The sequence below is a fragment of the Silene latifolia genome, chromosome 11 (assembly GCF_048544455.1).
Source record: "Silene latifolia isolate original U9 population chromosome 11, ASM4854445v1, whole genome shotgun sequence".
NCBI classification, from domain to species: domain Eukaryota; kingdom Viridiplantae; phylum Streptophyta; class Magnoliopsida; order Caryophyllales; family Caryophyllaceae; genus Silene; species Silene latifolia.
In genome coordinates, this window is record NC_133536.1 from 201,156,346 (window position 1) to 201,228,434 (window position 72,089).

At 36.7% G+C, this 72,089-nt stretch overlaps 5 protein-coding genes across 10 annotated transcripts; 3 read left to right on the forward strand and 2 right to left on the reverse strand.

The window, feature by feature from the left end:
• The first annotated feature begins 11,136 nt into the window (after positions 1 to 11,136).
• LOC141612323 (uncharacterized) lies at positions 11,137 to 13,263 on the forward strand. Its single transcript, XM_074431067.1, has 2 exons — positions 11,137 to 11,352; positions 11,929 to 13,263. Exons 1-2 carry the CDS (start codon positions 11,330 to 11,332, stop codon positions 13,040 to 13,042), a joined length of 1,137 nt encoding a protein of 378 aa, XP_074287168.1. The 5' UTR covers positions 11,137 to 11,329; the 3' UTR covers positions 13,043 to 13,263.
• Positions 13,264 to 14,806: 1,543 nt separating this feature from the next.
• Positions 14,807 to 17,537, reverse strand: LOC141615316 (uncharacterized). The gene is made up of 5 exons (XM_074433722.1): positions 17,206 to 17,537; positions 16,891 to 16,978; positions 16,634 to 16,704; positions 16,488 to 16,544; positions 14,807 to 15,411 (listed from the first exon to the last, which is right to left on the reverse strand). Exons 1-5 carry the CDS (start codon positions 17,323 to 17,325, stop codon positions 15,214 to 15,216), a joined length of 534 nt encoding a protein of 177 aa, XP_074289823.1. The 5' UTR covers positions 17,326 to 17,537; the 3' UTR covers positions 14,807 to 15,213.
• A 1,147-nt stretch (positions 17,538 to 18,684) lies between these two features.
• LOC141612322 (GPCR-type G protein 1-like) lies at positions 18,685 to 28,773 on the reverse strand. Of its 4 annotated transcripts, none has more exons than XR_012529072.1 (13): positions 28,548 to 28,772; positions 28,028 to 28,283; positions 27,733 to 27,941; positions 27,528 to 27,648; positions 27,295 to 27,424; positions 26,938 to 27,016; positions 25,815 to 25,903; positions 25,027 to 25,119; positions 24,390 to 24,416; positions 24,171 to 24,257; positions 21,839 to 21,910; positions 20,551 to 21,572; positions 18,685 to 19,861 (listed from the first exon to the last, which is right to left on the reverse strand). XR_012529072.1 is itself a non-coding variant. In XM_074431065.1 (13 exons), exons 2-13 carry the CDS (start codon positions 28,240 to 28,242, stop codon positions 18,930 to 18,932), a joined length of 1,407 nt encoding a protein of 468 aa, XP_074287166.1. In that variant the 5' UTR covers positions 28,243 to 28,336; positions 28,548 to 28,773; the 3' UTR covers positions 18,685 to 18,929. The 4 variants fall into 4 exon arrangements, 3 of the variants coding, with proteins under 3 accessions (XP_074287166.1, XP_074287165.1, XP_074287167.1); XM_074431065.1 differs by having other exon boundaries at positions 18,685 to 19,083; positions 21,442 to 21,572; positions 28,028 to 28,336; positions 28,548 to 28,773; XM_074431064.1 differs by having other exon boundaries at positions 18,685 to 19,083; positions 21,442 to 21,572.
• A 2,105-nt stretch (positions 28,774 to 30,878) lies between these two features.
• Positions 30,879 to 46,439, forward strand: LOC141612324 (2-methoxy-6-polyprenyl-1,4-benzoquinol methylase, mitochondrial-like). Of its 3 annotated transcripts, none has more exons than XM_074431070.1 (9): positions 30,879 to 31,185; positions 31,741 to 31,867; positions 32,015 to 32,076; positions 32,903 to 33,061; positions 33,717 to 33,861; positions 37,474 to 37,545; positions 38,536 to 38,644; positions 45,819 to 45,920; positions 46,167 to 46,439. In XM_074431070.1, exons 1-8 carry the CDS (start codon positions 31,092 to 31,094, stop codon positions 45,918 to 45,920), a joined length of 870 nt encoding a protein of 289 aa, XP_074287171.1. In that variant the 5' UTR covers positions 30,879 to 31,091; the 3' UTR covers positions 46,167 to 46,439. The 3 variants fall into 3 exon arrangements, with proteins under 3 accessions (XP_074287171.1, XP_074287169.1, XP_074287170.1); XM_074431068.1 differs by having other exon boundaries at positions 30,880 to 31,185; positions 46,113 to 46,439; XM_074431069.1 differs by having other exon boundaries at positions 30,880 to 31,185; positions 46,164 to 46,439.
• A 13,039-nt stretch (positions 46,440 to 59,478) lies between these two features.
• On the forward strand, positions 59,479 to 61,511 carry LOC141615317 (uncharacterized). The gene is made up of 2 exons (XM_074433723.1): positions 59,479 to 60,984; positions 61,317 to 61,511. Exons 1-2 carry the CDS (start codon positions 60,216 to 60,218, stop codon positions 61,328 to 61,330), a joined length of 783 nt encoding a protein of 260 aa, XP_074289824.1. The 5' UTR covers positions 59,479 to 60,215; the 3' UTR covers positions 61,331 to 61,511.
• The last annotated feature ends 10,578 nt before the right edge of the window (positions 61,512 to 72,089 follow it).

The window sequence follows — 72,089 nt, forward strand, 5'->3', positions numbered from 1 at the left end:
TGGAACAAATACCATAACACTCATAATGTTCAAAACTTAGGTTAAAAATTTCGAAAATTTATCGAGAAAAACTATGTTGCGGTTTATCGGTTTTAACAATTATGACCATAAAAAAAATGAGAAAAATTATTTTTTCAACTTTTCACTTTTAGATCTTAAATATATGATAAAATTCAATATGTGACGTTTTTCCTTTAGTCATGAAGTATGTTTTAGCATTATTACTAATTATAGTCACTATTTATGTGATTTTTCATCAAAAATTCATAAATCATGCATAAAGACTTCATTATAGCCAAATATTTTACACACATCTTGTAAAATTGTATGTGACAATATAATAAATTTCCATGAACAGATTCGAAATATAACTCATATTAACCTATTTACCCATTTAAATATGATTTTAACTTGAAAAATCCATATTTCGAGCAAAACAACTCATTTTATTATGAAAATTTACAACCCATCAGTAGATAATATATGTGAAAATATATCCAAAAACCACCTAAAAATTCAAAGTTTAGCTATTTTTCGTCCAAAAATGACATTTTTATCATAAAAATCACATTTTAATGCCAATAATATATAAAATGAACAATAAAAATCCATAAATAAACCAAAATGTCCTAAAAATCAATTAGGGCCAGAAACTTTTAACATGCAAAATTATTTCATGATTTATCTTCATAAATGCTAAATAACAAGTTTTATATGTTAATTAAATTAACTCGGAAAAACTAACCCGATCTTGCATGCAACAACCATAAAGCTCTGATACCACTTGTTGGAAATCATATTTTAAATATCACATATTTTAGTTTAAAGTTTTAGTCATAAAAACTTAAGGATCTTATGCATGCAAATCAAATACAAGAGTGAAGAAAAATCGGTTCCTTACAATTGTATTTTCGGCTATATGGGCACAAGTAAGGTCTCCTACCTTCACTTGTTCTTGAGCTATCCATATTTTAGGATGATCCTCCAAAGACTTCAAGTATAGAAGTCACTCCTCTTGATTGCACCCAAGATTATCCCTTATCCCCACTAAATAATATTTGCTGGATATTTGTCTAATAGTTTACCTTAAAATTGATTACTAACACTCATATATTACACTAATAATATTATTAATCTTTTATGAACAATTTGGATCATCATTTATCAAGTTTTAGAGAAAGATGAACAATAATGTGAGAGAGAGGAAAGTTATGCATGTGTATGAATGAACATGCATGAGTTGAATAGGTAGAGAACAAAATCTCTAGTGTATTGAAGGGGGTCACGGTTTTGGAGGTTGAGAGACCAATATATGGTCCTTCCCTTTTTCCTTTTGTTCTTATCAAAACCTTAGGCATGTAAGGCTAGGTAAGTAGTGTCATGATGATGTTATTTTAGCTTATTAAAATAAATCACCACCATCCACTAAACCCTCTACATTTCGGTCCACTTATAAAATGGACTACCATTTTATTTTGTCAATTTGTCAATTGTCACACAATATGTCACTTTGTCAATTGTCACACAATATGTCACATGTAGTATGTTACATGTTATTAATTAATTTAATGCATATTTATCTCATAAATATCATTTTATAAATTAAGTAAATTACATACAACAAATTGACTAGTGATACTTGATCACATAAATAAAATGAGTCATAATTATAATTCACAACATCTTGTAATTATAATTAACCATTCATTCTCATCTCTGTTGTTTCACAAACAATAAACTATTTTAGTAATAAAGTATTTTAATTACTAAATAAATCTTATTACAATAAGATATCAATATACTCTCTCACAAATTGAATTGTTCAATTTTAAGGAATTGATTAACTTGTATCGTCATACAATTAATCAACTTAACAGATTAGGGCATCATCCTTTAGGTGTGACATTAAGGGATCAACTGACCACCACCGTCCCACGACAGTAACGTCAAACTCTAGCAAGCCAATCGTTACCGATTAATGTTGATCATTTGATTATAAAATGAATCATCCCTTGCGTATTCTTAAAAATGAGATTTAAACATGTGATCATCATGATCAACAATTGTGATCGCATTATTGTCGGGGACACTCCAACAGGAAAAATACTAGTTAAGTTGTTTTTTGGAACAATTTTTAATTTTTCAAAGATTCAATTTCCGAGACTGATTGGCGCAGTCTACGGAATTGATTGTTGTGGTCATCCAAACTGATTGCCCGGTTTACCATGCTTTCTTATTTTCCAAAATCTGATTTTGTTAACTCTTAAGTCTTTTTAGCCTATATATTTAAGCCTTCTCCTTCATTTTGAGAAAAAAAAAAAACAAAAATCATTCTTCTCTCATACATTCTTAAGAAATATTCTTTGAGGTTTCAACGATCTTGGCTGTTCTCATCTGCGTCTTTACCTACACCGAAGTCGTAGCGGTTGTGTTAATCCTGGGGGTCGAATGCCATTGAGGTCGTGTGTAGCAGATGGGGCATATTTGACTTTACGACAGTGACCTCAAGTCACGTCACAACCTCCTCGTTATTCAGATAAGCTCTCTCCATTTACTATTTCATAACTATTTATCATAATTACAATTATATTATTTACTTTATAATACATAAGCTAATTTGTCCGAGACATGTTATGTTTTTCGCTACTAGTCATACTCTATGTATAACATATATTGAATTGTATATTTCAGAAATATAATTTGTTAACCTTACAATGATCAGGGTTGTTGGTATTTATAACAACCTCAAGTCAATCCTAACTAATTTTATACTATAGTTAGGTGATGGAACCATAATTAGTTTATAACTAACTTCCTATTTATCCAATATACCCCTTAAGCTGGACTACTTGGAAATAATAGACCAAGCTTAGAGGAGAGAAAAGTATGTTGAGTTGTTCCTAATGCCTTCGTCATAATGTCAGCTAACTTCTGATATGCTTGGTAGTCAGAAAGCCCTGTTGCTGTTTGTCCCTGACAAAATGACAATCAATACTCAAGTGCTTGGTCCATTTATGGAACACCGGGTTTTCAGAGATATGCAAAGCAGCTCTATTGTCACAATATAAACTCACATTCTTTACTTAGAAAGTTAGAAGTTTGATTTTAGAAAAAATATTATTTTTCTATATTATCTAAACTCATTACTAAAAGTCACATAACAATCCAAATCTTTTACAAAAATAAAGTACATTTTGAAAAAGAATAACTCTAATGTAGAATTAGGTCGATTTTTAAGATCTAATTCGTGGAAAAAACATGTTGCTAGCTCGGCCTAGGGAGTCGTGTCTGTCATTCAGTTCCCGCATCAAACTCAGGCTCTAGTCTTTTCGGCTGAAACGAGGTGAACTGAATTGAATAGAGTTGAGCTTATGTAACACCCCCGATTTTCGGCTAAATTAAAAATTATATTTACATTAAAAATTCACCAAAATACGGGGATATTATAGTCAATATACAATCTCCTTACAAAATGCTTTTATACAAAATGCTACAAAATGAAATAAAATTTAACAGTCTTTAATCAAAAGCTCGACTTGAAAATCTTTCCACTTATTACAAATCCTTTTTAAAACAAAATGATACAAATAAAATTAAACTCCTACGAAGTGTTCAAATAAAATCTTGACTTGAAACCTTTTAAATCGCAGCGGAAGTCACCTGAAAATAAACCGTCACCATGAGAGGTAGCCCAAATTGGACAAACACGAGCTGAATAACAAACACTACAAAATGGACAATACCTTATGGCAATTTAAATATTAGAACTAAAGGAAACGAAAATGAGAATTCTATAGTTTAGTATTTCCAATGATAAAACAAATAAGCTAACTTTGTTTCTACAAAATGATTGGTCAGAAGAAATTCAAGTACTAGCACATAAGAGCCGTTACTTCCTCAAGACTAAGAGGATTTTTCTGTATGCCCGGCTCGCCACTTCGGGTTATGAGCCAAACTATAATCCTCGGCATTTTAATATGCCCGGCTCGCCACTGCGGGTTATGAGCCAAACTATAATCCTCGGCAATTTTTATATGCCCTCGGCAATTTTTATATGCCCGGCACGCCACTGCGGGTTATGAGCCAAACTATAATCCTCGACAATTTTTATATGCCCGGCTCGCCACTGCGGCTTATGAGCCAAACTATAACCCTCGCAGTTTTGAAATTTTGATATACAAGTAGATAACCTCTATATGAACAACTTCCTTTAGGAGAAATTATTCATTTGAAGCCTTTGGACTCGAATTTTTCTTAGATTAACTATACCAACTTCATGTGAAAGTGAAATTCTGACCCATATCCCTTCTTACAATAATATCTCTTGAACCACAAATCCCTTATAAAAATTCCTTACCAATCTGGAAACTAGACTCGATTTGGAACAAATAAGTCCGAATGAAAAATCCCCGAAAATGACTTCTTACCAAACATTTACATTCAAACAAACTCTGTTTCTGTTGTGCATTCCAGACCAAGTTTACCAAATAAATCATAACTCCTATTCTATAAATCGTATGAATATGATCTTTACATATTTGGAAAGCTAAGATCAAGATTTAAAACTCTTATTCACAAAGTTTTCCCAAACTAATTCGTTTTCAATAGTTTATTGTATGATATTTACAACCCTTTCAGTTTTACAATTCTGCAAAAAACAGTTTTGAGTCATCTGAGCAAAACAATCATAACACTTAAACTACTTGGAGTTGGATTCTCTAATTGGTCTTTCTGGAAAGCTAAGACAAAGATCTAAATACTTGTCCGTGAGCAACTTTTCCCAATTCTCAGTGTTTCAGGCCGAAAAACTGGGTTTAATACAGATAAAGTTTCTGGGCAAATCAGTAAGCTCAGTTTTGATAAATTCATAGTCCAAACTTGTTTAAAACATGATTATCATCCTAAATCTTTACCTTAATTCACTTGAATATGTTAATTAAGTCCTTAAATATACAAAATCAGAAACTCATCATACCCAAACAACTTTCATCTACTCAAACACTGTGATGCTCGGACTCGGATACCATGATCCGACACGGATCCAAGGGTCCGATCCTTGAAATCTCAAAAACAAGGACTCGGATACGAGGATCATAATTTGAATTTGGACTCGGCTAATGTTTTATTTTTTTGAAAATAAATTGATTATTAGTTAAAAAAGTCAAAGAAAAGAAAGGAAAAGTAGTTTTTTCATGTTTAACATGAATGAAGACTTTTTACAAAGATTAAAATTCATGTCAAGATCACTCTTGATATAGGGCTGCTGTACAAAACAGAGGTTAAAAACAACACTCTCACACCGATTTCTCATAGAAGGATCCGTCAAGGATCCATGTCCGGATCCGTGTCCGGATCCTGTCCACCGGATCCTCAAGGTCAGGTGAAGTGTCCGAGCATCACAGCTCAAACATAAACAAAATTAACCCTTGATTGAATTTGAAATTACTTTGTTAAGACCGTCTTACACCTTTGACTAATCCTTCCTTCTTAGGTCAAATCCACCTTCTTTTAACATAATAAGCTATAATTACTAAGGACTAATCTAAATTAATAAGACTAGATTGAAAGTTTGATGGTCTACTTACCAAACATTAGAGAACAAGTTAATTAATTAGGGTGATTAGCTTGTTGTTGCTCTTCTGGTTCTTCCTTTCTTCACCTCTTCACCTCTCGGTACTCTTGCCTTCTACACTCTTTTTGCCCCCTTTTTTTTTATTCTCTTTTTTTTTTCCTTATCACTTCCGTATCTAGAATATAGTAGAATGGCTGACCAGCTAAGGTTATATATTAAGTTGGTTTTAATTGTATTTAGTCAATTTTCGTTACGATACGATACTTATTAACTTGCCAACATTCTGTTATGTAACTTACTCTCGAGTACTTCACTTTAAAGTAACGTTTTATTATGGATAAATTACAAATAACCACCATATATTTGTGTATTTTTACAAATAACCACCATGTATTTTTGTTTTTACAAATAACCCCCAAACTTTAATGTATACTCCCGATCACCACCGTATATTTGAATCGATACTCGTTTTCATATTTTCCGACTCGTTAATGAAAAATTTACGCGAAATACCCATATTACTCCCCCACTTACTTACATTCACTTCACTAACTTTTTAACATGCCCCATATTTAATCACATTTCCCCCCAATTCCCCCAAATCAGTTTATACTTTAAAACCCTAAATCTCAAAATCCCCAAATTAATTGATCCAATTCATTAGAAGATAAAAAAAAGGAACCAAGATAAAAGAAAAGCAAGTTCATAGACATGCCTCCTCTTCAAGAAGTCGCACATCTCCGAACCCAGTGACGGGAAATTATCTAGGATAAATGTCGGAAATTGCAAATGTCGGTATTTCCCTGTAAAACATATGTGACTTGTTCTACTCTAGGAGAATCATGATCCTGAACAATCAATTCATATCTGACAACCTCCTTGCCTTCGATCCCTTGTAAATTGATTTGGGGAAAATGTGATTGAATATTGGGTATGTTAAAAGTTAGTGAAGTGAATATAAGTGGGGTAATATGAGTATTTTACGTAAATTTTTCATTAATGAGTCGGAAAATACGAAAAACGAGTATCGGTTCAAATATACGGGGTGATTGAGGAGTATACGTTAAAGTCTGGGGGTTATTTGTAAAAATAGAAATACATGGTGGTTATTTGTAAAAATACGTAAATACATGGTGGTTGTAATTTATTTTTTTATTAGACATGTTAGTATGCGTTCTTAAGTATAGTTATCACTAGTCTTTTCTTTTCGTTCCCTTTCCGATTTAAGTTATTACTAGTTGCAATGCCCGTGCTTTGCACGAGGCAGTTTGTAATTTTTTTAAATTTCTCATCTATAATTATTGTATCTTCCATAAAACATGTAATGTAATTTCAAAATAGGTATGCAGGTTTTTAACTCTTAATTATCAAATGGTTACATATTATCTTCCAGTGTTGTGTTTTGATTTTGTATAATGCATCGGCTTTTACTTGTGTAAAGAAACCATCTTTACCAAAAGGTGAAGCTGATGATTTGAATTCCAAGATTGGCTATATACTCCAATACCTCCTCACACGAATGTGTTTTGAGTTTGAAATGTAAATGCAACTACAAACCTCCTCATACCTGGGATTTAAACTTGGGACCTTTTTGGTCTTACTGGATACCAATTTACGAAACCATCTCAACCAAAAACTTAAATTAATAGCACATCCCTACTTTCCCCTCGTGTCAGGCTAGTGCTCAAATTTCTTTAGCATGGTCCGATAGTGATCAAATTTCTTTATCCCGGTTCGATTCAATCACTAAGAAAAGCCCAGACGTACACACCTTAGCCTGCTACTCAGTGGGCTGGGCTCGGAGTGGAAGAAGTTGCTCGGATTATTGTCACAATAGTACTTTCAAAATATTTTTATTATAATAAAACTGGGTATTAATATTATTGGGAACGACTACTAACTCGTGTTTTATTCACTATATATCTGCAGTTTATCTTTCATGTGAAAAATGTAAGAATGACAATTTAAGTAACCTAACTTCCACATTAAGGGAGACACTTTTGGAAAAGTTTAATTTTAATATCTCGCAATATTATGTGTAATATTTGACCCGTAATAAGGTTAAAACGGGTATATCCATCTTAAATGAGAATCTGTCATACCTAAAAGCATAGCCCTCCCTCTTTTATGTGAGGATTTTGTTTTTCAATAATCAAGTTTAACTTTTTTTATCTAAACGTAGACTTTACATTAATCATTTAATCATGTTTTGAAGGTGTACTATCTTTAATATCTACAAAAATTACAATCATTAATGGAGCAGTTTTGTTTTGCATTAAGAATTCTTTTGTGTCTTTAAATAAATCGTATACACATCATTAGTACAATATTGTTAAAATACTACGGCTGGTAATATATCAAATAGCATTTAGGATTAAAGGCGTGATTAATCTTTGTCTTGCTTTAGGATTTATCCCCATACCATAACAATTTTTTTAAGAGTTTGATACATTTATTGAGTGATTTATATTCGTAATTTTCAATATTAGTGAAAAGAATTTAGTTTGTTCTGGTTTTAGCCATTGAGGAAGATTCATGTGTTATTTTTCGGGGATGGCCTCCGAATGCATGCGTACTGTTCGACGAAGTGTCAAACTCAATTGTTATAACTAATTTTACGTTATCTTATTGCTAATAAACAAATCCTAAATCTTATCTAAAGTCTCAAGTTATGTTTACGTATATAATTAACAACTATTTTTTTATAAGTAGTTTTTAAGAGTCGGAGTCTTTGATATCGCTTGAATCTCAACTTTTAATGTGAGAGCTCGAAAAGTTCCTGTTTTAATTATAAATAATGATATTATTGGTTTTCTATTCGATTTCCAAATCGATGTACGATTTTCTTTACTATTCAAATTTGAATTTTGCATTACAAATATTCTTTTTCTTTTTTTTTTTCTAAAATCTTATTTTAGCGAAAATATTTTCCACGTATTTCTTAGCTGAGTCAAATTTTCGGGGTGTTACAGCTTAACTGAATGGAACTGAATTGAACCGAATGCAGCTGAAATAAGAGTCAATTTTTTGATGAGATGAGCTAAACAAATTGACTGAAACTGAAAAAAAATTAAACTGAATAAAATTAAGTAGAATTAAAATAAGCTTAAATTAAGCCAAAAAGAACAGAACGTTACTCTCAAAAGTCTTTGATATTAAGAAATCACAAGAAAAAAATCCTATTATTTTAAAATTGAATTTGACATTATTTAGGCCCTGTTTGGTAAACAGCGGATTAATTTTAGTATAAGTAGATTGTAAAAGCAGATTGTAAAAGCAGATTATAAATAGCAGATTTTATCAGAACGCTTGACTAGCTTAGTATAATACAATTAGCATAATTAATTTGAGTGTTTGGTAATTGGTAGATTAGGATTAATAGATTGTTAGTTTTCTTTGTAAAATGGAGTAAGGTTTCCTATTTTACAATATGCTAACAAATATGCTGGGGTAAACAGCATATTGTAAAACAGCATATTGACCCCAAATATGTTATTTCAATATACTATTTGTCAAACACTAAAATTAGCATATTAACTGGTCAAACATGCTAAAACCCTTAAATATGCTAAAAATCGGTCAATATAACGTTTACTAAACACCCTTAGCCTTAACATAATTCGAGAGATATCTAGTACCTAGACCTGTCAAACCGGTCAAACGGGCGGGTTACGGGTTCGGTCATTTCGGGTTCGGGTAAAATACGGGTCAAATCTATTTCGGGTTTGAAAAATACGGGTTTATACGGGTTTCAGGTCGAGCTTAGGTTAGAGCGGGTCAGATTAACGCCTTTTTAAAAAAATTCAGTTTCTTTAATTCTACTTATAAACGAATAATTATTCTTAATTTTTTTATTATTATCTAGTTTAATATATGATATTAGTAAGATTAAACATTTTTTACTTAATATTTTCAATATCACACCGTTAGATGAACGGTTCGATATGGGTTTCAGGTAAAAAAAACGGGTTGATCAACATCTTTTTCTGTCATTTTTTTAAAATTTTTTTTTATATCATAATTCCTACCATTTATATGTTTGTTCTCATCTTGCTCGTCTTAGTCAACTTAATTGTCACCATTCTCGTCATCACCACCTCGTTATCATCATCATTACCCTCACTAATAGGGATGGCAATGAGTCGGGGACCCGACCCAGACCCTGAGGGTCGGACCCTAACGGGTCGGGTATGGGTCTCATTTTTTCAGACCCAATGGGTATGGGTCGGGTATGGGTCTTCAAAAAATATTTGGTCCGGTCCTAAGGTCTAAGTTATGAGACCCATACCCGACCCTTAGACCCTTTATTAAAGAAAAAAAAATCAAAATTACAACTTTTCTGAATTCATACTGACTGACTGTAGAAACTCAACTAAAGTCTCTTTCTCTTCCCTCATCCCATAAAGTGATAAAACTCAACCAAACTCTTCTGACAATACCACCACTCCACCACTGACACAAGAAAACCACCACCACAGCACTGATACGCGACCGACAACCACCTCTCTAATAGCCGGCGACCGACAACCACCATTAACGGCAGATTAATAAACTCATAGTGTTAAAGTAGTATGAATTTTTTCTTTTTTAATATTATAGACCCATTGCTGTTAATCTTGTTACTAAAGTGGCTGAAACTCGGACCCATGGGTAGACCCAGACTCTACCCTTACCCATAGGGTCCGGGTATGGGTCCTCAAATTTTAGACCCTTGCGGGTCTGGGTCGGGTACGGGTCCAAAGGAAAAATCTCGGGTCGGGTCCGGGTCTAGGCGGACCCTACCCAGACCCTACCCATTGCCATCCCTACTCACTAACTTGCTAAGTACGACAATGAGACTCAAATAAGATGACAATGATGACGTGGCATGTGATCAGAGGTGATGAGGTGGCAGTGCCGACGTGGAATGCGGTTCTACGTAATAAGATGAAAGTGACGTTGTGGCACACACTTCGAAGTGATGAGGTGGCAGTGCCGACATGGAATGCGGTCCAATGTAACACGGTGAAAGTAATGGCATGACACACACTTCAAGGTGATGACGTGGCATATCGCCTGAAATGATGACATGACAGTGCTGACGTAGAATACGGATCGACATAATATGGTGAAAGTGACGGTGTGGCACACACTTTGAGATGACATGACATATGGTTTAAGGTGATGGCGTGGCATTCCGTATATATACATATCTTTCCTTAAAATTTTATAAGTCAATACCTATTTGACATTATCAATTTTAAGGAAGATATATTGCCTTAACCCAACGGTCAACCCGTTACGGATCGGGTTTTGGCCCGTTATTTACGGGTCAAAACGGGTTCGGGTATTTTTCGGGTTCGGGTTGAAAACACCGGATTATATACGGGTCGGGTTACGGTCGGTTTTCGGATTGGGTTAGATTTTGACAGGTCTGCTAGTACCCATAGGCCATATCCCCACGTCATCTTAACCAATAAAAATATCAAAAAACGGAGCTGAAATAATCCAACATACAACGCTATATATACCCTTCACACTTTGTTGCCGCATTTTTTTTTCTGTTACTCTGCTCTTATTTTTACTACTGCTCTCTCTACTCTTCCCGCCAAAATTTCCTTGTTCCTCACGTTCTCTTCTCAAAACAAATTAACCCAAAAAAAAGAAAAAATTAAAATTCACAAAAATAGATATACACATATTACACACTATACCACTCCATTAATTAATCACTAAGTTGAAAATATTGTTTCAATTGGAAGTTTCGGAGTTTCGCGTATGTCGAATTTGATTTTCGAAAGGTTTGTTCACTTTCCCGTTATTTTTTCCAGTTCATTAGTTTATTATAGTGTTTTATTTTGTGGGTTCAGTTAATTTGTAATTTGTAATTCGTAATTTAGGGTTTTGAAATTTGGGGGTTTGGATAACTTGAATTAATTGTAGGGTTAGGGTTTGAGATTTTAATTAGTTGTATATTGGGGTAGTTTTGGTTTAATCAATCACTATTAGGGTTTTGAGATTTGGGATTTCAATTAATTGTAGATTGGGGTAAAATTGCTTGATCCAATTAATATTAGGGTTTGAGATTTGGGGGTTTGTATTAATTGACGAATTTGCGTAACGTTGTTTGAATCTTGATTATAATTTTGTGTTTCTAATTTAGGGTTTCTTATATCTGATAGTAATTGGATGTAATTGATTGAAAATTTGGGGGAAATTTGGATGAATATGAAATTAAAGTAATCTGGGTACATGATGGTTATGGGAATTATTTCTTAAAATTGGGGGAATTTGATTAGCTGTACAATAGTTAATTTGGGAGGAGAATTAGGATTTTTGCATCTGTTATTCACTCTCTTAATTTCTGTGTTATACAGGATGACGAGCAATCTCGATTTCGAGAACGGAATGAGTAACCCGGTTTCTACATCATCTTCTCTACAATTCGATTGCACCAGGAAGACAAAAGCTCGAAGAAGGCGTGATGGGTCCTACACTGCGGCTGCCTCCATTGCTAAATGGAAAGAAAACAATGCTATACTCGGCGGTGTTAATGTGGATGACAAGCCTATTCGAAAGGCGCCAGCTAAGGGATCGAAGAAAGGGTGTGTGAAGGGGAAAGGTGGGCCTGATAATTCTAGGTGTCACTACCGGGGTGTTAGGCAGAGGACTTGGGGTAAATGGGTGGCGGAGATTCGAGCGCCTAAAAGAGGGAGTCGGTTGTGGCTAGGTACTTTCCCAACTGCTCTTGATGCTGCAATGGCTTATGATGAGGCTGCTCGCGCTATGTATGGTTCATCTGCACGTTTGAACTTGCCCTACTACGTACGCCACACTTTTCTTTTGAAAGCGGATTCTAAGGATTCTGGTGATGAGCATTCTGAGGTTTGTGATGGAGAATCTATGGTGGTTACTGATTCTGAGAAGAATTCAAAGGTTGAGGTCCCTGAAATCGGAAGTGGTGAAATTGACATAAATGACTACTTGCAGAATTATACCGAGTCTGAGAAAAAGTCACAGGCTGAGGCCCGTCAAATCGAAAGTGGTGATATTGACATTAATGACTACTTGCAGAATTATACTCCTGATGAAATGTTCGATGTGAATGAGTTACTTGGTGCAATTGATGCTGGACCTGTGATTGATACTGATTATAGAGGCCAATTCGGTTGTGATGTTTCCGGGTCACAAGACGCAGGAAACCTGGATTATGCTGGATTCATATCCAAAGTTGAAAACGACCACATACAGCTAGAAACTCCCGAGAACTTAAACCCAAGTCCTGAGCTACAGTTGTCGAGCTCAAACAAGTTACCGTATCAAGAGAATAACCAGGATGTGAAGATGTTCAATTGTTTGGATTTGTTAGCTGATTTTCAGTATGGGACTGATTATGATCTGGACTCATTCAATCCTGGTAGACCAGAAGATTGGAAAGCTCTCGCTGTTGATGAACACGCTTTTCTGGATTTAGCAGATTTAGGATTGTAGGAAGTCGAACTGTTTCTGAGTGTCTTCTGATTCAAAAATGTCTGGTTTCTACGGATGTTAACTGATGACGGTGTCTTCTGGCTATTTTTTTTGTTCTTGGAAGACATGCTATGAGTGCAAAAACTTGAGGATAGATTGTAGTTAGAACTATAGTAGAGTTCTGTATTCTTTTATCAGTGAAAATTATTATTTTCTGTGTATATTTAAATATCGGGTTCTGAAGAAATGGAAAAAGTAAACATTTTGCATACTTCAAAAGGATTCTTCTGCTTCCGCTCTTTAATGGGACTATTGTTTATGTACGTTGCATTTCACCCCTGTGCACTGAACATATTTGATCAATCTATTTATTGATTTCACATGTTCGATAAACGCAACATATTTCGATAGCATATTAGTTTGAATCTATTAGTATGTTGATATATTGTAATAGCACATATCCAATTATACGTAGTACATGAATACGATATACAGTGGCGGAGCCAGGATTTGAACTTGGGGGGCGAACGACTAATTTCATAAGGCACCCCCGAAATAATTCCTATAACCCGTTGATTTACCAAAGAAGACCTAACAAATAACCTTATTTAATTATAATGAGAAATTTTTAGGGACGATGCTTTTAACGAATCCATTTTTGAAATAATGGTCAAAAATTAAATATTTGTCGTTTTGGGTCGGTTTTGAAAATATTTGTCAAAATGGTGTCCACGTAGGCTCGGGATTTCTGGACCTAAAACACGCCACTACCAATGGCGTGTTTATAATGAGTAGGGAAAGAAACTTCCTTAAAAAATGGACTAAAACAAACACGCCATTGGGAATGGCGAGTTTCGGAGGGGAAACACGCCATCCCCTATGGCGTGTCTTATGTAATTTTTTTTTTTTTTTTTTTTTTTTTTTTTTTTTAGTCAGTTGAGGAAAAAAATTGTTGTAAAGACACGCCATTACTAGTGGCGTGTTTCCTTCACAAAACACGCCATTAGCAGTGGCGTGTTTCAGGTCTAGAAATCCCGAGCCTACGTGGACACCATTTTGACAAATATTTTCAAAACCGACCCAAAACGACAAATATTTTATTTTTGACCATTATTTCAAAAATGGACTCGCTTTTAACACATCTTACTAAATACAGTAAAATACTCTCTTTATTCCACTTTATTGTCCTATTTTACGTTTTCGGAAGATAAATTACTACTCTACTTCTTTTATCAAGAAGAATAGAGATAATGTCATTTTGATAAAGTAAGTGGTAGTTAAGAGCAGGGGGAATAGTGATAGTTCACCAATTTTAGGAATATCAAATTTAGAAGGAACAATTAATTTAAAATAAATTTTGGAGAAAAAAGAAGAATAAAAGTGAAATAAAAGGACTAACTATTTTAAGGCATCGTTCGATTGCCCATTGAAATACAATTTCACCGGATTATCAAATTTATGGGATTTTAACTAATCCGTTTGGTTGCCTATATAGGAATTCAACTCCATCGTAGTTTCTAATTACCTAGGGAGACCTAGGTGATCCAACTCCTCCATGTAGAGGAGTTGGAAACTCCTTGAAATATTGAATTCTTATACTTTGCCAAAAAAAATGGACAACCAAACAAGTCTCTTTGTTTTGTAATTCATTGGATTTTCCAATTCCCGTGATTTACAAGGGCAACCGAACGAGCCCTACTTCGTAAAAACGGCCTTTTAAACTCAAAACAGTTGATATTGAGACAATCAAACCTCATCCCCATAACTTATTCATACATAAACATGTTGGAATAACTTGCCTAAAATGGCCTACATTTCTCAATCTCAGTCATGTCGGAGTACCATGGACATGTATATACACACCATGATCCTTATCAAAATTACACCAAAGATGAGAACCCTCAGCAGGCCTTCTATTAGATGCACATCATCACAAAATAAAGCCTATTTACATACAAGTATACAACTACAAAAAATACACAATATTTAACGCAATGACGACCTTTATTTGATTAAGAACTCTCCTGCACTGCTGCACATTTCAGATTCCGTCTACATTCATTTCCTGGATGCACAGGAGCTTCCGCTCTCATCAGTGCCCGACGTTTGAGGTCGGTAATAAACATGATATGTAGTGTCAATCGAATTGAAGCCTAGTTGATGGATGCTTCACTAGCTTCCGCATAAACATTTTATCTACAGCAAAACACCCCAAAGGATGAGCCATGTCTATCCGCGGCTTTTTCATGTGTCCCAGGTCCTTGCTGCAAATTTGCAGAACAACCCCAATTGGTATTTAAAGACGGGGCAGGAGACCATTGGGGAGCATCAAATCCTTGAACCAACTCGGCCAACATACCTTGAAGATCCTCCATGCTGCAAGCAACCTCCTATAGGAGCCACAGATCATACAAAATTAGCATAACAGGAATTATAGTTACTGACCTAGAAGACACACTAAACATGTTATAAAAAATTCCAAGTGTAACATTTGCAATAAGAGATGGTGGATGGGATGAATTAATAGGTGCATCATGTCTAGAGCTGGTAAGTCTGACCCGACCCGAGCAAACCCGATCCGATCCGAGCCCGAAAATATTGTGACCCGAAACCGACTTGACACGACCCGAGACATGACCCGATTATCAGTGATCCGAACCCAACCCAGACTCGACCCGATATTGACCTGACACGATTAAATTGATGACCGATAATTAATAAGCTTAATTTTGATCAAAATATAAGTGATTTTGTGTTTAAATTGATATGTTTGACTTAGTAATGAATTAATTAAATCAAATAATAGGTTAAAACATAAATTTAATGGTAAAAAATTATAGTAATGCGATTAAGTTACCGGACACGATACATCATTCGACCCGATAACGACCCGACCCCTCGGGTATGCTGATCCGATATGACCCGAACCCGATATAACCCGACCTGACGTGACCCGATCCAAACCCGACATGATTGACCCGATTGCCATCTCTAATCATGTCACAAATCATTCTCGTAACCTAGTACGACACGCTATGAATTCATACATCTTTTAAGATTTGACTCCCTTGTTTTACTACATGTTTTACTCAAAATATACTACGTATAACATATATACACTCACAGCATACTCCGACAATTGACAATTTGATTAAATAAGATCTCTCAAGTGATTGAAATTTAAACTTTCTCTTGCTTGCCCACAGTTCTACAATCTAGTCTTAACCACAAAGATCTTCCATAGGTTTTCGCCGACTTCCTCCAACATGACAACATAACTCGTCACAGAAACTACAATCGACAACTCTACAGAATTGACCAACATAATTGGCAATTTGCATCATAAACTGTATGAGAGGGGGTTAATTAGCAAAACTTCAGCACTGCAGAAACGGATTGCCAAGTAATTCCCCAACTAAAACCACACGAATAACTCTACACAAGGCAGAATTGAAGAAATACAAACCTCTTGTTTAACTTGTGACATGAGCGACCACATTTCTTGCATGAAATCGCACAAACCCTGCATCCATCAACAATAGTCTTCTCTCAGTATTACTTACTTTTCAATCTGTTACAAACATAATAATAAATAAAAGATTTGAAACAAACCTCGTCATGTTCCTCAGTGGGATCGTACATTCCTGCATCATACAACATCTTCTTCCTTGGATCCGACAACACTGTTATTATGTCAAAAACAAACATTCAGATCAGTAAGTACCTTTTTTTAGCTTTTGATATTATCCTTTCCGTCTCACTCATTTGTTTACCTTCGGATATTTTAATTAAGGGCAAACACATGATTGGAACAGAACAAGTATACAGTGTAATTAATAATCTCATATCAAGCAAACATTGGTAATTACCAGAATATGCCTCCTGAATCTTCTGGAACTTTCGCTTCGCCTCCCCAAGAAAAGCTGGACTATTTGCCCATTTATCCGGATGCCATTGCTGCACCAAAATACACAAACTTTGAGAGTTAAAACAGAACCACTCCAACAATTCTATCTATCTTTTTAATTAATAAAATTGACTTCTCTATTTGGTGTTTTGGATTTTTTTCAAAATTAATTTAATTAAATTACTGCTTTACTAGTACGTCTAATTTTTCTCCTCTTTTATCAACGAGAGACAACCCTTACATGTGTAACTTTGGATTTCTTCACCGTAAAACATACCATAGCGAGCTTGCGAAAAGCGCGACGAATATCGTTTTGGGAAGAATGAGGCATTACATTAAGCACACGATAGTATGATTCAGAAGATGCGAGCTTATTAACTTCCATTGATTCAAGCATGCAATAATAATAATAATAATAATAATAATAATGTGATAAAACACGGGTTGTAAAATTGAAGGCAGAGTTATAATAATAGTGTTGGATTAATGAAACAGGGGAAAATGGGAAGGTTGAGTGAGGTTTATAAAGAAAGACGCGGAAAAATCTAGAGATAACAAGAATGGCGGTGGCGTATGTATGTATTTGGAGGGAATTGGGATGCTTTATCAAAATATCTTCCCAAGATTATCTCTTGGGAAGCTTCCGGAAGTATACCATATTTAGTAGGTCTTTATACACATGGCTATTTACTTGTGGTTTTCGATTTTCTTAATCAAGATATTTTCTGCTACTTTACATTTTTACATCAGTGCCATCTCACGGTAAGATATTTCCATAAATCAAATAAGTATTATATTAATATTTAATTAAGATTTTTTTGTCAAACATAATCTTTAAAAGACTTTTTTTTTCAAACACTACCTTTAAAAAAAAGTTTGTGAAACACAACCTTTAATAAAAAAAAAATTTGTTAAACACGACATTTTAGCTAGAGTTTGGAACACTTGCAATGGGTGACTTTCAGTCGATGTTTGAGATAGCAAACGAAGTCGGTTTGAGGTGTTCTTAGACTCTTTGGAAAGGTGGGAGTACAAGCTTTCCGGGATTATTAATACGGTGGTGATAGGTGGCCTTATGTGGGGTAAATTAGTGTGTAAAGTAAGGCTGGTCAAGGAGTAAATTGGAGGTAAAAACAAATCAGAAAAACATCAATCACTCCTTGACCAAATTATCCTTATACCAATTTGATATTTATACAAAATGTCATTACATACTCCACCTACAAACTCGCAATTAAATCCACAATTACATATTCCACATATTTTTTCCCTCTTTACCCCTTATTTTACCCTCTTTTCTTAAAAATCCCATTTTTTACCATATTACCATTGGTATGGTATGGAGGGAGTATAATATAATTATAATATTTTAAATTATCCCTGTTTTATTATTTATTTTGGTATTTAAAATTACATTATAACTATGATATTCTAATATTTTCAAATTACATTTGTTTTTCTAAAGAATATTAGTTTTAGGCATTTTAAAAGCGAGTTAATGAAAAGAACCTAAGGGCAAACCGAGCTCAAGCTTTTTGCGAGCTTTAATTTTTTGAGCACAACGCGCCTCAAGCCGAACTCAAGCTCGAACTTCTGAGCCCATTCGAGCTGGAGCTCAGATCGAGCGCTAACTGGGACAATCGACTAATCGAGATTCATCCATGAGCAAATCGTTGTTACAAGTCCCATGATCCTATTATCCACTCCATGAGAGGATAATAGATCATTGTTGTTTGCAAACATATCACAAGCTTCAAATTTTAACATGACCAAAGTTAATGGAATTATATACAACGAAAAATGCCATCATAATTTCAAGGTTTTTGGTCATCTATCAATTCTTACAATGATTAGTTGACCGCTTTGCTTAGCAGTCATCTGAAACTTTAAACAAACACCTACGAACAAGCACATCTGTTGTTCAAGACTTGTGGAGATTCACTAACATCGGATACAAGGTCAAACCTATTGATAATAAAACACAAGACGAGTTCTCAAGAACTAATCAATTGGATGTTTGTCTGCTTGTCGAGAAGTATAGTGTGCAGATAGCAAGAGGAGAGAAAGGAAGGCACTAGCAACGAATATTGCATCAAACCAGCGATGGTAGAAGTCAAACTGTATGTCTCCACCCAGAACATCAGTAATTATCATCCTGCAATATGATGAATGTAAATGTTTACACAACACGAAAATATTGATTGGGTAGGTTGAAAGCACGAGACAGCAAATCACATAGAGTATTAGAGTAACATAGAACTTTTCATTAGGTTCTCACTCTTTTTTCCTCTGACACACTTCCGGAGTATTGGTCATCAGTGTCATTTCTATCAACGTTTTTTTTTCTTATCTCCACATTTTTTTAGTGGCTAGGAGTTGGGGTGTGAAAGAAGAGGGAATAGATCCATGGAAGACTGACACTCGAGGAAAGAAGAATCAAAAGGAAAAAAAAAATTGACACCATGAAATTTAGAGTAAATTATATATAAGCACTCCAACAACAACGACGACGACAACAACAACAACAATTACCCCGGTGCCTCAATGGCTCCCGCAAATTGCGGGGTAAGGGGGGTCGGATGTACGCAGCCTTACCCTTGTGTTAGCAACACAAAGAGGCTATTTCTGAATGACCCAAGATGAAAATTGCGTCGAGAACCGTATCGAAGGACCGCTACTTCACAAAAGAAAGAAGAGCAGTCAGTTTAGTGAGCCCAATATAATCTACCCATACCTAAACTGGCAAAAAAAATGTCAACATTGTCCTCCTAATGCACTCATATTGAAACCCAATTTATCTCTCATGTTTTACCAATACTACCCCACCAAAAGGATCCCCCTTAAACCTTGTGAAAATTTACGGAAGGAACCTCTATAACAAGATCCTCATTAAAAAAAAGACAAATTAAGATACACAATGGAAATGGTTCAAACTAGGGATGGCAGTGGGTCGGGGACCCGACCCAGACCCTGAGGGTCGGACCCTAACGGGTCGGGTATGGGTCTCATTTTTTCATACCCAATGGGTATGGGTCGGGTATGGGTCTTAAGAAAATATTTCGGGTCCGGGTCCGGGTCTAAGTTATGAGACCCATACCCGACCCTTAGACCCTTTATTAAAGAAAAAGAAAATCAAAATTACAACTTTTCTGAATTCATACTGGTAGACTGTAGAAACCCAACTAAAGTCTCTTTCTCTTCCCTCATCCCATAAAGTGATAAAACCCAACTAAACTCTTCTCACAATACCACCACTCCACCACTGACACAAGAAAACCACCACCACAACACTGATACGCGACTGACAACCACCTCTCTAATAGCCGGCGACCGACAACCATCATTAACGGTAGATTAATAAACTCATAATGTTAAAGTAGTATGGATTTTTTTTAATATTATAGACCCCATAGCTGTTAATCTTGTTACTAAAGTGGTTAAAACTCGGACCCGCGGGTAGACCTAGACCCTACCCTTACCCATAGGGTCCGGGTACAGGTCCTCAAATTTTAGACCCTTGCGGGTCTGGGTCGGGTACGGGTCCAAAGGAAAAATCTCGGGTCGGGTCCGGGTCTAGGCGGACCCTACCCAGACCCTACCCATTGCCATCCCTAGTTCAAACCCTAACCAAAGCAAATTGGTCAAACTTCAAATAACCAAAGTGAAATTTCAAATTTCCAGACACCAAAGTGGAATTAGCCAAAAGATCAAAGGAATCAAAATCGGAATTCCCCAAAAATAAATGTTGACTCTTCATTGGAAGGGCAGCAACGTCTAAACAAAGTATACTATGGAGTACTATAGTTATAAATTTATCCACCTTCCGCGCATGCCATTACTTCTGCCACCAATATTGACCTCACAGTCAATGATTTTAATGGATAGTACCACTATAAGGCGTAAGAGTTTGACTGGCCCATTGCCCCTGGCTGACGATTCTGGTTTCAGATGGTTGTGGATTAATAAGCCACTAAGCCAGGTGAAGAAGATGACACTAAACCAAAATGCTTGACTGGCGAACATCCACTAGTGTGTGTCCAGTCCCAGTCAAGAGCTATTTCATAAGACACATTTCACACTCTGACTTTGTATGGCTAAAAAACAGTCAAATCTTGCCGTTTGTTGGGTACTGTTGCTAAAAAAATATACTACAACCAAGCACATCATGTTCGAAAAAACATGGGAGAACACATGAACTTGGTTATGGCTAGAACACTAAACAAAACTGTTTCTGCTTTGTCAAAACAAAATGATGAGATATAAGTTGCCAATTCAATAGGCAACACGCAGCACTAGCCTTCCTACACAAACTTTTCCTCAACATGCTTCACACTCCACATATTTGTGAGACAAGGAAACTGCCACATCTTTTTTATTCGAGTGTAATAGAAGCTATGGCTAAAAATTATCCTACAAACAAAAACATCACTAATCTGAAATAATTGGCAAGCAAATGAGCTTGGTCTATGACTAGAGCACAGCAAAACTAATCGGGAAAGCCATTAAAAAATACCTGTATTCGGTCGCTAAACTTTTCCTTATCAAGAGAATAGACGAGACAAAATACATCCCCATTATTTCAGACAGAAACAACACAACATTACTAGAAGATCCACTCCCTACTCTTGAAACTGCAAAGAAGAACTGCAAAAAAGAAGTGAAGGTAAAAAAGTCTGAGACAACCATAAATGTCCACTGTAAGGCTGTACCTACATTGGTGAAGAACAAAGTAAACAGAGACACATGGCAGAAAATTCCCACATATGGTAGCCACATAGGCCTTAGTAACTTCTATACGGCCTGAAGCGTTGACCATATGATATTACCAACTTTGCCATGTGCCCAAGTCATTACACTGTGTGTGTTGGGAACACAATTATGATAGTAGAGAACCAAAACTATGGTGTTACCTTCATTAGGTTTGACAAGAATCCTCGAACTGATATCACGATCAGCAGTCCAATGAATAGTAGGGATATATACTGAAGAATAAAAAATACAAAAATAGGGTCAAAATAAAGAATCCGAACCAAACAACCAATTACTTCATGTGGGAGCTTGTTTAGGGTATTAACCTATGTATGCTGCCTTTCACTTGTTAGTAATAATATAGGTAATGACTAGAGGAATCATTCTATATGTTAAAAGTTGAAATGGTTGTTACTTATTAGTTATTTTATACTAATTTGTGTTGCGCTTACCAGCTCAATCATAATTTCTTGCCACTAGCCTTGTATGGATCCCTCAGACCCCTATGTTACTCAGACTCGCTGGCACGGTGGCAGTTGAGATACAGTGTCAAGTGTCTACCATACTGTTTTAAAAATTGACACATACCATGTACGTCACATTTTGTAAATTTCAAAATTTCAAACTACTCATGGTCCATGCACAGAAAGCGAAAAAAAAGAAGAAAATTTAACCTCTCTCTAAAAACCGGACAATTGCCTCCTCCATGTCCTTCATATTTATTCCTCTTTTAAGTGTTTCTTATTACATCTTTTTATCGTTTTTATCTTGTTGTTTTACTCTTAATTGACACAGCACCAGCGCCGTGTCTGATCATGGCGTGTCAGACACGGTGTTGCTTTCATATCATGGTTAATTGCTTAAGTCATAGTAACACACGACACGGCAGCTAAGTGAAGTGTTGGAGTAAATGGCAGGATCCTAGTTAATTGCTTTAAGTCTTCTAATCCATACTTTCAATTGACAGAGTGACCTGTCTTGTGTTCTAACAAGTGCATGTTTGGTGTTAGTAATCTACAAGTGTTGACCCAAGATTTCACATACAATAAGGTGTGTTGCCCACACAGCCTGTTGTTTTTCATATTAGTGGATAATTCTATTTCGTGAGTTTTATATAGAAGGAACACCAAGGAAGTTAACTTTTAAGCGGGTGTAGTACATCATGAGCGCAACCTTCTCTCTTGCTGTTGAAGGACAAGAGAGTGTGACACGTGCTAAGATTATGTGTCCCTAATGAATGGTTATGTGATGAAAGGTTTTAATAGACAGCAATAGCACATCTTTTATCTATTTGATAGATATCAAACTGCGCGTACCCATTTTTGATGCAATTCATAAATGTTATACTCCGTAATGTTTTTGTTTAACTTTAGTTTAAATTTCTATTTTCCCCAAGTTATAACAAAACACAAAATTTACAGCACGTATACTAATAAGACTTGGAGAGCTCCTATTTTGCTCTTAATTTACACTCTCATTGGAAAGCAAAGCCAACTTTTACACCTACTCTTCTACATGCTCTCCATCTCAAATTTATGTCCCACTTTTTTTTTTATATTTACATAAAATATAATTGAAAAAAAAATTATTATGTTGCATTTTCACTTGTTATGGGCCACTTTAAATAGAGAGCAAGATCTCCTTTGCTCTTCCCCATCAGCGCTCCTAGAGAGCTTCCTTCCATTCCATTCTTTGGAGAGCATGTGAAAAACAGAAGAGATCACCTTATTATAGGTAAAAAAAACTTGCTCTCCAATACTTGCTCTCCATTGCACCAAAAAAAAATACTTGCTCTCCAATAACCGGGGCCATCTTGGAATGCACTTTGATGAACTCCTTGGAAAGCTCCTATTGTACAATGCACTTATATCATTTCAATCTATTTTGTTGTTCCTCTAGAGTTTTGACAACTACATAATGCTTGCACCCACTAACCAAAACTACATGTCAAAAAGAAAACAAGAGGCGCGAAGTATCATGTGGGTTCTTATTTGTGCATCGTGCCATAGTATAATGTTTTGGGTTTTATGGAATGAAGAAAATATGGAAGTCCATCCAACATTTGGTGTGACATATGGCTACCAACAACCACGGTGCTCTTGTCTATGATGGGGTAAGATATTCACATGTAGGTAGCCATTTCTTTGTTCAAAGCATAGAGAATTAGATATATTGTTTCCAAATGACAACAACAACATCAAAGCCTTAATACCAAAATGATTTTGGGTCGGCACTGTTTCCAAATGACCAATAATGAAAATTGAATTGACCAGCAACTACTTCACATTTTAAAACCGCATATAGTTAGTGAATCATCGTGCTTTATTCTATCATATTCCAAAGTAGAAAAAGCTGAAAGTAGAATTCAACACTAACAAGGAAAGAATTATCGATAAACAAATTAAGTTGACTACGCTACTAACGAGCAATACCACAGTACTAAATAACTGCTTTGGAAGATGTAGAAACATTCAAAGGGTTCGTAAAAATCACCTGAGATAACATAGCAGCATTGATTCCTATGTCAAAGTACTGTAAGAATATGCTAATTGACATGGTGACTGGGTCGACTGAGCCGGCCTGAAAGAAAACAGTAGAGCAATATTGTATGTCAGCTCACCGCTTTACATGCTACCAGCATTCCAGCAAGAACAGCTTTGGCCGCAAGCTACACATGTTTCAAAATAGTTCCGCTACACAGAAGAAATTTACCTCCTTGAAGACAACACTCTGCAAAGACTGCGCAAGGAAAAGATCAATCCAATATGTTATTCTTCTAAATTAACAAAGCCAGAGGACTAAAAGAAAACAGCAAGATAACTGTAGAAATATCCTATTAAAATAATTATAAGCAAGCAAACATTCGGTCATCCATGGTTAGATGGATTTATTGTGTCTCCCAAGGTTTGGAAAGGAGAGAAAGTAGGCTGGATGGCTAGGGCTAGGATATGTCTGCCATGGTTAAAAGTGGTGTCCCACGGGTGGGTTGCCATTGGTGGTTTGGGTTGGTTATGGATTAATGTTGTTGTGGCCTTTGTAACCAAAAAGTTTCTTTGGTACCTAAGAGCAAGCATTGCGTCGACTAATATGTGATTCTTCTAAATTAAGCAAGCCATTGAGGCACTGAGGTAAGTTTGCTGTTGATATGACCACATCACCATCCAAGTCTGAAATTACAAGGGTAATAATGACATTTGACAACTAAAAAATTTCCAAAATTGGAAATGGGGTAGTCCAAAAGAGTGTGCAACAAGGAAAATAGAACATTTCCATAGAATTAGAGGGGCAAGGAGCACAACGTATTATAGACCTTATACTCGTGATAATTAAATAAATAAACAAAGAATACCTTGATCATTTTATACACACAATATATAGAACATGCATAGCCCAATAGATTCTGCATGTGGCCCTTCCAAGTCCGGGAAAAAGTGGCAGCTTCCTAAAGAAGAAACAGAAAGGTTAGAAAGTAAGTGTAGTTGACAAATAGTTGACACAGCCCAGAAACATTTCAGTAGCTAATTAAGAATATCAGACCTCCCTCCCATAGTCCCAATTCGCATTAAGTCCCAACAAGCATTAACAATGAGGAGAGCCAAAGAAGCTAGAAGCCACACTTCATCAACAGCAAAACAACATTACGGCCACAAGATGGTCTAAAGATTTTATGCAAAAAAATAAATCACGCTAGTTTTGAATTAAATAACTAAAGAAACTAAGTGGGAGATGGAGATGAGGGTAGGCATGACCCAATGACCTGATCCAAAGCTTTTAGGTACCAGATAAAATTCAGTATCATGACAAGAAAAAAAGAAGTGCATGAAAGATGTCTCTGATGTAAGTTGCTAAATAAAATGACAATTTTTCAGACTTGTAAAGCTTATTACAATCCACAAAAAATGAGATAGTGCCAATGATTGTCTAACTCCAAGGCCTATCTTTACCTAGATAATTAAAAAGCTGTGTAAAATAAGAACCATTCCTGCACATTGACCAGTGAGACGTAGAATTTAGCTAAAGGTTAGAAGAAAGCAGACAAATCTATAAACCACCCCAACCTCACCAGTCGTATACTAGACAATTACTCACCAACAATGACAAATAAAGTAAGCACATTCATGACATGCAAAAGCTGACCTTAGCTTGGCGAAGTTCAAAAATTTCCAAAAACAACTGCTTTGAGAGCTCCTCTAGAGCTTGTACTTCAGCTTCCAGGTTTTTAATGTCTGCAAAGAGAATTGGTCACAAATCAGCAAAATACTAATCTAATAACAGATATGAACAGCCAATCCTAGAATCGTATCAATTTAAAGAACTTTATTCTCAGGTTCACCTCTACACAAATAAAATAGTGCCCCTCCATATTAGGATACTTTTTTCATAATAATGTTAAAAAATAAAAGAAGTAGCACAATGGGGTCGCAGACACAAAGAAGTAACTGTAAGAAATGGTTCTGCCTTTGCAGAAACCTCAATCCAAGGTAGCTATATATATATAGCCTATATGGTTGTTCCCTTGGTTTCAGGAGTTCAAGGAAACTTAAAAAGATCTCTACCGAACTTGAATCTCTAAACTTAGTTTCAGGAGTTCAAGGAACCTTGAAAGGATCTCTACCAAACTTGGAATCTCTAAACTTACTTAAATAAGAAAACTATCTTTGTCTATTACTAAGAAGACTTATTACCAGTTGCTACATACCTACGCCAATAGCTTTCCACAGATATTGGCTTATACTTTATGCCACATTGCCACCGCTAATCATGATCATTTACAATTAGTTGCATACCCCAGTACCTCCAAAAGACTAAAACTGCAAGCGGGCCAATGAAGGGTTGAACGTGCTATTCAAATGAACCTTTAGCAAAACTGAGGCGACTAACTATATTTCATGAAAAACACAAGCATATGGTTTTAACTTTAAGAGCGAATATTCTGCTTCATCATTGATAAACAATATGATACCCCTCAGCAGCACAACCGAAAAGTATACCCTTTTCTACTATTTCATTCCAATAGGAAAAAAAAAAACTAGTGTAGCTAACAATATATTAATATTTATATAACAAAGAACACGGTAATGAGACCTCATATGGGATGTTTCAAATCAGCAAAAAATAGAGGACAACTTAGAAGTTGCTATATCAAAGAGAGAAAAAAAATCTTATGGTATTGATCAGCAACAGCTCATAAATTGGTCAGTAACAAAAACTGAACGAGACAATATAAGCTCAAGCTAGCAAAAGCAAAAGAACCACATACCCTGTTCCCTTTGGTCTTCTTGTACTGATCTAACAACTGTTCCAACAAACCTCTTCAAGAAAGATTTAGCATTCACTTTCTACAACAATGAAGAAAAAAATTATTATAAGAGATGATGTTGTAACCGCCCTTGCATTATGCACTTCCTTTTTAGTTGCATTCTAGCCTCTTTGTACTTCTCATAGTTCTCAGTGCTCATGCAGTCCCCTAAAACTTTATAGGGGTCACGTTTGGTTTAACTTTAAAAAAGGGAAAATTGATTTGAATGAGAACAAAATAGATAGTCAACATGCAATGCTTGATGAATTAACATCCGATAATGATACATAAGAGATGATGGGAAGTGTAGAGACAAACCTCTTCGGATACTTGGATCCTTTCCATTTCCATTTGAGAAAGTACAATTTTTTTCTTCTTTGTGATGCACGTCTCAATTGATTGCATCAATTGTCTCTCCAAGGCTTTAATTTCAGATTCCTCAATCTCCCTGCAAAAGCAACAAAAAAACATAAATGAAAAGTGGCATCCCGTCAGCAATACCAGCTTGGGGTAACATAAACGAATGACGAAGATTGTGAAGAGGATAATACCTTATAAAAAGCGATAAATAGCTGTAGGGTAGATTGATAGCCCCAAATCCAGATAAAACAGCCATGACAGTGACACCAATGACACCAATTCTGCTAACTAACTGAGCCATGGTGAAAAAACCTGACGAAAACAACAACTGGAAATAAGAATAAAATGGAGTGAGAGAGAAAAAAGAGAGAGGGGAGGGGTGATGTTAGGGAAAACCTTTGTCAGGTGAAGGCATGGGAAAATGGATTCCCATACGCCAGAAAGCATAGAGAAAAGCCAACAAGAAAAAGAAAGCGCCGAGAGCTGCACGCTCCTTTCGTACACCATTGTTACAAAACATCAAATAACAATGATAATAAGGAAGCATGAAGACCAGCAATAAGATGAGGCAAAACAAATCAAGCTTCCAGTTGAGCCATCGAGTCCTGGAGATTGAATATAAATAAATAAATAAAAAGGCAAGCAACAAAATCCGTAAGAGGGGAAAGGGTAGAGGGAAAAGGAAACAGACTGTTTGGAGAGAAGAGGGATGATTTCGAAGAGAACAAGCTGGAGGAGATTACAGGAGAAAGCGAAAACGACGCAAAAAATGAGCTGGACGAGGAGGCGCTTTTCCTCGTACTCTTTGTAGAGTCTGCGGTTAAGGAACCAGAGTCCTGCCCAACCGAGTAGCGAAAGCGACACGACCACCTCCCCTCCTTCCACAACCGCCCACCCCCATCCCATCCCTAAACTGCCAACACCAACACCAACACCACACCAGCTCGCTGAACCAACAACATACAAAGAGAAACAGAAGGGAAGCACATCAACTGTCGCACTATAACATTAATAAAAGCAATTACTAATTAAGCTGTATAATCAATCATTAGTACCATTCAATTCAATTCAATTCAATAAAATGGGTGATTGACCTCATTTCAATCAACCAAACACTATCCGACTGATTGATTTCAATCAAAACATCGATGCAATCAAACAGAAAAGCTATAAATTTTCGATAAATTGAAAATGATTGAGCATGAAATTACCCGAGATTGATAGCAGAAAGTCTCTCAATAATCGGCTCGCATTGTTCTTATATATTCAACCCTAATTTCGTGGAATTGAATGAATTATCGACTCATTTTCGTCGTCCTTGAGCAGATGAACAATGTAGTCGCGAGGCTAGAGAAGAAGATCCTGAATAATTACAGACACAAGAATGGAGATCACTCAGATCAGGGTGGAGACTGGAGAAATAGTGTGTTTGGTTCAGTCTGTGATTCTTTTTCTTTTGGTTTAAGGCCTTGACTTTCTGTTTGATAGTCGCGGTTTTCTTGCCATTTTTTCCTTTCGAGTTACCGATTTTCTTTTCGTCTTTGAAAATCGGTTTTCTGTTATGTTCTCATCCGCAAGGATGTTATGAGTTGGTTTTGAGCGAAAGTGGTAATTAGGCCCTTAATTTTGTTTAATTGTGAAATTAGGTCCCATAAGTTTATTTGAAACAATCAAGCCCCTTAAGTTTCACCAAAAGTGAAATTCAACCCCATTTTTATAATTTTCACCAAATTCTTATAATCACTTTTGATACAATTTATCAAATATAAAATATTTTGTTTTATAATTTTAGAACTTTTATATTTATATTAAATATTGAGAATTGTTTTATTTTGAATTTTATAGTATATAGATAATTAATAATTTATTATATATGTATGAGTATTATATAAATTATAAATAATTTACTAAATATGTATGTAAAAGTGTTCTTCGATAATTAATAAATTTTGTATGAATTCGTAAAGTTGCAATTAGTAATTTTTAGTTATTTAATAAATTGTTTAATACTAATATAAAATATTTTTAACTAAAATTCTTGTGAAAATTTAAAAAATTGGGTTGAATTTCACTTTTGGTGAAACTTATGAGGCTTGATTGCTCCAAATAAAACTTATGGGGTCTAATTTCACAATTGAACAGAGTTAAGGGGCTTAATTACCACTTTCGCGGTTGATTTTATATTAACTCAGTTTCCTTACCTTATTAAAAAAAAACGGATAATTCACGCGGTACCCCTATAATTTGACACTTTGCACGAAATACCCAAAATTTTGATCCGTAAATCTTAAAGAGGTCATAACTCATGTTTACGAGTTCCAAAAGTGACGGATTTTTTTTCCAAATCGCTCATCTTTCCGAGAAATACAATTTGAAAAAAAAAATTGTCGCATTTGGATTCCGCTACTAGGAGTTATTGTGCGTCAAAGTTTTTTCGACCGAATAAACTTTGAGTGAGCATATCTCCTAGTCATGAGTTCCAAACTCGTCAAACTTTTTTTTCCAAATCGTAGTACTCGGAATGATGATCGATTTGAAAAAAAAAATCTTCACTTTCTGAGTTCGTAAACACGAGTTATGGCCTCTTTAAGTTTTTCGGATCAAAACTTTGGATATTTTGTGCAAAGTGGCCAACTTCAGGGGTACCGCGTGAATTATCCGGAAAAAAAAAAATTAGTGGAGGAAAGAGAAGAAATAAGAGGGTAAAATTATTCTTTTGGATGTGAACTAGTTTAGACCCCGTGCATATAATGCACGGTATTTAAAGTTTAATATTTTTGTAAAATTATTTATATAATATTGATACCTTATAATTGTTTACATTTGTCATCATTATATTTTGCTTGGATAAATAAAAGTTAGAACTGAAAATTAGCTAAGAGAATTGAGTCATGAGCTGAAATATATTCTTATGAAAATTTTTTTATAGCATAAAACTAATGAATTTCAATTTTATATTTTTTTTTCAATTTTCTTTGTCACGAAAGTAATAACAACGATCGTTTTATACAGAATATTGGTCAACTCATCATCTAATAATAGGATTAATAAAAGATTTAGCAATTTATTATAGTTTTATATCAAATTTTTTATTTTAATTAAAATACTACTCCCTCCTATTCACCATTTTCTTCCCTATTTCCTTATTCGGATTATTCGGGTTTTATTCCCTATTTCTTTTTTTGGGTTGATTTGTGTGGTCCAAATTAAATTACATGTGGGGTAGTATGTTTTGTGTGGTCCAAAATTAGTTTCTTATTCCTTGTGCAAAAAGGAAAGGGGAAGAATATAGTGAATAGGAGGGAGTATAATTTAGAGTTTAATGAAAATAATATAATTTGCTGAAAAAATTAATTTTAATAAAAATATAATAGATGAATTAAATTGTAATTGTTAGTTTCCTTATTTAGTGAATGAACATAAGTATAATTAATTTTATTTTTTGAGAATATGCTTTTTGGCGGGAAAATGATAGAGTTCGCCTATTCATTTAGTAATTAGGGGATGCTTTAAAAGGCGTAAACGGAACCAAAAAATCTGCTCTCGGAAAAACGTAAAGAAATGTCAAAATGGGTACGGTTAGGTTTAGAGAGTGGGTGACGACACGAAAAGCCCACACTTCCTCGAGTCATGAAAGAAGGAGGGGGTCCATCTCTTGATGATTCATGAATTCCACACCTCCGTTCCTCCGTGTCTTCTTCTCCACAGCTCTTTATTAGGCACCAAAACTGTAAGCATATAATACAGTTGCAACAATGGCGTTGCGAGCAATTTCAAGAGCATCGCGCTCTAAGGTTTTGCCTATGCTATCATCTGCTTCTCGTTTACACTCTCATGCCACTAGCTTTGGTATCATTCCTCCTCTCTTGCCATTTTTCCGCACATTCTTATTCTTTCTGTTCATCCTCTATTGTTTTTCGTATCATTTCTCAATTCTTCTTAATTGTTTGTGTTTTACTGCATTGATTTCGTATCGCTGATTGTAGGAATCATCCAAATTACGAATTCATTCATAGTTTAGTCATATCATATGTTAGTCGCCGATACCTAGAATTATAATTCAACCTATCTTTGGATTGTTGAGCTGTTACTCTTCTTCAAATTCGATCATCGTTTTCTCCGGATACGATTTCGGACATTACAAGTACTGAAATATACATATAGTGAACACAAATCTTCAAGGGCCCTTCACTTTTCAGTGATCACAACATGAATACGATTTCGGACATTAAAGGGTCTTACAATTGCTTTATGCATCATAGTTATTATGATGCAATCTGTGTCTTTGGATGCCTGCTGATTGAAGGGCTTTATAATTGGTCGGTAGCTAGGGTTTCCGTTCTTGATTAGTTTAGGAAACATTCATATTTTTAGATAGGTACGTAAAGTAGTTTTTGCTTTCAGGATTTAAGGAGGTGCGTGAGGAAGAGAAAAGTCAGCTGGTCGGAAATGTCTTTACCAATGTTGCTTCTAAATACGATCTGATGAATGATGTGATGAGTGCTGGACTTCATAGATTGTGGAAGGACAGGTTTGTTTGTAGTATGTCTTTCTATCGATTAAGTTGTCTATCAAATCTCCGTGTGTGTTATCAATGAGCATTTGAGGCACTGCGGGAATATTGTTATTGTTGTTGATGTTGTATCAGGTGTGTAAACAGTATTTCCTGTCATGTCAGGCTGGTAGAAGAACTGAACCCGTTTCCTGGAATGAAGCATCTGGATGTGGCTGGAGGGACAGGTCAGTATTCTATTCCTACTTCCCGTTACAGTCAGTTGTAATTTTACGGATCAAGTTATCATGGAAAGCAATATAACCTCTTGAAGGCATGTCTATTTGAGAAAGAGAAATTAATATAACAGTTGGATTTAAGACGCGAATTAAATAGGTATGTAGTTTTAACATCTAATTAGATTAGATCTACATCTGTAACTTATCTGATTACGTAGAAATTTTAGTCAGTTTTCGGAGATTCAAAATAGGCACATTTCTCTTCCTTTTCTGCCTTAGCTCACGAGTGATCCCGTAAAGTTTTTGGAGTAATGATTGAAATTTGGACCACAAACAGGCACTAAGTCATTCTTTTATGCTCATACAACTAAGATGTTGCGTGGATAATTTAGAAGTTCAAACATTGTATCAAAGTGTGACATAAGAATCATGCTCAATTGCTCAATGATTTTTTCGACAAATATAACCATGTAGTATTCTGATTTAAGAAGCAGGTTTTGAAGTCAGAACTGACTTTAAGCATATACCTATGTCCATAAATTCAGTTGAGCTTCTATTTGTGTCATAAGATATACCATTAAATATTTATTCCAATGATTCAAGCCCTGCACAACATGGCTTCTAATTGAAAAACTGTAATCTCTTCCTTCAATTAGCATTGCTTACTGTCTGTTTCCAATCTGCATACCCAACTTTGAGCAATTGAGCCTTCTAACATGAATATGATGACGTACAGCTGTCTTCTATCACTTGTTCGAAGCGAGCGTATATAATTGACTTATTTATATATTTGAGTTGCATTGAACATTTCTATTTTTATTCATAAATATGGCAGGTGATATTGCCTTCCGGGTTCTGGACTCTATAAACATGGTTAACCGCAGAGCACTAAGAGATGAATCTGAAGACCACCTTCATGAAGAAACTAAGATATATGTGTGTGACATCAACCCAAACATGTTAAATGTTGGTAAAAAAAGGGCTTTGGAAAGAGGTAAACAACAAAATCATACATACATTTTTTGCCTTTTATCTTTTCTTTTTGGTAGCTCTTGAGCTTATTTCACAGACAGAATGTGGTAGGCACTCGTACTCCAAGAAATTTGCTTGAGCCCTGGTGATTGTATTGTCATCTCTATGCTAATTTAACAGCACTTCTAATAATTTCATGTAGTGTGTTTGTTCTTAAAGTTTCATATGTTCTGTTAGAGCTAAATGTTCCTCTTACCATCAGTTCATCATTTTAGTTTTTCTGTTTTTGATTTCTCATTTGGCAACTGGACATTATCTTGGAGAGCGCACTTAAAATTTTGATACCAGTATTTATGATAAGAGTATAACACAACAATACACAGACTAGACAAATACAGCTTATATGACGAGCAAAAAACTTGTGATTAACTGCATCATTGTCCATCACCTTCGTATCATCGCGTTGCGGCAATAATATCAATACTGTGACTTTAAATGATGTTCTAGTGACCTTGAATTTGTTCATGCTTGTATCATTAACTATTTCACTTCTCAGAATCATCCCTGTGGTTTCATTCTGTTTCTCCTTGTGACTCTGTGATATTTCCTCTAAATTTACACCAACTGTTTTATGAAGATTCTGCTTATCTTACTATCTAATTGGTCTGGTTTTACAGGTCTCAAAGATAATAGACCATTAATATGGGTAGAAGGAGATGCAGAAGCCTTGAAGTTTGAAGATAATTCAATGGACGGCTACACTATTGCATTTGGCATCAGGAATGTTACACACATAGAAAAGGTTCTGGCAGAAGCATATAGGCAAGTGTCATATTGAATGCTGGTGAATTTTAATACTGATTTATCAAATCGCTGAGCCATCCTCTTTTAAGCTATTGTGTTCGTTTTTCATTTATGTTACTTGGTGTCAGTTATGGTTGTTGGGTATTGGTATATGTAGCTATGTACAAAGTGTGGGACTCTCCATAACCCAATTTTTTAAACAACGAGGTCTTTCTCAAAATGAGGAGCTGGGTTGGGAAACACGTCTTCAAACCCAAACTTTTCTTATATTCTTGAATTACTTGGTGCTGGCCTCTTCAAGCCCAATGGGCATTCGAGTGAGGGGGAGTAATAGGATATAAATATAATAGTTGGGCCTCAACCATCACCTTAAGGTTTTGGTTGAGATGGTTCATCTATCAAGATGTTTGTGGCATAAGATGGAGAGATGTATGCTAATTGTGCCAAGAATCGTTCAAAAATCATATTAAATCTTTCATAGACGATTGCTTCGTCTACTATTGTCACATGAGCCTCCCATTCCGTCTTTTCTAGGAGGAGTCCGAGATTTGTTAGGGTCAGGGTTCGGACTCAATTCCTATATTCATTGACATCCTGTCTGATGACTTGGGTACGACCCCATGACATAGGTACAACCCCATAAGTGATGAGTTGAAGTAACTTAGTTTTCCAGGCGATCCTGAGTTTAATCGTGCCTCATCCTATATTAGATTTGTGGCTGCTGAAGAGCATCTTATAGTTTTATCAATTTTGACTTGTACCATATAGTGAGACTGAATTGATTCACAATATAGGTTACCTACTTACCCTTCAGTTCTGGTAATTGACCTTTAAAATAAGGTCCACAACAACAACAACAACAACAACAGAGCCTTAATCCCAAAATGATTTGGGGTCGGCTGACATGAATCATCCTTTCGAACCGTCCATGGGTGAACGCACGCCTCAAAATGCGAATAAAAAAAAGGGAAGATGAAAAACAAAAAGGGAGAACGAAAAAGTAATGGAAAGTCAAGGTGAACTTAGGGGTTTTAAAATCGAATTCCGTCTTTCTTTTATAAAAACTTAAAATTTAAATCGAGAGAAAAGATTAAAACGATTTTTAAAAACCGAAATAGAGTTAAGGATCCGGAATGAACCAGGTAAAATCTATAAGAAAGTGGTTGTTGAAAAAGTGTGTAATAAAGGAGAGAAAAATAAATAAATTAATTAATTTCTTTAAATTAAATAAATAAAAAAACACTAAATCTGTCAAAAAACATCAAATACTAAAAATCCACATGTATCCTTTCCCTCCATTGTGCCCTCTCCGTCACCATACTCTCCTCAAGCCCCAGAACTCTCATATCATGCTCTATCACTCTCAACCATGTCTGAACCATGTCTGTCTCGGTCTTCCTCTGCCTCTAGGGACCTTTTCTGTTCTCCAAGTCTCCAGCCTCCTAACTGGTGCGTCCATAGGTCTCCTTCTCACATGGCCAAACCATCTTAGTCGGTTTTCCATCATCTTGTCCTCTATTGGCGCCACTTTTACCTTTTCCCTAATCACCTCATTCCTTAACCGATCTTTCCTTGTATGTCCGCACATCCACCTCAACATGCGCATCTCCGCCACACTCATCTTTTGAATGTGACAATGTTTCACGCCCAACACTCGGAGCCGTACGGTAGAGGGGCGAGCCTAATTGTCGTGCGATAAAATTTTCCCTTTAATCTTTGGGGCATATCCTTATCGCATAGAAACCCTGAAGCACTCTTCCATTTCAACCATCCCGCTTTAATTCTGTGAGCCACATCTCCGTCTAACTCCCCATCTTTTTGAATAATAGATCCTAGATATCTGAAGAAATCCGAACCCTCAACAACATTCCCATCGAAAATAATGCTCCCCGCCTCTGTCGATCTCAACCCCGCCACCTTAGTGAACTGACACCTCAAATACTCAGTCTTACTCCTGCTCAAACCCACGAACCCACGAGTCTCTAAAGTCTGCCTCCACAATTCCAACTTTCTCTCCACCCCCTCTTTTGTCTCATCAATCAACACAATATCATCAGCAAACATCATACACCAAGGGATGTCGTTCTGAATATCCCTTGTCAACTCATCCATAACTATAGCAAAGAGAAAAGGACTAAGTGCGGAACCTTGATGCACCCCGATGGTAATAGGAAATTCTTCCGTTCTCCCAACATTAGTGCGAACACTTGCACTAGCCCCCTCATACATGTCCTTTATGAGGTCAATATATTTTCGCGACACACCCTTTCTCGCCAAAGCCCACCAAAGTACTTCTCTTGGTACCCTATCATATGCCTTTTCCAAGTCAATAAAAACCATATGCAAATCCTTCTTCTTGTCCCGATGGTATTCCATCAACTGTCTCATGATAAAAATCGCATCCATAGTCGATCTCCCGGGCATAAATCCAAATTGGTTTTCCGAGATGTCTACATATCTCCTAAGCCTTTGCTCGATTACCCGCTCCCATAACTTCATTGTATGACTCATAAGTTTAATTCCCCGATAATTGGAACACTCTTGGACATCACCTTTGTTCTTGTACAAAGGGACAAGAGTGCTTTTCCTCCAAGCCGATGGCATCTTGTTGCTCCTCCAAATCTTGTTGAAGAGCATGGTTACCCATTCAATCCCTTTCTCCCCGAAGCACCTCCAAACTTCTATGGGTATACCATCCGGTCCCTCTGCTTTCTTTGACCCCATCTTCCTTAACGCCTTTCTAACTTCACTCTTTTGTATTCTACGCACAAATTCCCGATTAACCATGCTTGGTGTTACCTCTACATCCCCAAAACCTTGTTCCTGATGTAAATTCATATAGATTCTGGAGAAAAGTAAAGCAGGTCAAGATCTTTAGAGTGCATCTCAATTTTATGTACTCATCTGAAATGGTTTGGAAACTTGATGTCTATGTATAATACTGTCAATAGTCAATGAGAAGTACCATGTGCGACCATGTGCACATTCATTTTTTAGCATTCCTGTTTATTATATTATTCCTTGACATTCCTGTGTGCTGTGTCTAATGCCTGTGGAATCCCATAAATATAGTCCCTCTATTCATTCCATTTCCATACGTTTTTCAAATATCTGAGGAGATTTTGAAAAACATATGGAAATGGAGTGAATTTAGGGAGTAGTTAACAATATTATAGTTCGAATGTGCAATAATTTCAATATTTTCACAAAGTGCAAGTGATTATTTCCTATTTAAATTGGTTTCTGAAATTCTTCTTACACAATGCTTCACCGTGGTCTGTAATCATTCTGGAGTTTTGCTATCATAATGTTTCGCTGTCATTTAATGACGTGACTGCTTATACAGTCGGAGTTCTGTTATTTATTTGGAAGAATTCTTTCTCATAAAAGATAGTTTAGTTTTCTGACTCGTTGCTGCAGTTGGGAATGTTTTAAGTGAACAACTTGTGAAACATAGCTATGCCTCTACATTTGAACTGTTAAGGTCTACAGTTGTATCCATTTAGACATAGGTATGGTTATATAAATTTCTTATTTGGCGTCAATATTTTTCACTATTTTTTTATGCGCATGTATTGGATTCTAGTTTTAACAACACCAATCTCATTTTCTATGTTTTGTTTGTTACAGGGTACTGAAACATGGAGGGAGATTTCTTTGCCTTGAATTGAGCCATGTCGAAATTCCTGTTTTCAAACAATTGTAAGTGGACCTTTAGCTTACCTACGTTAGAGAGCAACTTATTTTCTTTTCAAACTTTACTCCGATCTTATCATGCTGTTTTCCTTTTTATCCCGCACATCCTTATCGCGTGTCATGAACATTCCACGAAAATGTCCTCAGATAAAAAATGATTCACAATCCATGGAGAAAGTTGTAACGGGAACCAGTTCTCCAAAGGGGAACCTTATAAGGGAGAATATCAACCCCAGTGGACAAAAGTGAGGTCATTGTTTGTTGGATAGCCCAAAGGGACATTTTTTCTTTTTTTATTTGAGAGAGATTCTTTGATTACTGGTTGGTGGGACACCCAAGTTTGAAAATGGTGCTTACCCTCATTGGCAGTGCCTATGAGATAGGCACTAAGCTACTGGCCTAAGTTAATCTCTTTATCTTCTAAAATTGTAGAAAGAGAGGGGAGTTGTGATACATTTTTGACTCCTGAATTCAGCTTGATTGCTCATGCTGTCATGTAAATGTGTGTCTACTTACATTGCCTACTTCAAATGAAATAAGTTACTGATGTTTGCCAACGATTACATTAAAGGGTAGAGCATTAAAGGATTCAAGTAACAACAAAAACCAGCATGAGTAAATTCTGTGAAGGGTTAAGTCCCAAACCCCTGAAATAACCCAATAAAAAAGCAAGGAATCATGTAGAATTTGAGCCATAACAGGAACTTTAGAATAGAATGTGAGAATCTCTCTTCTACAACTTACACGTAATGTCGTCAATAAGACATGGATAGTGCTAATATGCAGTAACGCTTGATCTGGACTTTGGAAGGACTTCCTTTCCATCAACATGACCACTTTATAAAATGACTTGTCTACTTACATTGATGCTAGAACATAATGCTAAATATTATTAATTAATATGCTGTGGATCTTGCTATGTGTAGTATAATGGGTTTGGTTCTTTAGCTAGTTTGAATTACTATGCTTACTTGTCTGAGCAAATCTTATTTGCAGGTATGATTACTATTCATTTTCCATCATTCCATCAGTAGGAGAGTTGGTTACAGGTGATAGAGAATCTTACCAGTATTTGGTTGAAAGTATTCGTCGCTTCCCCCCACAGGTGATTTGTCTTTATATAACTCATTTGGTTTTCGATACAATACAATGAAGTTCCTCTTTGTCTAAAAAAAATTGTTTCTCTTCATTTAGGATTGTCGGTGCTTTATCATTAAGGGTGTGATTGGATGAAGGGTTTTGGAAGGAAAGGGAGGGGAGGGAAAGGATACAAAATCCCTTGTTTAGATAACAAATGGGGTAGGAGGGAAAGGGGGTGCTTGGAGGGATTCATTTTCCTTCCTCCAAGGCAAACCAGAATCCCTCCATCAGAGAAAATATTTGATGCGAAATTGTATCCAAACAACCATACCCCATTCTCCCTCCCCTTTTCTCCCCTCCCTTTCCTTTTCCCCTATCCCCCGCCGCTCCTTTTCCTTCCTATTTTGCAATCCAAACAAGCCCTAAGACATGTATGTAGAATATTCTCTCAGATAGAATATGATTATATGAAGGCATGAAGTTGAAATTGTAGGACATAGTTTGAACCTCCCCATATTGGCATTGAGTTGGAAACGTGACGTCCTTAGATATGTTGTATGTATGTAGTCTCTCTACTCCACTTGAAATAGGAAGGAGAAAGTGGAGTAGAGGAATTAGTATTTTGGGTCATCTAATTGGGCTCATTTTCGTTGGACTTATAATCATGTTTACATTAACTCGCCACTTGAAATCCTGACTACTACTCTTCAGTTTTCTACATCTTGATCCTTTGCTGTCAATTTATCTTGGAAGTATGATTCATGGTTCTTACCAAGTTGATAACCATAAATACTGTAAATCAGTGGCCTAATCTGGTTTTTGTTGATGTCACTTTCTTTGTGTAGAGACCTTCACCATCAAATCTGATATTCTTCATAACCCTATGAAACTATGTTACTCTGACTCGTCTGCAAGTTTCGGACACAGTCGGAGTATCGGATACAGGCATACAGCTATTTTGTACCAAGTTTTCAATTTTTTGGTCTAAAATGAAGTGTCGAAGTGTTGTGTGACTCGTGTCGTATCGGACACAATACGTATAGGATACGCAATACGGCAATTAGGTGAAGTGTCGGAGTAACATAGCTATGAAACGTAGGGAGTTAAATCTGCATTATTGAATGTACGGGTGTCTAAAACTAATATGCATTTTCCCTAATCTTTCAAGTACCTTTTAAGGGCGCCTTTGGATCAAGCATGACCTTGCCTTTGGAAGAAACCTTTCATATATGAGATGGATCCACGCCTGATAATCTGAAATAGATGTGCTGGTTTCTTATACTAACCATCTGCTTATTTGTATTGATCATTTTTTTCTTCCTCCACTGTATGCATTTTCCCAATTTGAGTCCACAATAGGTAATGGATTCAAAGCAAGGGGAACTAAGGGTTCACTCCATCAACAATTTCAAGTTGGGATCTGCCATCAGCTTTGGTTGGGTTTCTATTGAAAACAAACACAGCATAAGCTAAGCTGGAATCCCAATCCTTGAAAGTTTTCTGAATCAAAACCCCTCATAGCATACGTGAATGGATTCTGCTGTGACATCTGTCTGCGAATTAATTTGAGGGTGGCAAGTGGCACTGGATATACTCCCTCCATTCCATATGGTTGTGTATACTTTTCAAGGTGTGCCACATATTTTGAAAAATGTAAACAACCTAATAGAAGGGAGTAGTAACAATAAATCTCGAGACACTAGTATTAGAATGCCAAGGAGCTTCAGAACTTCTCAGGAAAATAATGCCACTTAGAACTTGCATCTTAGTTTTAGGTCAGACTGAAATGAGCCATTTTAAAATCAGTCCACTAAACCACTACCGCCGTGAAGCTGTCCTTGTTACTGACATCCAGCTAAGGCCATATTGGTACTATCAAGGGATTGTACAACCCCCTCAGCCACGAGTTTTGAACTCTTAATTTATCCGCTATAATTCTTTTGGATTTTCAAAATTCAAATCTCAAGATCTTGATCCATCATCCATGTATAAATAATACCTTCTAGGACGGTGATTGAATCACCACATTTTGTGGACTTGTTCCTTGATTGTGCCTAATTACAGAGGTGACCTGCTGTAAGTACTCAACCTAGTTGGCAGGTCTGTGGTCCACTGGTTAGTGTGTGTTCGATACTCTTTAACATTATTTTAGTGATTCATGGTCTTTATGGAGAGTGCACTCTTGGTAACAGGGTCGTGACTTTGTTTAAGAAACATGACTAGAGCATAGTACTCTCCATCTAAGTTGAATATTGCATTTATTTATTTAATATATTACACTAGTATAGATCCCGCGCAATACATGCGCAATATATATACAATTTTTATTTTTTAGGGTATTATTTATACATTTTAAATTGGCACCTCATTAATGTTTTAATATTTCACTCTATTGTATTTTGATATGAACATAAAAAATTGAAATGGAAAATTAATCAAAGAGAATTTTGTAAAGTTATGAAATGTGTATTTTTATGAAAATATTTTTTCTACCCTAAAACTAGGGATTTCGTTTTATAAATTTTCTCCAAATATTTTAATATATTTTTTTGGGTCATGAAGTTAATTATTGCATTCATGAAATATTACCAACTTATGGTTTACAATTATTACCAATTTTATTTTATTTTAATGAAAAAATCATAATTTTGAATTCGGGGAAGTGGTAAACTAGCCCTTTAAGTTTGCATCAATGTGAGAATAATCCCCTTAACTTTATTTTGGTGTAAACAACCCCCATAACTTTGTAATAAAGTGAAATCAAGCCTCTTTTACTTTTCCGGTCAAAATCTCGCCGAATTGTTAATTTCTCACCAATATCTCACCAATATTACGTATAATTGCTCATAATTTAACACTGAGATTTGGGTGAAACTTTTACAAATTAAATTGCTACGTCCGTAAACAACTGACTCAGGGAAAACAAGGAAACCTGGATTGATATCGCCTCTTTGAGAATAGAATGCCATGACATCATTTAGTTTAAATCTCTGAATCATCTTCAACAATAGAACTCTCCTCGCTCGCTTATTTAAGAATAAATTTATTTATTTGGCAAAGTTGAGAAAAGGAAAAAAAGAAGTGATAATGTTGGTGTTGAGTGTTCTGGGTGATAGACAAGACGACAGGGGGAGAGAAAGTCAGAGGTAGGATTGGTAGGACATATGAATTGTTGGATAATGTGCTAAAATAAGGCGTATAAATCTTGCGGATACATGCATTTGTATAAATATATAGAGTAGAAAGGGTGAAAATTATACGTAATATGCAGAACATATGAGATATTGGTGAGAAATTGGCAATCCGGCGAGATTTTGACCAGAAAAGTAGAAGGGGGCTTGATTTCACTTTAGAGCAAAGTTAGGGGGTTGTTTACACCAATGTAAAGTTAAGGGGGTTATTCTCACATTGATGCAAACTTAAGGGGCTAGTTTACCACTTCCCCGATTTTGAATTTAATCAAAAAATTAGAGTTTAATTATAAGATTATATTTTAACTAGGTTTAAACCCGTGAAATTCACGGGCTGTTCACTTCTCATCTATTCTATATCGAAAAGGATTTTAAAAATATATTTACATTGAATACAATAGTTATAGGATTAAAGGGTATATTTAGTGTTATATCACTATATGAATAAAAACGATGGCAAGTTAGAAAATGTGGACCCGTTCAGACATCACATGTAAAAATGCTTGGGTAATGGTAGATTTTATTGGGATAGCAAAAATGTTATAGTTAGATGATTTTCTAGTTAGATATTTTCTTCAAGCTAATATTCCGTATATATTTATAATAAACTGAAAGTCATATTTGCTAAAGTCAATTTTATATAAATATTTTTTTGGTTACAATTTTATATATATATAAAACACAACTAATTAGAGCTGATTTTTTTTTTTTTTTGAGTATATTAGAAATGGTTATGTGTACAATTCTTATGTCATATTATTTCAACTAAATGATAAATTATGAATAGAGTTTAAAACATGATTGAGATATAGGTCAGTCATCTTTCGACCCTTCGACCCAATCTCACCCGTTTTTTCATACCCGAAAATCTTGACCCGTAAGGCCGTAACCCGTTCGATCCGAAGCTGAAATGACCAGTTAACGAGACCTGATCCGAACGGGTAATTTGCTCAAAGATAAATCAATATATTTATTATAATGTTAATATTGGCGTAGAAATGTACTTTTTGATAGGAGATGTATTTATATGTTTTCTCTTAAACATGCATTATCTGAAATCGTTTATTTTTGGGAGGGATATAATCAATCATAGAAATTTAAAAATGTTAAAATAATTTTCTCAAATCAATTTCCATGATTTTTGCGATTATTTAATATCTCATTTCCCCTTTTTATGTTGCATATTTTCTTATTTTAATATTTTTTTTCTATTTTGTTTCCTATTTTGTGTTAGTCACATAGATTTAAAGAGGTATTATTAACGTGTTCCCTTTTTTAGCCTAATTCTTAGCCTAATTGACGTTTGGTTGTTTTGTTTGCTATATAGGACTATTGACATGATGCCATGTCATCTTTGGTTGTATATTACCCAGCCATGTCAGCGTAGAGATAGGAGATTAATATATAGTATGAAGTATGATGAAAAGATAATAGAATAAAGAAAGAAAGTCTCACTTGTTTCCTTATTTAGATAGATTCATTTTGGAGGGAAAACTAAGAGAAATCCTTATTCTCTTAGTAGTAAAAAAAAGGGGATTATTATCGCTGTAGTTTGATGTGGGTTGTCCTTTCAAAAGTACTCCCCTTGTGTCTATTTTAGATGCATCTTATTCAATTTGAACCAACGTATCGAGATTAGCTAGGGCAAGGACTGGATTTAAGTTCATTTTTTTTTTGTGAGCTCCAGAGCTTTAGGAGTAGACCCTTTGTTTCATGCTTTCAGTGACAATTGCAATGATGGTCCTGAAATTAAACGAGGCTAACTCATGAAAGGTTTCAAATTCTCGTAAGCACTTTGGTGTTCCCAGGATAGTGTGACACTATGACTTCCATTTTATTTGGATGCACTTCCATTTCTTGAAATAAGATGATGAACCATAATACTATTATGAGTGAAAAAATGACGCTGCTACAAATTCCCAGCTTCATTTGCACGAGCTGTTGTGTTCTTGAAGAGATATCATTAAAGAAGACTGCAAGGAATTAACTTTCCAGGGTGGGAACAAATGATTCACAAAGTGTTTTGCAAGATTGCAACTAAATACTAGGGGGTTAGTCTAAAAAGACGAGTTACCACTCATACAACCCCCTTTTGTTTTTGACGCAGTTTACACTTTGCCTACTTCTCTTGTCATATTTTGGTATTGCCATTCACCACTCCTTAAATGTATCTTGGAGGAAGAATACTTTTGTAGCATACTATATATCTAGCAAGTCATTAAGCCTACTGAAAGGGGTTCCGAAATCCAATGTTGATTTTGTTTATTCACCTTCTGTTCATGGATACTCTCTATCTTCCATATTTCTTAGATATCAGTCAACAGTGACTTTGCTAAACTTGACCATTCCTTTGACAGCAACTCTTGGACCTACACTTGAATATCTGCTGTATAACCTCATCATGTAATCTGGCGTATCCGGCAGTAAAAAAATCTGCGGTTAGATCTATAAGATATTGAATTTCTCTCTTGAGGTGTATAATCCAGATGGAATTTCTTTGGGCACTCAGTGTTTCTTTGTCCAAGTATTTTTTTAAGATTTGATGGGGTAGTACTGGGGATAAAGGGATGTAACATACACCCTTCTGAGAAACTTAGGTGTTTAGTTTGCCACTATATTTTATGTCCTATCAAGGCCTGCTGACTAATTGATGACAGACTTCAGTAGGAATGATATCAATCACATTTCGTCACGATAATGAGTGGAAGGGAAGTGAGACACGTTTGGTGACTCTTAAAGTGTGCCTTTAGTTAAGTCATTGTGACATCTAAGGTATTTATGAGCGTGAACATCTAAAGGTGTCTTGAGCTTAATCACCAACTCTGTTGACGTTGCATTTTTTCGCAGCTCCCATTGTTACTAATAAGATTGTAGACCTTCCCGCTGATGGTACACCTGGCATGAAAGGTATTTTCCCCTTTGAATATGGTATTTAGGTATCTGCACGATGCACAAGCTCTTCTGGCAACCAATGTCTCTTATTCACCAGCAACTCAGCATCCTGACGACCAATAATTTATATTGTTTGTCCTTTTAGTTCCCCTGGGACTCTTCTGGGTTACATGGTGCTCATTGCACAGAATTTTAGCCACTTTTTTCATTTGCATGAGTAGCAGAGGACTAAATGCATAACCAGTTACTGTCAAATCTAATTGCATCTTATCAATAGTATAGGACATAGGTTTTGACTTAGCAATTCCTTCAAGATGCCAACCGGAGGTTTTGACTACATTTTCATCCTTGCTTGGTAGTTTTCTAAGGGTTAATCTAGTCTTGGGGTTTGCTTGTATTGGAGGTAATTATTACGAAGGTAATAAATTTCAAATTAAGGAGAAAAGGAGAAAATGATGATGGTGTGAACAGAATATAATAGATGGTGGGGAAAGTATTGCTTTCATACGATGGTAATGTCTTACCCTAGGGGGGGAGATGGGTTACTAACTTTCTGTTACCCTCTTCATGAGGTAGTTATTAGCCTATCTTCATCTCCTATCTGCTGCCACTACTACTACCGCCTACTTATCCTTGTTATTTTCCTCTTTTTAGACGATAACTATTACGCTCAATCCAAGAGTAGTATTACAGTATTCCCTAACCTCACATCTTGGAGTTAATTAGGTCTCATAATACTCTTCGTCCACGATCCACACCTGTTGCTGGTTTACATCTTGTTTCAATGGGTGGGTAATCTTCCAGCTGCTAAACATGAGAGGTCTCTGAATATATGTGAGACTTAAATAAGTTTCCCGCGGCGTTGATGTTTAGTCTCTTGTGACTTGGTACGATGGCCTTCAGTTGACGTGGCTGGAGGAGACTTGACAAAATACCAAATTGGTTACATCATACCTATCTGCTTTTGTGTTTTTGTATGTTTAAAGAAATACGAAATTGGTTATTTATTCATATGTTTCATGTCTTTGGGTATGAATCTGTGAACCTACAGTACTTGATGAAATGATACTGATCTTCACTCCCACCTTCTCATTCTGTTCTGTACATCCATTGCAGGATGTGTTTGCTTCTATGATAGCCGAAGCAGGTTTTCAGAAGGTAGAATATGAAAATCTCATTGGAGGAGTGGTTGCCATTCATTCCGGTCTGAAAGTTTAGGTATTGCGACTTTCCTTTCTATAGCAAACTTGTATTTCCGTTCATCTAAAGAGGACTCAAAATTGCAGTCTTTAGTGGATAGAGTAACATTTTATGTTTTCAACACCAAAGACTAATTTTTGTGTTGAGAAAAATTCTACTAGTTCCCAAGACAAAATTCTAAATGTATTATTCTGTTCTTTTGTAACACAGTTGGCTGTGAATCTCGTGCTTCCTAATGTAACACTTTGTTTTGCGCTCCAGAAGACTCGAAAACATGCAATGTGCAAGTATCTGGGACAAGAGGAAAGAGTCCACAGTGGTGCGTAGTCAATGACTTAATATTGCAGTTGATAATTGGTGCTGATTTCTGCTTATCTGAAATCTGAGAGGATTTCTTAGTTCGTCTTTTTCTGTAAAAGGCCTTGACTGCATACTTGACTTCTTATTAATTAGAAAACTATTAACACAAATTACTGGGTGGGTATACAATATACCCTCTATGGAGCATCGGCTGCCAGGTCCGAAATTTACCTTCTACCTGTTTAAATGCAATAATCCATGAACCGGTGATAATGTTAGCCTGTTAGGCGCAATGGGGCCGTTAACGCACAGGTGAGCCATTGGTTAAGCACTTAAATGTGCAGAATTTTGATTGTCTGCTAATAATTGAGTTCAAGATTGGCTTTGCATGTTTGTGTTGGCTCATTTACAAGGTCCACTAAACATGCCTTTGGCTTGAACTATGTACAGTAGCTAATTGAAGAATTAAAGCGAAGCTTTGATAAGATTGTGACTACTCCCTCTCTTCAGATTATTATTTAGTTACATTTGCTTAATTGCTTTTGGTACAAGGACTAGGGAAACCGGGATTGGACCATTTATGGCTCTTATTAGTTTTGCATGACTTGTGTGCTAAATTATACTTCTCCTTAAGTGGATGATCAAGTTACGTATTGAAAACATTCTCAAAATATAAAAAATAATGATAAACATTTTTCTCAAAATATGAAAAGAAACGAGTGTAGGAGGGTATTTTCCAAAATAGATGTATGATCGAGAAGGAACACACACAGCAAAGAGAATGCGGAAGATGAGATTTGTGGCGTGGAACGAAGACACGTGTAGCTGAAAATGCTGAAATTGACATTAATGACTACTTGCAGAATTATACTCGCGAGAACTTAAACCCAAGTCCTGAGCTACAATGGCCGAGCTCAAACAAGTTACCATCTCAAGAGAATAACCAGAAGATTGGAATGCTCTCGCTGTTGATGAACACGCTTTTCTGGATTTAGCAGATTTAGGATTGTAGGAAGTTGAACTGATTGTGAGTGTCTTCTGATTCAAAAGTGTCAGGTTTCTACGGATGTTAACTGATGACGGCGTCTTCTGGCTATTTTTTTTTGTTCTTGGAAGACCTGCTATGAGAGTATGAGTGCAAAAACTTGAGGATAGATTGTAGTTAGAACTATAGTAGAGTTCTGTATTCTTTTATCAGTGAAAATTATTATTTTCTGTGTATATTTATATATCATGTTGACATGTTCTGACGAAATGGAAAAAGTAAACATTTTGCATACTTCAAAAGGATTCTTTTCCCCCTCTTTGTGCACTAAATATATTACACTGCATGAGCGGGTAACTATTCCACGTCTTTCATCTGTAATTTCTCATGAGGATAGTATTGATAGGTCCTATTTTCGTGTAAATCTTTCCATATTAGGTTATTGATGTGTGCCGTAAGGTATAGTTAGAAAAACCGTTAAGTAGGGTTTGATGTTAATTTCTTTGGACTGCATAACATCATCGTCTAGCTGCATTTGAACAGTTTTTTCTTCTTATAGATGATACATTTGTTTGTAGATGCTCTTATTTGGCCTCAATTTGATATTAAGTACAGAGAAAAGGTTAACCTAATGGGACTTCAGGGGCGGGGGTTCATGGGGAGATATGAAGGGAGGTGTTCCGTCACTTCCGTGGGTGGGGGTTTGTCTTAGTGCAGGATCAGCAAGGAACGTGTCAGTATTGAGGCCGTCTCCGACAATGATTGCAGTTTTGGGCGACTTTTTTTTTTTTTTTTTTTTTTTTTTTTCGGGTGATGGTTTTTTTTGTTTTTTTTGAAAGTTCCGGGTGGTGGTTTTAATTTAGGTGACTTTCGGAGTTCGAATAATGGTTTTTTCATTGTCTTTCACGGTTCCACCAAACCATTTTTTTTGGCAACATGAAAGCAGTAGCTTACAACAAAGCCCATTGGGCTAAAGAGTTAGTTATTCTACTAATTTATGGATTTATTTGTGCATTTGGCCCTATTTGCTTTCCTTTTTTGGTAATAAGGATTTAAATAACCCATTTTGTAATCTGAATTGACCAATATTTCATTTAATCGAGGTAAAATAATTAAATCGAGCTAATTTGGTATTAACTCAAACTAATTAATTAATTTATTTCAATTGTTCGACACTTCATATAGCTTTTGAACTTTTTAGTCACAACACCTTAACTGAGTAAAGCGTAAACTGATACCAAATTGCTTTCATAAGAGTGAAAACCCAACAAACCAACAAATATGATCATGAGTCTATAACATCTAGACATTGTAACACAAATATGACTTGATCGACCCTACCCGAAAAAGATGATTCGAGACGGAAATCGACCTGAATTACAAAACCCGAATGTGACACAAAACCCGAATTCTAACCCAACCCGAATTCTAGCCGAGTTTTGTTGGTGTATAAGCGACCCTGCACGAAATGACCAATGAAATTACTCGTCTTGAAATAACTCGATTATAAATAACTCGGACCCACTCGAACCCAAGTGACTAATCATCCAAATTAAAATATATAATAAAGTATTACATCAATTTATAATCAATAATCATCCAAAATGCATTTTTTTCTCTTTTAATCAACGACCAAAAAATAACCCAACTCAATTAACCCAAAGCGACAATCGATCACTTATGAATATTTTTTGGTGTAAACCGGGGTGTCCACCGTCCGCGGTGCTCTCACGAAGAGGTAAACGGCTGGCCAAAGAGTTTGCTCCATTCTCATGGGTAAGAATCGAACCCCTGACCTCATGGTTAAGGGATAAAGTAAGCAACCACTACACCAAACCCATTTGATTATCAATTAGTCTTGCTGAAGACGGGTCGGAGCAAGTGACGGGTAATGCCAATCACAAAACGAATAGGGGGGACAAGGTGGGGGCACCTCCACGTGCTTCCCTCTCTCCTCTATTTGGGTCATTTGTGAGAGAAAATGGTATCCGTCACTCCAAAGTGACGGATACGTGCCGTCACAAATGAGATTTTGTGTTTGATTATCAGTTTATCACTTATGAATATTAAGAAGTGAAAAACGAAATACTCCATGTGGTTAAAGTAGGTACCATCAAGTCATCAAGTGATGAACTCACTTTGTGATTATCATGCATTCATGGCATCATGCTCACAAGTCATTGTGACGTCCATGAGTTGTCTCCCTTCAAACGCATTTTCGTCTAAAATAATAAAACAGAGTTTTAAAACTATTTTACAACCAAATATGATCACTTTTGAAAAAAAATAGTAATCAATAGCGGTGGAGCTAGGGGGCGGCTAGCGCCCGAGCGCCCAGGCTGAAAGATGAAAATCGCAAAAGTTTTAGTTGAAATTTTCGAAATTTTTCGAATTTCCCTTATTCCATAACCCGTTCGCCCCCGCTGTGTTCAAATCCTGGCTTCACCACTGGTTACCAATAAGCTGTAATACTAGCTGGACTATTGTTCTTACATTTGATGATAAAATCCCGCCTTATTGATTCATTTGCGACGTGCAGTGATTGGTAGAGTAACAGAGTACAGGTGAGAGACCATAAATATAGGGGCCACAACTTTAAATGTTCTGTATTCCAATTTAACGATGGATATTGCTCAGAGTAAAGTAGTACTACTTCTGTACCATATCATTTAATCCCAAGTCCCAACTATCGCTTTCTTACTTCCTTATATGCTTGCAATTTGTGGCCCATTTGGGTCGGTCGGGTTTCATGTAAATTGGTATTCTTGCCTATTTTTGCTCACACACCTTTTTTTTTGTTGCTCTTTTATTGAGTGTAAGAGCAATTATTTGTAGTAAAAAAGGGCATGTTGGACTTTTTTACATTTTGCATTGTCCAAGTTGATTTAGTGTATGAAAGAAACCAAAGGCCCTACAACCTGAATTATTTCTAGTACATGGCAATCATTGGTGGGAAAGAAAAGAAATTACAGCGCGTCTTGCTTCAGACGACTGTTTTTCATCTGAAATAAGACAGGTAACATGTTATCATTTTATTGTGTGTTTGGCCTAGCTTGTAAAAGTGTTTTTGGACTCAAAAACACTTTTTGGCCAAACACATCATTTTCTAAAAGTTAAACAAAAATTCTCAAAAGCTAAAAATCCATATTTTTGCCCATAGAAATAGAAGCAGCAATTACTTTTGAAAAACACCTTTGAAAATTGAAGCTTGAAAAACAAAAACTCATTTTTGAGAATCGAGGCCAAACAGACTCTTACAATAAAATGTTGTTATTTTATGATAATATGTTACTATTATTTTTCAGTCATTTTTAGGGTAAAAATTGACACCTGTAATGATAGCATTTTTTGGATTTAATGGTTTCATTCTCTTAAAAAATGGCAACATCTTGTCGATCTTATTTCAGACGGGAAAATAGCCCGTTTAAAATAAGAATTTGTGAAGAAATTATTAGGCATTTAGTCCTTTCTTTAACCTTATTATTAGTGAAAATATTACTCGGACAAATATAGTAATTGGAGAATCACTAATTTACCATCTGAATGAGTAAATCGAGTATATGGATTAATCGAACAATTTTATGTTATGTACCATCATTTAATCGGAATATATATATTAGAAAATTATAGCAATTTGAGTTATGTGGATTGTGGGCTCTATTCTTTATTCAAAACTATTTACTGATTATTTGGTCTAAAAGGTAAAACGGAATATAGATTAATATGGAACTTACGTTTTGTAGTTATTGATATGATCTAGAGTTGTTCATGGGTCGTCCCGTTTATTGAACCCTGCCCATCCCACCCGCTAAAAAAGCGGGTATGGACAAGGCATTTTAAGAAAAATACAAAGGCCCAGCCCACTAACTCGTCCCGAACCCGCTAACCCGCTTGTCCGTGGACCAAAAATTAAACGTAAGTCCGATCCATATCCGGCCCAAACCCACATTTAAACACCTCTAATATGATCCCTTGGAGTTAGCGTCTTGGGATAAAGTTTTGAATATAATTCTAGTAATTGTAATGAGTTTGGAGTTCATCAGGTATCTATATCCGTTTCAAAGCGGTCTAATCACTTGTACTACCTAAGCAACATAAATAAACCGGATTCGTTAATATCGACGACGTTTTAGTAAACGTCGACGACGTTTTTTAAAAAAAAGACGCTCACTACCCCTCATCTCTCACTACCCATTCTCCCTATTCTCTCTATTCTCTCTACTCAACAATCAACACTCAACACTCAACACCACCAACACTCAACACCACTACACTCCCACCACAACCACCGCCACCACACAGCTGCAACCACCACGCCGACATTGCCGCCTCCACCGCCACCACACTGCTGCCTCCGACATCCCAAGTAAGTGCCCCGTTTTTTTTTTTTTTTGGTTAAATTAGTTTAGAAATTGAAAGTAATTGAATTAAACTATGAAATTAAATTGTTTTCTTTCCTTTATTGTTATTGTTGATCGATTAAATTGATTGGTTGTTGTTTTAGAATTGAATTAGTTAGTAAATTAGGTTATGTTTTTGTATCCGATTAGTTGAATTATTATTTAGTTGGTTAGTTGTTTTGTTGGTAATTAGTTGTAATAGTATTGTTGTTTTGTGTTAAATTGTTGCTAATTAGTTGAATTGGTTGCTAAATAGGTTGAATTAGATGTCGATTAATGTTGTTGTTTGTGTCGAATTGTAGTCGAAAAAATTGGGGTAGTGGTATCCATGGCCAAACGTGGGAAAATCACGTTCAACCATGGTACCAACGTGGGATTTCCACGTTTCAACCGTGGTGAAACGTTGGAAAATCACGTTCTGCCATGGTGAACGTTGGAAAATCACGTTTCAGCCACGGTCAACGTGGTATTTCCACGGTCAAACATCCATTTTCGTTGTTTGGCCGCGGTTAAAAAAAAAAAAATGTTTGGCCGCGGTAAAAAAAAAAAAAATGTTTAGCCACCGTCAACTAAGGGATTTTTTTGTTCAACCGCGGTCAAAAAAAAAAAAAATGTTTGTCCGCGGTAAATTAATTTTTTTTTTTAAAAAACCGTGTTTTATGCTATTATTTGCCGATTTTTGTAACTTTATATGATATTTAGTCGATTAACGTGTTTTCTAACAACTTCCAATTTCCTAATGCAGATGGCAGATCGAAATGAGAGAGGAAAGGCAATCATGAATGCTCCGGCTCCGCCTAACATACACGACCGTACCGCTGGGCGTTATGTTACGGGCTCGAAGCGTCGTTTGCGAGTTAAGCAGGCCCACAAGCAGCCACCCCCACTTCGAGAGACGTCTGGTATGGTTATGATGCCTACTCCCGGTCACGTCGTTAGCGAGGTCTCGGGAGGTTGCTGGTAGTTACCAGCATGATAGAGATGATGAGCCGTCGGATGACGGTTCTGGGGAGGAGGAGGAGGACGCTGGAGAGTATGTGGTCCAACCGAACCCGGCACCGCCGAGAGTGTTGAGTCTGAAGTTGGGCCGGGATAGTAGAGGACGTTATTCGAGTGTTAGAGAGTCCTCTAGCACCGATAGGTCGAGGAGGCCGAGTAGGGATAGTTCTTGGGTCCTGAGAGAGCCCGTTCCTGGTGGTCCTAGGAACATTAGCACCCTACGGAGTTTTGGTGGTCACGTTGCGTTCAACAGTTGGTCGGACCCTAACCCGGAGAATATGAGGTCGTGGATCAAGCTCTACGAGAGGCCGAAAGCTGGGAGGGAGATTAGGCACATGGTTCTCACTGAGGGTGTTGCAGCTAGGGTAGAGGCGAGCGGGCTTGGGGTTTTGAAGGGGTGTTTTACCACCGGTTTAGATGATAACCTCCTTAGTGCTTTTATCGAGAGGTGGCACCCGGATACTAACACTTTCCATATGCCTTTTGGAGAGATTAGTATCATGCTCCATGATGTCCAAAGATATTCTTGGGATACCTGTTAGTGGTGATCGGGTTCTTGTGGCCGGTTCGGGCGAGGATGATGACAGTGGTTTGCGGGGCAAGATTGCGAGGTTTTATGGAGTTCCTGAGTCCGATGTTGTACCACCGCTCTACAAGAATGGCGGTTTACTAACATCGGAGTTGAGTTGTGTTGTTTACCTAGGAACGAGCATGACTCGTTACGGGCTTACCTCTTGATGTTCTTTGGGTCACACTCTTTTCATGGATAAGAGTGGTGATAGGGTGTCCGCTCGCTTGTTGCCCTTGTTTGATAGTCTTGAGCGGGTTGGTTCATATGCTTGGGGTGCGGCTTGTTTGGCTTACTTGTACCGACAGCTAGGGATGGCATCGCGCCGAGATAGTTTGGGTGTTAGTGGGTGTCTACCGTTACTCCGGCGTGGATATACGAGTACTTTCCCGGTTCCGACCCGGTCTTTGGATTCTGTTTTGAGGACCGTCCTCTTGTTGAGGGTTGGGCCAACTTGCCTCGGAGTAAGGGCGAGTCTCGTACTTTTCGATTGTATCGTCATAGTTTGGACGATCTTACGGCAGAGCATGTCCGATGGTTGCCTTACGGGAACCGTCCTTAGGGAGCTTGCAGAGTATCGCTTTACTCGGGTTTTATCAGACATCTTGATATAGTAGAGCCGTACCAGCCGGATCGATGCATGCGTCGGTTGGGTACCGTCGGGATGTCCCGGCCTCGATGCCTATTGCGGTGAAGGAGTCTCGGCCCGCGAACGGGACTTACAGGCTGGATTTCGGGCAAGAGCCCGATAGGACATGGATGTCCGAGATATCCATCATACACCTCCGACACCTGTCAAAGAAGGCATATATGCCTTTCGAGTGTACTAAGGGATACATGGCTTGGTATGTAGAGCATTCACACCCCTACTTTTATCCCCCTCACACCGCGTCCATTTTCGGCTGTCGAGTTTCATGAGGAGCCTAAGTCGCCCTAGCTGTTAGTCGTAAGTTGAAGACGGTCTTCCAAAGAAGATGATGAGGAGACCGAGAGAGAGACTCTAGAGGATTTGTTTGAGGGGATGCGTCCTTACTATGCAGACGTGTATGATGACTAGTTTCTTTTCATTTTCTTATGTTTTTCTATTTCGTTGGATTATGTATGTTTGGATGATGTTTGTATGGTTTTTTTAGTATCTTTGTATGGATAATTTTTATGTTTTATTTTTATTATTGTTTGGAGACGGTATTTAAGTAAATGCAACGATATTTAATTAAATGACTTTAAACATAATTTAATTAAAACATTCATTAATTGAAATACAAGGACATTACATAAAGCACTTAAAATATGATTAAAACATAAACCACTTAAAACATAAATTTAAAACTAACAACAACACCCCATACCCTAAACCCTAAACCCCATACCCTAAACCCTAAACCCCATACCCTAAACCCCATACCTAAACCCTAAACCCCATACCCTAAACCCTAAACCCCATACCCTAAACCCCATACCCTAAACCCTAAACCCCATACCCTAAACCCTAAACCCCAAACCATAAACGATTATTACTTAAAACATAACATAATTAAATAACTATCGAACTTAATTATCTTCCGATGATGAAGACGACGATTCCTTATCTTCTTCATGGTCATGAACCTCAATTTCTTCAGGTTGGGTAGACATATATTCAGTCAACAAATCATTCAAGTAGAGATATAGAATTCCTTGGCCCGGCACTCTACCAGCACATAAGTCTGATAGTCTTGGGTAATCGATCACGGTGAGAATGCGCTCAAAATATGTTAAGATGTCACTTTTTAACCTACGAAACTCCCACATCTTCTCGGTTAATGCTTCATCAGAGACAACCTCATCTGTAATTGCTGGAGTTAGCACATCTTCTCGGTTTCCTTGTAAAATTATACAAAGGCTACCAATTGGAGGCTCTTCAAGCATGTGCCATACGGTGTAAGGCACCGGGAACCACCGATTCAAGACGCTCAATTAGAATTGGTAAATTTTGAACAATTAGGTCGATTCTTATTTGATAAACTCTGGTTTTTTGTGCATTTGTGAGATCCATTTTAGAATTGTATGTTGTGAATAGAATTGGATGTTGTGATTAGAATTGGATGTTGTGATTGAAATTGAAATAGAACGGCCTATTTATAAGCTAGTAATTGTAACGGCTATTTTTGAATTATAACGGTTATTTTGAATTATAACGGTAACATTTGAATTATAACGGCTATTTTTGAATTATAACGGTTATTTTGAATTATAACGGTAACATTTGAATTATAACGGTAACATTTGAATTATAACGGTAACATTTGAATTATAACGGTTATTTTGAATTATAACGGTAACATTTGAATTATAACGGTAACATTTGAATTATAACGGTAACTTAATAGTTTTTTCAATGCGAACAACTACTAACTGAGATAACTGTCGCACTATCAGACACCTGACTTCTACGACGTGTTCTCGGAGTTTCTAACATGAACGCTTGCCAAATCTCAATGTTATGTTGGTACAAAGTCTCTAGGTGAACGACGCTGGGATCTCGGAAGGTCAACCAAGCGGGATCAAGTGGCGGCATAGGGAGACTCTCAAAGGGGCTGCTAGAATGCAACCGCATCCAATGGCTATGATGTAGGACAAACCACAAAATACCACACGGTAGTCGGCCTTCAACTCGGGTCTTCAATGGCATGATAGTTTTGCAACTTCCTTCCCAAACATTCTTCCCGTCTCGCAGTGTATGACCAATCACACATATCGTCCGATTGAACATCGTTGCAAAAACTAGCAAATCGTCGCTACACATCCAATGGTCCCGCCCACAACCAATCTGTGAAAAAACTCAACTCGTCGAACTCGCTAAATCTAACCCGACATACCGCTGAGTGGTGATAGAAAACCTCCATATAACTCTGCGTAGATAGAGTCGGACCTCATCTCCCTCGAACACCATTCCCGCATAACTATATAATCTGTCTCTCGGCCTCGGGCGTGCGTGCGATATTACCCGGAATCCACAATGACCGTCATCTCCAACATCCACCCAACCATCGAAGTGGCCCCACAAAACCTCAGGTATACCCCACCGTTTGACCCATGTTGATATAAAGCCAATGGTAAAGTTCATTCCCAAAGGAGCACCGGAGTTCCCGATTCGAAATCACCAATTCTTTGTTGAACCTCTCGCATTTGTTGAACAAAGTGAGTACTTGGTGTCCCGAACTTCCTTTCTGCATGCTCAAAACCCGACCTGTTTCTAGTGGTTGAACCTCTTGGACGACCTTTCGGGTGCTCATTAATAGGGGGTGGCAAAATCTCTTGGTCCTCCGGTCTTTGGAAATCACGCAACAAGTCTATGGCCGCCCTTAGTTTAACCGGGTCACTGTGCCTCATATCATTCGCTAATTCATCCCATAAATCACCGTCATTTTTCGGCATTTGTTGAGGAATATCATACACCAATGTCTTCCAAAAGACATGAATATCCTCGAGATGGACCCTCCTACCTTTTCCGTGCAAAGATACCAAATTGCATGCACAAGGTAATCCATGAGTCGTTCGCATCACGTGTCGGCAACGATTATTCAATCCGATACCCAAACCAAGGCCTCTAGTAAGTTCTTTCTCCATTAACTCTATGGCCTTAGTAGACACGTTTCCTTGCAATAAGGAGAAAGTACGAGATGTTCTCCTAGGTTTACTCATTTCATCTTCGAGTTCTTTCTTAATCTTCGAGTGTTGACTTTCAAGCATGCCGTGGATACGGGACCACATGGAGTCAAGTGTGAGATGCTTTGACTTCAACCAAGCCTTCAATAGAGAATGTGCTGACTCAACACGGGAAGTTGCCGTGTTACCAAAATGTAAGACCTCGTTTGTATAGCATAAAACGAACTTCCCTGCGTGTGGACCCCATGCTGTCCGTACATAATCCACCATTTTTGGCCACTTACGTTGGAAACACTGCCACGAACGCTGAAACGATTCCTCGGTGGTTGAATTGATCACCTTAAACCAACCGGATTCATCATTTGAGATGACAAATTTCCTCATACTTTCAGTTTGGTATGTTGTCAAGGCTTTTGCATTGACGGCTTTGTTCACATGCCATCTACACAACAAATGCTCAGCCCGGGGAAATACTTGCTCAAGAGCGCTGATCAAACCCAATTCCCGGTCGGTGACAAATACAGCAGGGGACGCAACTCCGGTGGCATCTAAAATCGCAGCTAACTTTCTTAACATCCACTGGTAATTCACGTCATTCTCCTTAGGAATCATCGCACATGCAATTAAGAAGGACGATCCCGTGGGTGTCACACCAACCATCTCAATGAGTGGATTCTGGTAAATGTTGGTTTTATAAGTCGAATCCATGAGGACCACATAAGGATAAGCCCGGAACAACTTAATCGCTTCAGGATGAGCCATGAAAATGTGAGTCAACTCTTTTGACTCCTCGGAAGAAATCTCGTAGAAGTGGACGTATTTCGCTGCCACCGCTAGAGCCAACATTTGCTGAGCGGTGTTTCTTTCACCCATTTCTTCTTTCTTAATTTTCCTTGTTTCATTATACAGTTGGGTGCTTGACGGTTGAGGTTTATCGGGGGATCTCAAATGAAGACCATTTTTAATATCCCTCGGTTGAACCCCGGCCAATGTTTGTTGCCTAACATATGCCTTCTCTTCCGCGTCCAATCCCGCAAAGTGCCGATCCCCGTCCTTATAAACGGCTACGTTGTGGTTGTGTAGTCCACCACCCTCGGAGGTTAGAATGTTCCACACCATCGTCTCTTTATCATTTTTAGACACGAAATTTTGAACGGCACGAATACGAAACTTGCATGAACACTTCTGCGACCTCCTTGGCTTTTCAAGATCGTCCGTTTCTTTTGGTTTACCATGTCTTTTACATCGAAAATAACTTGCCAACAACCCGTTCTTTTTCCTATTTTTAGCTCCGTTATTTGCTTTAACCAAAGCAAACCCATTCTCGAATGCGATTTTCTGAGCCCAATTGAAAGCATCGTCACGCGTTTCGAAATCTATAGTAGTCTCGAACAACGGGTTGTAATCAATTGGATTCTCGCCAAAATCCTCCCACGATTCCTGTTACAAGCAATAAGGACTATAGTAAGACAATAAAAAGGATTAATAAACAACATAAGTTGCGTAAAACGAAAGAAAAACATGTAAAAACGAGTAATTCATGCCTAAAACATTGAATTCCAACGAGACTCAATAAACGACCGCGGCAAAACATTACTTTCCATCGATCAACCGCGGACGAACAACGAAATACAACTTTAATCCGCGGCCAAACAATGAAAATCAACATTTGACCACGGCCAAACAACGAAATCCAACGTTTGACCACGGCCAAACATTGAATTCCAACGTTTGACCACGGCCAAACATTGAATTCCAACGTTGGACCATGGCCAAACGTTGAAATCCAATGTTGGACCATGGCCAAACGTTGGAAATCAATGTTTGGTCCGCGGCAAACGTTGGTTTCCAACGCTTGGACCGTGGTCCTAACGCTGGTTTCCAACTTTGGCCATGGTTCATCTTTCGGGGGACATTTTTCAGATTACGCAACAACTTCTAACATTCGCTACTATTAAGTTAATACGTCAATTAATTCAACTATCGAATAGAATGAACGATGCGCAAAAAAAAATTGAAAAATTAAGCAAATGATTAAGTTGTTTACATACCGTTGAATCGAGATCCGACATATTGTTAATTGTTGTTGTTGTTGTTGTTGTTGTTTGTTTTTTATTTAGTTGAATTTGAGAGAATTTTTTTTAGAGAGATAAAGTCAAAAGGGCATTCATCGTCTTTTTTATGAAAAACGTCGTCGATATTTACTAAAACGTCGTCGATATAAATCAGCCCCCTAAATAAACCATTCATCATTGCTAAAGGAAGTATAAAACAACAGTTATTAAATAAGTGTTAATATTAAATGTGTTGCTTTTTCTTCATCCTCATTATTATTCTTACCACATTTATATTTCTTAGTTCAATGTTTTAGGATCTTGTTTATAAATGTACATAGTTCTCAAGTGATAAATTTCACATTACCTATCCATAGTTCTGAAGTATATTGCAAGTGAAAGCCTGACAAAACTAAACCATACTCATATAAACGCTGTGAATAACAACTATAACTATTGGTTATTAGAGTTAGTTAGCTATAGTTAAAAGTTAGTTGCTAACTAACTAGAGTAGTCAATTAACTAACTCCTAAGGTTAGTTAGAAGAAGCCAAAAGTTGTTATAAATACTAACAACCTGGCTCATTGTAAGATAACAAATTCATAATCAAAAATATTATTCATCAAAATTCTCTCAAATATTGTTACATCAATCGTCCTAAGTATCATACACAATACATTCTATATTCTTCTATTCTACTCTAATCTTCATCTTCTACTTGTTCATTCTTCAACAACTTCAATGGAGTTCTTGGTTTCTACATGGTATCAGTAGTTCAGTATTATCTTTTCTGGGTTGTTTTATCTCTGTTTCTTGTTTAAATCACATCAAGAACACGATGTATATCAAATCGCTTCCGCACATTATTTCTGTTCAGTTTATTTCATTGTTTTTCTTGGAATTTAATCAATATGCATGAGGTTGATTCCGTTGATACTTCATCAAATTTCGATTACTATGATGATCCCCTATACTTTTCTACTTCTGATCAAACCAATGTTGTTCTTACTTTCTTTCTCTTTGATGGTCATGATTTTGTTGGTTGGAAGAGGGAGGTTCTTATGGCCTTGACTGCCAAAAATAAAGACGGCTTTATTGATGGCACTTGTGTCCTCCCTCCCCCCACTGATAAAAGGCACAAACAGTGGAAACGCTGTGATTTCATGGTTATGCGTTGGGTGTCTAATTATTTGGATAAAAGTCTGAGGGAAAATTTAGTATGTAACCTCGTCTAAACAGTTTTGGAGTGAGTTGCTTGAGCGTTTTGGTGTCTCAAATGTTTTGGAAGTGTATCAATTGACTAAATATTTGGAGGCCATAGTTCAAGACAACTTGTATTTGGTTGAATATTATAGCAAAATGAAAAATATGTGGGAAACTCTTGATTCTCTTGATCCACTGCATATATGCTCTTGTGGCAAGATTCAGCTTTGTTCTTGTGATTTGTTGAAAAAGATGATAAAGAGGGAGAGTAATGCGAAGGTGATTCAGTTTCTCATGAACTTGAATAGTAGTTATGTTGGAATTAGGACACAGATCTTATCTCTAGAATCTCTCCCATCTATCAACAAGGTGTTAGCACTGTTACAAAAAATAGAGAGGCAGAAGCAAATAATTGATGATGTCTCTTCTCTCACTGAGGTTAATGCATATGCTAGCTTCAGGCCTTCTGATTCCAAGAAAACTGTTTTCTCTGGTGCACCTAATGGTGAATCTGCTTCTGTTAAACACTGTGATAATTGTAACAGGGATGGTCATACCAGGACAACTTGTTTTGGACTAAACAAGTGTCCTCATTGTGGGAAAAAGGGGCACAATCCAGCCAATTGTTTTGTGATAAGAGGTTTTCCTGGTGACAAAAATAAGGGTAAAGAAAAGGTTCAGCAGTCTGCAACTGGTTTTCCTAAGAAGGGAGCTCATTCAGCTGATGTGTTACAAGAATCTCCTCTGGATAGTTCCTGTTTGGATGCAACTGGGACAGCTGGTTGTAATATGGTCAATAATGTTCCTGATTCTGCAGTTTCTCTTAATTCTGATATGCTTGATGGATTAATTACTTCTGTTGTTGTTCAGGTTCTGAAAAGAATTTCTGATCAACAACCTGCTTTGTCCACTGCTAATTTTGCAGGTATGACCACTGCTACTTCTTATGCTTATACTGCTAATACATCTTCATATATGCTTGATTGGCTTATTGATACGGGTGCATTTGATCATATGACATATGATTGTTCCATTCTAGCTAATGTTCATGTTTTTAAGAATCCCATTAGGGTTGGTTTACCTGATGGGACTATTAAGTTGGTTCATAAAATGGGTACTGTTTTCCTAACTGACAAGATTACTTTATCTAATGTGTTTTTAATTCCAGACTTTAAGCAAAATTTGTTGTCTGTAAGTAAGCTTCTTGATTATCATAAGTTGTCTGTTGTTTTTACCTCACATGGTTGTCTGTTTCAGGACCCTTCAAGTAAGCTTGTTGTGGCTAAGGGCAGGAGGATTGGTGACCTATATAGATTTCACAAACAGCATGATAATTCTTGTTCTATTTCTTTAGCTAATCAAATTAGACAACTAGTGCTAAATAAGTTTCAGACTTTGGATAGTAATACTTCTAAATCTGAGTCATCTATTTCAACTGCTAATAATAAATCTATAGTTTTACTTCATGAGAGACTTGGTCATATGTCAATTAATAAGTTGAAGTTTGTATCTGGTTTTTCTCATATGATCAATAATGATAAGTTTCATTGTAAATCGTGTATTCTTGCCAAGCATCATAGGCTACCTTTCCCTGCTAGTACACATAGAGCATCTTCTTGTTTTGTTTTTGCTGAATATGGATATTTGGGGTCCATATAAGATCCCTTCAATGACTGGTGCCAAGTATTTCTTGACTATTTTGGATGATTTCTCAAGGAATACTTGGACCATACTTTTCCAAACTAAAGATCAAGTTGTTCATTTGATCAAAAATTTTATCACTTATGTTCATACACATTTTGATGCAAATATTAAGATCATTAGGTCTGACAATGGGACTGAGTTTCTTCAGGAGGTTTGTGGTTCTCTTTTTAAGGAGATAGGGATTGTTCATCAAACCAGTGTTGTTGGAACACCCCAACAAAATGGTAGGGTAGAACGCAAGCATCGACACTTATTGGAGACTGTAAGAGCATTAAAACTTCATGCTAACCTTCCTATTAAGTTTTGGGGAGATTGTTTATTGGCTGCTACTCATTTAATTAATCTTATGCCTACATCTGTTATTAATAACAAGACACCGTATGAGTTACTTTTTGGTTATGTTCCTTTATATGATACATTAAGAACGTTTGGATGTTTATGTTATGCCACAATGCCACCTACTTATAGTGACAAATTTGGAAGTAAAGCAAGGGAATGTGTTTTTATTGGTTATCCTCATAACCAGAAGGGATATAAGTTGTATGATTTAAAATTGCATAAAATTTTTGTTAGTAGATATGTAGTCTTTAAAGAACAGGTCTTTCCATTTCATCAAGACAATCCCCATGAGGACCTGCACATTACAACCAGTAATCTGGTGAATCCTGCAACCTCTACAGTTATTGTACCTGTTCAGGTTTCACCTGCACAATCTGGTGGTGGTAATCCACCATATGCTTCTGTTGAAGAGCCTGTTTCTACCACAGAAACTGTTCTCCCTGATCCAAGTCCAAGTAATCCAACTTCTGATGGTGTTCATGCCAGAAGATCTACTAGACCTAGGCAGCTAAGTACTTGGTTACAGGGGTATCAATGTAAGATACCTGGTCAGCAAGCTACTGCTGGTCTGGCTCAAGCATCTGTGTTTCAAGCTGAAGTGCTTCAGACAGTAGAAGATTATCCACCAGATTATGTTGCTTCCTTGTTCAATGTTTTACAAGAGCCTGAGCCATATTCTTACAAGCAAGCACATCAAGATCAGAGATGGATTGATGCAATACAAAAAGAGGTAAAAGCTTTAGAGGAGAATCAGACCTGGGATGTAGTGCCATTACCTGAAGGGCACAAGGCTATTGGATCCAAATGGGTATACAAAATAAAGTATAAGCCAGATGGTTCAGTAGAAAGATTCAAGCAAAGATTAGTGGCTAAGGGCTTCAATCATGTCAAGGACAAGGATTATAAGCACACATTTTCTCCAGTAGCTAAGTTCACCACAGTGAGAACTCTTTTGGCACTTGCAGCAGCTAAGAAGTGGCCATTGTTTCAGTTGGATATTAACAATGCCTTCTTACATGGTTTCTTGGACGAAGAGGTTTATATGAAGCCACCAGATGGTTATGACATGGGCAAAGGCATGGTTTGTAAATTGAAAAGGTCTTTGTATGGCTTGAAACAAGCATCAAGGCAATGGAACAAGGAATTGACAAAGTATCTTCAAGGATTGAGTTATGAGCAATCTAAGCATGACTATTCCTTATTTACAAAAAGAGATGCCAAAGATAGCTCCTTTACTGCTATATTGGTGTATGTGGATGATGTTCTATTAACTGGGACATCCATTACCGAGATTGAGAAGGTTAAAGCTGCACTTCATACAACTTTTTCTATCAAGGATTTGGGTGAGATGAAGTATTTCCTTGGTCTGGAAATATCCAGAAATGAGAATGGTTTAATGATAAATCAAAGAAAGTATATAATGGACATTCTACAAGATTTACAAATGGAAAATTGTACCCCTGCAAAGTTCCCAATGCAGCAAGGCTTAAAGCTATCCATTGATCAGGGAGAATTATTGGAGAATCCTGAGCATTACAGAAGGCTTATTGGGAGATTACTTTATCTTAATATGTCCAGACCTGACATATCTTATAACATTCAGCATCTCAGCCAATTTGAGTCAGCCATGACTGCCACACATGCAGGCTGTTTTGCACGTTGTCAAGTATATATTTAAGAGGAACCATAAATACTGGTTTATTTTATGCTGCACACCCACAGTATCAGATCACAGCCTACAGTGATGTTGATTGGGGACAGTGTGCCTTCTCTTGCAGATCCTTGAGTGGTTATTGCATATTGTTAGGTCAATCTTTGGTTTCATAGAAGATTAAAAAACAGGCTACTGTGAGTAAACGTTCAGCAGAGTCCGAATATAGGAGTCTTTCTTACACAACCTCTGAATTGGTTTGGTTACATGCCTTGTTGCAAGATCTGGGTGTTGCAGTGCCTCGGCCTATTAGTCTATATTGTGACAATAAAGCTGCTTTGCACATTTCAGAAAATCCTGTCTTCCACGAAAGGACGAAGCATCTCAGCATTGACTGTCACTTCGTCAGGGATAAACAGGACCAAGGTTTTCTCATTACAAAGCATGTCAGGACTGGGATGCAATTGGCTGACATTATGACTAAGCCTCTAGGAGCTGCACAACATATGTTCCTATCATCTAAGCTTGGTCTGCCGTTTCACACCAGTCCCGCTTAAGGAGGGGATATTGGTTATTAGAGTTAGTTAGCTATAGTTAAAAGTTAGTTACTAACTAACTAGAGTAGTCAATTAACTAACTCCCAAGGTTAGTTAGAAGAAGCCAAAAGTTGTTATAAATACTAACAACCTGGCTCATTGTAAGATAACAAATTCATAATAAAAAATATTATTCATCAAAATTCTCTCAAATATTGTTACATCAATCGTTCTAAGTATCATACACAATACATTCTATATTCTTCTATTCTACTCTAATCTTCATCTTCTACTTGTTCATTCTTCAACAACTTCAATGGAGTTCTTGGTTTCTACAATAACACTGACCTTCTTCTAATAAACTCCAAAAGTCCGACCTACAAGAGAATAATAGATCAGATTAAGGCTCTATTTGACAAAACTACCTGAAAATGTATCTGAAACCTGAAAAGGTAGCTGAAAACTGAAAAGTTAACTAAAACATGAAAAGGTAACTGATAAGGTAGCTGAAAAGTAAGAGTTGATAAGGTAACTGATTATATAAAAATGTGTTTGGCAAACTAGCTGAAAATGTAGCTGATTTTGATATAATATGAAAATTATTTAATATTATGGAATAAAGGGGTACAAAATGGAAAATAAGTCATTTTAGGTATCTGATTTCTCAAATGCTACCTGAGGTAGCATTTCATTTTAGGTACCTTATTTGACCAAATAAGCTACTTGCGAAACACTTGTAAAAAATCAGGTAGCTGAAATTTTGGTCAAATAAGCTACTTTGGTCAAATAAGCTACCTGAAGTGTCGTGCCAAACGGAGCCTAAACCTTTAATGTTCAAAAATAATGACAATAGTTTGTGAGAAGACATTCTCAATCAAAAGTTTAAGTTAATGGTTAGAACCCATTCAAAGTTGATAGTGCGCAAGCCCATCCATTAAATATGTTAAATTTCATTTGTAGATTTTGGAGGCTTTTAAGATTTGAACTTGAGACCTCATATACCACGTGAGAAGACAATTTTAACCAAAAATATATGTTGATGATTAAAGTTCAATCAATGGTTCTATAACTTAAAAAGTTTTTTTTTTTTTTTTTTTTTGGCAGCTGTAAAAAAAGTGGATTACATCCTCATCGCCCTCTTAGCTAAGCGATGAGCTCGTTTATTAAGATTCCTAGCTACAAAACTAAGGCATAAACAGTGAAAAGATGGAAGTAAGGTAGCAATATCTTCAAGCACCCTTTTAGCAAGATGATGTTCTTGTTCAATCCCTACAATTTGGTAGAGTACCTGTAAACAGTCAGACGAAATGTTTAAATTAAATATCCTATTACAGACGACCCATTCGTGAACTTTCCTAATACCAAGAGCTTCAGCTTGACTTGCTGATTCAACCTTGAACTTGCTTCCCCCCTCAAACAAAATACTCCCTTCATTACTATAAGCTACCCAGCCGACATAAGCCTCCAAATTATCAAACCAACTAGCAATTCCCAAACAATTATAAGACAATACAAAATTCATAATTTAACTCACAGAATAACATGCCTTATATTCCCGTGTCAATCAATAATTTAGATGCACCCGAATTAAATTTAAATTTTTTATATACATTGAATATAATTTCAATATAAAAAGGTGGGTTGCCCGGGACTCGAACCCGGAACTAGTCGGATGGAGTAGAAAATTTCTTTATTAAAATTAATAAAGGAAAATCTCTCCCCAAACCGTGCTTGCATTTTTCATTGCACACGACTTTTCCTATGTATATATATATATATATATATATATATATATATATATATATATATATATATATATATATATATATATATATATATATATATATATATATATATAAAAAACTCAGTTCCGGTCGTTTGTTGTTCTATTCCATTTTGGAGGTGTTTCAGTTAATTATTCTCCTTCCTATATTGGGATTGCATTTGATGAGAAATTTGATCATTCACACTCAATTTGATCTATTTGTTATTTTATAATTGGTCCCCTCACCTTTTATTGATCTTTGTACCAAAAATCAAAGGATAATAAATTGACCGGAACGGAAGGAGTAGATAAATCTCTATTGTTCATCAGGGTTACACAATTAAGAGATTTGTATATGTTTATAAGAAACATAACAAATTAGGAAAACGATAGTATTTTGAGGGTATTATGTAGTTTGGTTTCATGATTTTTGGTCACTATCCGATCCAAGGTACAATTGGTTTGGCCAAGGACCCGTCCAAATACCAAAGTGTTATGATTAGGTGGCCCGTGCACCAGACAAAAAAAAAATGAGACTCAATTTGTTGAGTTTATGGATTCAAGTACCTAAGAGGGAGAGGGGGTGAATTATGTACTATTTAAAAAAAAAAATTGTAACTACAACTTTATTGATTAAAGTGAGTTTCAAGAATAAAAGAGATAAAATAATACTTCGAGTAATATTGTTAAATTACACGAGTACTAAAATAAATGTTTGCTGAAGTATGAAAATAACAATCGTTCTGACTGTAGCTATTTGTCTCAGTTATGGAATACGAACTGTAGGCCAAATGTGACAGTATGATGAACTGTTACTTCGAAGGTTTAAGCAAAGCAAAACAAACAATAATAAAAGAGCAGCGGAAATAAAGTGAAACAATTGAACACGAGATTTTTGAATTGGTTCGGTAAGAAACTCAAGTGCCTACGTCCAATCTACCTTTTTATTGCTTTCTTTTAGTGATCTACTCCGACAACTAAAAGACCCGTACAATAAAATACACCAACCTACTCCGGTTGTAAAGCAAGTCCAAGAACTACTCCGTTCTTATGACAAGCCAACTCGCAACCTACTCCGGTTGCCAAGAGTTAAAGACTACTCCGTCCTAAACTCTACTAACACACTTAGAATGTTATAGGATCAAGTTTTCACTAACATATTCTTAGCAAAGAATAGAGATGGACAACTTTTACAAGATCAACAATTCTTAAGCAAGAGAGTTTAGTATTATAAAGTAACAGTAGCCACGACTGTAACAACTTGAAAACTTTTAAAAGTATTGCAAAATAAATACTCGGTTTTAAAGCTTTGAAAAACAATTTGCAAACTTGAAAAATATTTCAGAAAAGTCTTGGGATTTTATGAGGAGGATGGCTCGCCTTTTATAGAGAGAATGGGTGAGGAGGTTGCTAGGGTTTGAAGGGTCAAAGACCACACATGTGAAGAGCTTTAGCAACCACTCAAAACATTCACCAAAGAAGGCTCTTTTGCAAAGGCAAGAATAGAGAAAGAGTGTTTGAAAGATATCCTTAAAAGCTCATGCAAATTCAGAAAACAAAGAAGAAAAACAAGTCACATGATGACAAGTTTACACAAATATGGCAAAAAACAATTCTTGTTTTCCAAAAGACCAAAGGGTTGAATTTGCACAAAGAGGAAACATTTTGAAATTAATAATTATTCAAACCACTCTTTATTGAAGACCAACTCCTAATAAAATCTGAAGTTTTATCTTTGAAAAATAAGAGACGTGAAAGATTTTTCAAAAGATAAAAAGGGCTTCAAGTGTTACGAATTGTGGCAACAATCCAAGCAGCTGTTTACTAATGAAAGCAACAGTCGTCTTGACTGTTTCTATTACTCTAAGATACTCTACTTTCTCACTTGTACATTAGATGACACTAAGACTCAATACAAAGGGATGATTAACAACTTCAACACTTCTTAATCCATGCTTGATTTAATCATTAATCCTGAAAAGGTAAACTAAGATAGCACAAATCAAATGGGCATGTTATCATCAATATAAGGAACCCAACAAATTCCCCCTTTGATGATGACAAGCCCTAAACGAATGTATAAGCAATGTAAACACCTTAATTCAAGATTTTAATCAAGCAAGATCATATGAGAGAAGGGACTATATTACCTTACCTAAGGCAAGAGCTAGAATCAAACTACCATGACAATTTTACATTGCCCCAAAACAAGATTCAAAGCTAAGAAGGTTAGGCCTAGACATTAGTTAATCAATATGCAAAGAGATTAAGAGCATGAGTTTACCTTTTCCCCCTCTTGACATCATCAAAAAGGATAGGGATGTCAAAGGCATTAGAGTGCAGATAACCACAAGAAAACGCAAAAAGACACATATAACCGTGACAAGGTAACAAAGTCAACACAAACATACGGTTAAACATAAGTTCACCATAGTTCACCACGGCTAAATAAAGTTTAAGAGACACTAGCAAGCATTAAAATTACAAGTAAAGAAAATAGTCTTAGAAGGGCACAACACGGTGGGACAAAATGAAAAAGGGCACGGGCAAAGTCAAGGGGGCCGAGAAGGAAGGGATAGGCTAAGGGGAGGAAGCTTGTTCACCATCCGAGCCACTACCCAAAGGATCATCATCCACATGAGCATCATCACCATTTTCCTTTGTAGACACGAGAGTTGAGATGATATCCACCTCAACACGGATGAGGTCCACGGTGGAAGCAAGGGCCGAGATAGCTAAATCTCTTTGATGAGCATCTTGCTTAATCCAAGCACTCAACTCAGCCACAACTTGAAGAACTTCCCGCATACTACCCGAATTCACTTGACTAGACGACCCAACCTCAGGATCCGTCTTAATTGTCACAGAAATCAATTCATCATTTTCCACCTTGATGAGCATTTCCCCCATTTGACCATTACTCATAACATTGCACATGTCTAAAGAACCCAAGCTAGTACTCACTAAAACCCCTTGTGCCTTGAGCACAACCGACAACCACATTCCATAGGGCAAGTGAAGCATGCTAGAAGAGGGTCTACGAAGTTTGGTCGAAATAAGATGAAAACGCTTAAACATTAACCCAACTAAGTTCACCTTTTTGTGAGTTGCAATATGATAGATTAAATATTGTTGAGCTATGGTGAGTTTTCCCCGATCACCCGAGGGATAAATTGATCGACACAACATGTTAAAGACAATTCGAAGAGGAGGGGGTATTTGGGTATTACTCATTGGACCGCAAGTGACAGCTTTGGGACACACGACTTGAGCGACACTAAGGGGTGAGGCGTAAGGTAAAGCAACCCAGGTTTCGGAGGGGAGTTTGTCATAACCTCCGGTTGGGATATCAAGGGCGGTAGCAAAATCAGATTGAGTAAGTTTCAGAGGCTTACCATTCACCTTAGTCGTGAGAAATTCACCCGATTTGTCAACTCGGACGGTTGCAAAGAATTGAATCACCTCACTCACAAAGACCGGTTCACGCATTTCTAGCAATTTTTCCCAACCTTGAGCCAATATCATGTCACGGACAGTGTGAAAGGCGGGAGACTCGAACCAAGTTTGGTTGTAAACCCGAGGAGAATGGATGGCTTTGGGATTCATCAACCTCTCACAATTTTTGTAGATGGAGGTAGGGAGATCTATGCTTTCAAGGTGATCCCAAACAAGAGCCAAGTCCCATTTAGAGGTTAGGGAAACCGAATCTGAGGGAGAAAGGTACACAAGTTTCTTCTTTAAGGGTTTCGATTTTTTCAATGGTGGTTCACTGGGTGTTTCAACAGGAGGATTAACAGTAGGGTTTTCGATGTTGCTTTGCTCGACACTTTCAGAAATGGGGGGTAATTGGGATGAAGAGGCTTTTTCTTTCCTTTTGTTGTTTTTCTTCGCCGGAATCGGATCAGACTCGGCGGACTTGGTTGGATTTTCATTCAAATCGAACTCAGTTTCTTCAATATCCTCGACATTCACCGTAACCGATTCAGAGGAAGAGCTTGGAACAGCAGTGCTCTTCTTCCGACCTCCTCGAGTGCGACGCCCTACCATGGTGGAGATGGGGATGTCGTCGGATGATGGTGGAACAGTGGAAAGAGGATTTGGAAGAGGGTTTGGTGGATCTGGGTTCGGTGATGGGATTGGAGTCGTGTTTGAGGTTTGTGGAGGAAAGACATGGGAGATTTTGGGTGAAGGCATGATTGGAGTTGTTGTCGTTGGTGGGTCAGATGTGACGGGTAGTGAGGTAATTTTTGTGGGTTTGACGGGTATAGTGGTATTGTAGGATGTTTTTACCATGGTGGGTTAAGGTGGGTTAGTGGGTAGGTGAGATGGTAGGATTTGGGGAGATGAAGGGATAGACGGGTTGTAGGATTTTGGTGGGTTAATGAGTTTGGACGGGTATAGGGGTAGAAGGTGGGTTGAAGGAAGTAAATGGCCCAATAAATGAGGGAGGTGAGGTAGTTGGCCCAACTAGACACATTTAATTACTCGAGATCAGACGCAAGGTAACATATTATAAACGTAAATTTAGATATGAGGTTGAGTGATTACCGATTCACGAATACGGTGTTAATTTTTGGTCTAAAAATGATGTCAATGCACTTAGAATACTTAATGACATATAACCAATTTTAATTTAATCAATTAAGGAAATTTGTAAAACACACACTAAAAATCACAAGCAATTAATTAACCCAATTTCTAGTCTAAATTTCTCAAAATGTTCTCTTGCAAGTGGCTTAGTGAAAATATCGGCAATTTGATTTTCGGTCTTGCAAAAGATAAGTTTAACATGTCCTTTTTCCACATGATCACGAATGAAATGGTGACGAATATCAATATGTTTGGTTTTAGAGTGTTGAATAGGATTTTTGGAAATATTTATTGCACTCGTATTATCACACATTATGGGAACAGAGTCAAAAATAATACCAAAATCCAAGAGTTGTTGTCTTACCCAAAGTAATTGAGAACAACAATGTGCGGCACTAACGTACTCACTTTCGGCCGTTGAAAGAGCTACCGTATTTTGTTTCTTTGAGCCCCAAGAAATCAAACAAGGACCCAAGAATGTTGCAATTCCGGAGGTACTCTTTCTATCAACCGTGCATCCCGCATAGTCCGCATCCGAAAAGCCTATGAGATCAAAAGGACAATGTAAGGGATACCACAAGTAAAGATTTTGAGTTCCAATCAAATACCGAAGAATTCGTTTAACGGCTTTAAAATGTGATTCTTTCGGATTTGCTTGGAACCTAGCACATAAACAAACACTAAAGAGAATGTCGGGATGACTTGCGGTCAAGTAGAGAAGTGAGCCTATCATACCTCTATACACCTTATCGCTAACATTCTTACCGAGTTCATCTTTGTCCAATTTGGACCCGGCTACCATAGGTGTATCATGAGACTTACCATTAGTCATCCCAAATTTCTTAAGCATTTCTTTAATATACTTTTGTTGATGGATCATGATTCCATCCTTTGATTGCTTAATTTGGAGCCCAAGGAAAAATCCTAGCTCACCCATCATGCTCATTTCAAACTCCGATTTCATTAGTTCCGAAAAATATAAGTAAAGGAGTTCATTTGTTGCACCAAATACAATGTCATCAACATATACTTGTACAACCAACAGTTAAATCTGACCGTGACTTTAAGAACAATGTTTTGTCAACGGAGCCTCTTTTAAAACCATTTTCAATAAGAAACTTAGACAATCTATCATACCAACACCTAGGTGCTTGTTTTAAACCATAAAGAGCTTTGTCTAATTTGAAAACATGGTTAGGCAAGTCATTGTTCTCAAAACCCGGTGGTTGCTCTACAAAGACATCTTCTTCCAAATATCTATTTAAGAAAGCGGTTTTAACATCCATTTGGAAGAGTTTAATGCCTTTGTGAGCCGCAAAAGCTATAAGCAATCGTATGGCCTCAAGTCTAGCTACCGGTGCATAGGTTTCATCGTAATCAATACCTTCTTGTTGGTTATAACCTTGCACCACTAGCCTAGCCTTGTTCCTTACAATTTCTCCCGA

Excerpts from the sequence above, each read along its gene's own strand:
- LOC141612322 (XM_074431065.1), bottom strand. The coding sequence starts at position 28,242 with ATGGGATGGGGGTGGGCGGTTGTGGAAGGAGGGGAGGTGGTCGTGTCG. Across the intron at positions 24,258-24,389 it reads AGAGTGTTGTCTTCAAGGAG|GCCGGCTCAGTCGACCCAGT; the intron begins GTAAATTTCTTC and ends GTTTTCTTTCAG. Across the intron at positions 19,084-21,441 it reads AGTTTAGCGACCGAATACAG|GATGATAATTACTGATGTTC; the intron begins GTATTTTTTAAT and ends ATCATATTGCAG.
- LOC141612323 (XM_074431067.1), top strand. The coding sequence starts at position 11,330 with ATGTCGAATTTGATTTTCGAAAG. Across the intron at positions 11,353-11,928 it reads TCGAATTTGATTTTCGAAAG|GATGACGAGCAATCTCGATT; the intron begins GTTTGTTCACTT and ends TGTGTTATACAG.
- LOC141615316 (XM_074433722.1), bottom strand. The coding sequence starts at position 17,325 with ATGCTTGAATCAATGGAAGTTAATAAGCTCGCATCTTCTGAATCATAC. Across the intron at positions 16,705-16,890 it reads GATTCAGGAGGCATATTCTG|TGTTGTCGGATCCAAGGAAG; the intron begins GTAATTACCAAT and ends ACATAATAACAG. Across the intron at positions 15,412-16,487 it reads TGTCACAAGTTAAACAAGAG|GAGGTTGCTTGCAGCATGGA; the intron begins GTTTGTATTTCT and ends TGGCTCCTATAG.
- LOC141612324 (XM_074431070.1), top strand. The coding sequence starts at position 31,092 with ATGGCGTTGCGAGCAATTTCAAGAGCATCGCGCTCTAAGGTTTTGCCT. Across the intron at positions 31,186-31,740 it reads CTCTCATGCCACTAGCTTTG|GATTTAAGGAGGTGCGTGAG; the intron begins GTATCATTCCTC and ends TTTTGCTTTCAG. Across the intron at positions 32,077-32,902 it reads GGATGTGGCTGGAGGGACAG|GTGATATTGCCTTCCGGGTT; the intron begins GTCAGTATTCTA and ends TAAATATGGCAG.
- LOC141615317 (XM_074433723.1), top strand. The coding sequence starts at position 60,216 with ATGAAAAATATGTGGGAAACTCTTGATTCTCTTGATCCACTGCATATA.